Below are 72,089 nucleotides of genomic sequence, written 5' to 3'. Positions count from 1 at the left end.
CAGATGTTTTGTACAATCTGCAGTTTGTTACCTTTACTTTTCACTCTCACAACTGCATTGGGGTTGGGTCCATTTTCAGAAGAAAGGTGACCTGCGTGTACGCTGCCCCTATATCTATCAATTCCCTTAAGGGATTTTGACGTGTCTAGTTTGGGAGCTGGTCGGCACCCTCACTCTCAAGCAGCAGGGGAGGCCACACAGTGGCTTGAGCCCATGTGGAATTCATCCTGCCATCCCATGTAATCCCTCTGCAGGCAGGCGGGCAAGGTTGGGATTGGGTATATTGGCCAGCAGGCAGCTTAGCTTATGCCAGTATCCGTTGCTCCATCCTATGCCAAGGCTCTGACAGCTGCTGTTCCCAATAAAGTTGTTGCCATTTTCAATCTTAAAGAATGTTGTTGTTCTTGCAGCCACAGGAGTGTGGGTGGTCGTCTCACAGTTCCTTCCCCCCTTTGGCACCAGGACCACAAAGAGTGGTAGCAAACTAAATAAGTATAGTGAAACTTTCCCCTTCATCACTGGCTCTGCCTCATCATAGGCTCTGTGATAATATTTTTCACATGTGTTCAAAGACAGAGCTCTTGACTATTAATATTATGACTTTCACTCTTTTAGCGGTGACTAAAAATATTGTGCTAGTGTGCTGGAGAGGGTGACAAACTCCATTGCAGAAATATGGGTTGTAGTTAATGTGAGTTGACTGGATGCACATGCACTCTCACACAATCTGACAGGAGATTTTGCACATTGCTTAGTCAATGTGTGATGGGGACAAGTGGGAAATGTCAGCTAAGGAGTTTGTGCACACTGTCTGGCCTTTATACAAATGCTCTTGCTGGACAACCGTGCATAGTGCTCAGAAAATCTATGAAAATGACATTAAGGCTAATAGATGTTAATGATAGATTCAAATGGGTAGCCGTGTTGGTCTGAAGTAGCACAACAAAATCAGAGTCCAGTAGCACCTTTAAGACCAATGAAGATTTATTCAAGGTGTGAGCTTTCGAGTCCTAGATGTTAATGAGATAGTGTGCAAAACATCTGCAATGGATGTGTGCATATACAAATATCGCCCATCTATTAATTTGAAATCAGAGCTCCATAAAGTTTGTTTGTTTGTTGAGAGATCCATTGTTGTTGTTGTTAGGTGCGAAGTCGTGTCCGACCCACCGCGACCCCATGGACAATGATCCTCCAGGCCTTCCTGTCCTCTACCATTCCCTGGAGTCCATTTAAGTTCCATATTAGAGATCCATATTAGCTTCTAAATGGTTGTTAATGACTGAAGAACTTCATTTTTCTACATGAAATTCAGATTCTGTTCAATCATTTTTTTCCAACCATTATTGGCCATCACTAATCAATATTTACCATGGTACTATGTATCTTTGTTTTCCCCAGATGGTTGCGTGGACAGTACTTCAGAAGGATTATTATTTCTAAAAGCATCATTATTAGCCCATTTCAGAGATGTCAGGTCCTTTGTGACATGGCCTAGCCAGTGCCAACAGAGTTAAGTGATGCAGGAGGAAGGAACAGCGAGTAAACCCGATCCAAACCTACAGTTGGTAACGCTGCAGGAGGAGGCAGCCCCTGAGGAGCCAGACATGAATCTATAGGCCTTATACAATGGCCCCTCAGCCCAATAGTCTTGAGTTGGCAACAGAGACTATTTCCGCACAGAGGGATAAAATGCGAGTGGCTTCCTGCTTGCAAACATGGGATAGTAAATCTTGCATTTGCAGCCCTCCTCACAGAGAGAACCCTCCCGCGTTTTTCCTCTGCCCCATTGTGGGTTTTTGCCTCCTGACGAGGCGGCAAAGGAAAACAAGTTGAATTTCTCCCTCTGCTCCTTTGCTTGTCAATCACAGCAAACTACCAATCACAGCACAGCAATTCTCTCATAGACTGAAACTTTCTCCCCTCCAGCCCCAAAATTAGTTTAAAAAAAAAAACAGGTACTTTCACGTTGCTATGCGGTAATGCCACAACACAGATGCATTTTTAATAAAAATCAACACTGCCGTGTTGCTATGGAGAAATGCTAGAATGATATAGCATCCACCTTTTGGAACTTGTGTCCTTTTGCAGTTTATTTCTGTCTGGGTGCATTTCTGAGACGCTGAACATGATCCCTGGAGCCCAAAAAGAGATTTTGTGCCAGTGGTTGGCTTTATAACAGAGCTCTCAGACTCCTGTATGATTGGGAGAAGGCTGCCAAATCACCCCCCCCCTTTCCCAGCTCATTTCCCACCTCCAGAAAACAGAAAACGAGTTGTGTTTTGCCTTCCTGATCCCAAAAAGATCATGGACATGTTAAAGAAGATTTTATTTCATCTTTGACCATGTAGGTTTGCGGTTTCACTGCAACATTAAAAAGAAATTATTCGGAGCAGGAAATGGAGAGGAGAGGGCAGGTATGAGGGCAAGACAAAGCTGCTATCATGCATTTCCCCCTCCCAACAGTCTTATCCCTGGTCGCTCACCAATAGGGTCTGTAGTTTAGGTTAGTAAGTCAAATTTTGGCAATTCCCCAAATTGCGAGTTAAAAATGGCCAAATCTCAACCTGACTACTGGACAGCCTCAGGATGCAGGTGACATCATGTGGAAGAGTCTCTAAAAGTCACCAACATTCAAAGGCTGTCCAGGAACATTTTCGTCATGCGGAAATGGTCAGAGTCATCTGCCAGTCAGTTTACTTCCTCTGTTACCAGAGGTGTAGGAAGAAGATAAGGGAGCTGCAAGGCAGAAGATGCAGTGCTGAATTGGCAGCAAAGCACTGGCTTATCCTGCATTGAGCAAGGGGTTGGACTAGATGGGTTGCTTTTCCCCTTCCAATTCTATGATTCTATTGAGGATGAATGTTTGCAGGAGCAGGACTGAGGTGGCTGGCAGGTGTTTCGTGTAATGTTAAAAGCAGGAAGCAATGGGGGGTGGCGTGGAAGTTATGTATTTGTTAGTCATTGACTTTGTAGCTTGCATTCTGAACCGATTCCCTTGTCTTGGATTCTGGTCTGAGTTCCTGGATTTTTCTCTTGGATTCCCCTTGGACTTGAAGTTGTGAAGTAGGATTAAATGACAAACTCTGATGGTGAGTTTATACCTTTATATGCCTGCTGCGTCTGTAAACCAGAGATTTTGTTCCTATATTAACAAGGAAGTCCTTCAAAATCTCCCAGAGAGCTCATTTGCATGTGACAGCAAGTGTTGCTATATGTCAGGAAGGCAACAGGCACATTTACTCTGATGATCCAAACAAGTGATGGATGTAATAACAAGAAGGGCTTGTTAGGATAGATTTCCTTATTTAGCTCTTTTTCATCGTTCAGCCTGGGCTGCATCTATGCATCGCTGGACCATGTGCTGTTGCAGCGTTATAACAGTCATTCACAACTGAATTTTTATTTGCAGATGAACAAAGCAATTCAGTTTCAAATAATTGCTACAGCTCAACAGTAGCACACTATCTAGTAGCGAGTCACCCTGGAATAAGCCCCAGGAAGCTGGTTTAGGTTGCACAACATCCATACTGTAATCTGGAATGGTTCCTTTGGGGGGTTTTGCTTTAACACTGTATCCTGCATTAAGTAAGCTGGACCCTGAAGAAGGAAGACAGGAGGAGAATAGATGCTTTTCAAATTATGGTGTTGGAGACGAATGCTACCAATACAGCCAAAGTTACCAGTTTTAGAGAGGAGCAAACCAACTATGTCATTAGAAGGGAAGATATTACGGCTGAAGCTCACTTACTTTGGACACATCATGCGATCAAACTCACTAGAAAAATCATTAATGCTTGGCATGGTCAGCAGCAAAAGGAAACGTGGTTGCCAAAGGATCCTCTGGCTCGACACGATCAAAGCCGACACAGGGATGACCATGAACCAACTAAAAGAAGCAGACTGAGACAGGGACGCATGGCAAAGACATTCCTATAGAATCGCCAAGGATCAGACACGACTGAACGGATGACATCATCATCAACTTTCCAAAATATTTTCTTGCAATATTAAGTCTAAGATTGCTCCCATACCCAGAAGTATGGTGGATATTTTCTTTAAAAATTGAGCTTTTTTCCAGAAAGATAATATTGAGGTTAATGTTCAAGACATAAATTATTTGTGTTAAACCAGAGATCAATGTTCTAATGTGGGGTAAAAGTTGAGAGCCAGCTTGATGTAGTGATTAAGAGCAGTGGCTCTCTAGTTTGGAGAGCCGGGTTTGATTCCCCACTCCTCCTCCACATGCAGCCACCTGGGTGACCTTGGACCAGTCACAGTTCTCAGAGCTCCCTCAGCCTCACCTACCTCACAGGGTGTCTGCTCTGGGGAGAGGAAGGGTAGGCAATTGTAAGCCATTTTGAAGGGCTTCCAGGCAGTAAAAAGCAGATACAAATAATAGCTCTTCTTCTTCTTCTTCTTCGACTGCCCTACTAATTCTTTCTGAGGCATTTGTTTTCAGGGCAGAGATGGTGTTTTCAAATAACTTCTGCCGCACTTATTAGAATGTCTTTTTTTTAAACTTTGATTTCACCTTCAGTTCAGTCTACTCACCCCAACAGCAGAGAGGCTCCATTGGTCTCCTAATCAGCCTTTTCATCTTTCCCTTTGTCATTGAGTGCACTACTTCTCTTTTGGTCACACTTTCACTTCATGTTTCCAGGTTACTACTACGCTTCCAAGGTCAACTTAGCTTTCCATCCTTCCGAGGTCAGTAAAATGAGTACCCAGCTTGCTGGGGGGTAAACGGTAATGACTGGGGAAGGCACTGGCAAACCACCCTATATTGAGTCTGCCATGAAAACGCTGGAGGGCGTCACCCCAAGGGTCAGACATGACTCGGCGCTTGCACAGGGGAAACCTTTACCTTTACTTTTTTACTACGCTTCCATTCTCTATCTGATCTATTTCAAGCTCCCGAAGCTGCTTCACCTCTACAGAGCAACAACCCCCCTTTTCTTCGAGACCAGGCTACTATCATAGATTGTTTCTGCCCTGGGAACTTCACTGCCCCGGCTCCCATGCGGGAGCAAAAATCCGGGATGGACGAAGTACACTGGGGCAACTGCTCCCCTGCGTGGTAGCAGGAAGAGGTGGGGCAACCGGCCCCAGCTCAAACTCTAGCCTGCAACCCAGCATGAAGCCTCCGAAATGGAAATGGCCAGTGTTCTTTCCTTCTTAGGCAGGCATTTTATGAGGAAAAAGGTTCTTACAAAAACTACTGCATTTCTCCTTTCTGTAAGCCTCTATTGCATCTGCAAATCACTCAACTTATTTATTTTTATGTATTTATTTTTTACATTTTTATACCGCCCTCCCTTGCGGTATAACCGTCAGGACGGTTCACAACACAGTCCAATATACATGCTCTGATATATATATAATACAAAATACAATTCTTTCCAAAATTTGTCTCAGTGAATGACATCAATATTATTGAACATTACCCAAGTATTGTCAAAAATGTTCAGAAATGCTCACTTAATGTCTCCTAATGAGTTATTGGCAGGGTGAGAGGGAATTTGTCTTCCGTAATCTTACTCACTGCAGTGGCTGTACCTGCACAAAGACAGCTCAAGAGTACCCATTATTTAGTCAATTTTTACCCAACACAGCACATTCAGTTAATGGCAGAGTTATGAAAAGGTTAGTTTCTTTTTCTGTTAACTGAATAACTGTTTTCTGTTTAAGAAGCCTATTCCCTCCCTCATTCTTTTGTGTATTGGCCTGAATCTGGACCTATATAGGGTTAAAGATCCCAAATGTGTTTTAAAGTACGCCCAAATACAAGGGAGATGCCTTTGCTAGTTCCCACCTTAGTGTTTCTGGTCAATTTGGGTAACGTTATAACAGTGCCTTATGCCATGCCAAAATGAACCCTTAAACTGGCTTTCCTTACAGAGCTTGCACTGACTGGCAACAACTGGCCAGAGTCCCAGGCCCAAAAAGTTCATTTCCAGTGCCTGCTAGATGACCTCCCTTAACTGAAGATGCCCTGGGAATTGAACGAAGGATTCTTTGTGTGCTGTGCATGTGCTCAACCACTCTGAGCCAAGCAAGGTCCCTCTTGCTCAAGATAAACGGCAGGGTGGCACAGGAGGTGAAAGCTCTGTCTATGATTAATGGCACTCAGCAGAGCAGAGGTATGCCTCCCACCAAGACAGGGAGGGGAGGGGGAGGCCATAGAGGCAAGTTGTACTGAATTGTAGTTCAGCTGCTCTTGAGTCCGCTCTCTGTGCGTGGAATAAGCAGAACTGCTGTCTTAATTTTTTTAGGCTATGCCTAATGTAAGATGCAATGGCCAAAGAAAATAGATGCGTAGTTGAAAAGATAATCTGTAAAAAGATAGCAGCTTGGAAGGATTTTTCTGGAAGTAAGTTGTTAGAAGCAATGTGCAGAAAGTGCACATCACCTTCGACTGAGACAGGTTTAAATTTAGGTTTACTGTATTCATGTGTAACGCGAGGAGGTACAATGAGGCACCTGAATGAGAGGCTGCTGCATCCTCCTCCTCAGTTCCTCTAATGTTTCTCTAAACCAGGGGTAGTCAACCTGTGGTCCTCCAGATGTCCATGGACTACAATTCCCATGAGCCCCTGCCAGCATTCGCTGGCAGGGGCTCATGGGAATTGTGCTCCATGGACATCTGGAGGACCACAGGCTGACTACCCCTGCTCTAAACTACATTTTAATCCCAGAACTAAGCCTGGTTTGCAGAGACGTGGCGGGAGGCTGCCGGATGGGGAAGATCCAGCATCCTTTCATCCTTGCATCTTGGGCAAGCAGATCACATTCAACACATTCTAGCCCCGGTTTTAGGCTAGGAACCTGAAAGGGGCCTGAAAAGCAGCAGAATATTTATTAAATATTAAATTGCAGATATTTATTTCAATCCAGGTGCACATATGCAACTTAAAATCATCAACATAGATCCACGCGCTGTTGCACAAATCCAAAACATTTCGACACACGGATAAATGACAAAAAATCAGATAACCAAATGTGTTTCTACCCCCCTTTCGGTCTTCTTCAGTGGTCTAATATTTAAACACACTCCTGTGATTTAATAATGGGGACTATAATGTGGCAAATCATATGAAGGAAGAGGCTCCCACACTAATAAAATATCTCCAAATATATCTCTTGGAGCCCCTGAATTGGAATATTTATTCTTCAAGGTGCCACCATTTGGGACTACGTGGACTGCATTTTTCAACGTCTCTGCTGAAACCGACAAGACACATAAAGGATAAAGCGGTGAAGACAACCCTCTCTTTCAATAGCCCACGGAGAAGAAGCCAGAGAACGAAACCTATTCCTCAGCGTGAGGCGTTTCATTAAGAACTTGGCACCCAGTGCGATCCGAGGGAAGAAATCGCAGCCTACCCTGTTTCCGTTACGTGCAAGCGGATTTGGTTGCTCCAGGAGACCAGCAACTGAGTTGCTCCTTGAAAGGAGGAAAGGCGGAGGGGGAGTCAAGGTCTGACGGTGGCTTCTGGATTATTATTTATAGTATAGCAGCGATACCCTCCGTCCCGGGCTGAAGCACTGCAGACTGCACCGGTGATGCCGGTTCCCTAAATTTATTGATCTCATTAGAAGATAAAAGTGACAAAGACAGCTCATAATACTTCTGAGAAATGTAAAACCATTAGCGGGTCATTGTTGAAGTTATAACATGTCCTTTTAAGCGGCTTAGGAAAACCGGTGGCAGCCCATGATACAGGGATTAACCTGTGTTAGGAGCGAGTGAGTCAGACGTGGCGGGGTGGTTAATATATTCAGCCTGCCTCCCGAGCTATAAAGCTGCCAAGTGAAATGATGCAACAAAATGATAAACTAAAATACATTTTAAAAAAAAGAAGAAGACAAAGGCAAAGACTGATCTTCCTCCCAGTTTGTCAAAAATCTTTTTTAAATCTCTTTCAAGGTTGGAGGCATACAGGTATTGTGTATCAAATTAGGCTTGCCCCACGGAGACTTTTAATGTCTCTTTCCCAACTCTTGTAAACTGGAATGGTATGACCTTGGAGAAGCTGCTAGAGACAGAGTAAGGAGAGTTTCAGTGCAATCCTAAACACAGTTACACCCTTCAGTGTCAGCTGAAGTCCATGGATTTAGAAGGGTATAACTGAGCTCAGGATTGCTCTGTATGACCGTTTACGCACTGGGAACTCCACTGCCCCAGCTCCCATGCAGGAGAACAAATTGGGGGGGGGGGATGAGGCACACCTGGCCAAATGCCCCCCATGTGGGTGCAGGAAGAGGTGGGGCAACCTGCCACGACTAAAACTCTAGCCTGCGGCCCGGCATAAAGCCTCCAGTGCGTAAATGGTCTATGTGTGTCTATTTAATTAGCATCCCACTTTTTCTACAGGAGCTTAGAGGGTTTTGTTTTGTTTTGTTTTTACAAGGGTTCCATTGGATTTGATCATTACAGCACTCTTGTAAGACAGGGTTAGCCCAAGTTGCAATGCCCAAGACACAATGACTTGCCTGAGGCAAATGCGAGGGATGACAGGAACTGTCATGTTAAGCAGAGTTACACCTTCTTAAAGCCATTGAAGTCCCTGGGCTGGAGGGGTGTGATTCTATTGTTACTGCATTCTGCTGTTATTCCATTATTACACTGTTAGTGAAGGAATCCCCTTTGTTATATTTCTGGGCTTCCTCTTGCTTCTTTGATCTTACATGGAGTTTTGGATACCTCCTCAATAGCTGACTGATATACCGAATGCTGAGCTAATCCCAGACAGTTGATGTTGATTTGCGATCTCTTATAGATCTGGGCTTGGCAACCTCTACCTGTGGATATGTAGGAAGCAAACTGTCTATATTCTTTGAAAGTTTAAATTGAACAGCACCTCTTCTTCAAAATATTTATTTATTATGTGGCATGTGTGTAGTGCAGCCAGGGGATCCTAGGATTGTCTGGCTCCTGGGCAAGAGATATTTGGAGGTGGTTTGCCATTGCCGGCCTCCATGTCATGACCCCTAGCTTTCTTGGAGGTCACCCTTCAAAATACTAGCCAGGGTCAACCCTGCTTAGCTTCCAAGGTCTGATTGGCTGGGCTATCCAGGTCAGCATCTCTCTTCCATGAAGCCAAAGTGCAGTCCTATCTTTCTTCCATTTCTTTGGAGAAGGGGGTACTTCAGAAAAGCCTAGAAAGTATCATGAAATGCATAACCGTTCCAAGATTACCCAGCAAACTTCCATGTCAGAGTGGAAGCTTGACCCTGGATGTCCCAGATCATAGAATCATAGAATTGAAAAGGGCTATGCAGGTCACCTAGTCCAACCCCCTGATCCTACTTTCGCTCTTAACAACTGAGTCACACTGGATCTACTGAATACAGCTCAGCTGAAATGCATCTGGTTCTTTATGAGTTTTCATATGAATGCTTATGAATGTGACTTATGAACACTGTGTATCAAAGCACAATTGTTGGATTACATATGCTTCTGGAATAGACGTGATTTGTTCCTCAGCCTTTCTTGGCTTATGGTTCCCTTTGGGGAGAAGCACACAATGATTATAGATTTTAGTCACTTCCCTTGTTCTATTCTCTTTTTCAGTCATTGGTATGTATGATGATGCCTGTTTTTTAGAAATCCATTGTATAAATTGGCAGAGATTGTGTCACAATAATTCTCTTTCCCTGTGGAACTCTGAGTAGTTCTTATGGGCGGTCATTTGATGAAATTGTGATGTTTTAACTCCTATCATGTTGTAATGTGTTGGGATACTAGCGCCTTACTTTTGTAAGTGTGGATAGGATTTCATCCATAAGGACAAAATGGTACAGGTATAGTGTAAGTGCTTTTGGCCAAAACTGTTTTGATTGCAGTCCCTATAAGTCTTCTATTGTCTTTCAACAATAGAAAAAATATTATTTTATCATTATTTAATGTATTACCCACCACTCCCAAGCAGGATCATGGTGGGTTACAGATGTCCAATTAAACCCCCCATTAAAACCCTATTAAAATTGACAAAAAAAATACAGATACAGTAGTCCAACAATCCAACAACATGGTGGAAGCCCCCCCCCCATCCCCAACCCCTACCCCTACCTATGGAGGGAGGAGGCACGAGAGACGAAATAGTCAAGTTGCAACTTAACAATAGAAAAATGATGATCCCAATTTCCAAACACAGTATACTTCCCTACACTTTGTTCTCTACACCTGTAAAAGCTGCATATATAAAGATAACTTTAGCTCTCATCACAGTTTTAAAATGTGGATTTTAATCTGAATTTCATTGTGACCCCGGAGAATGCAGTGGTGATATCTGTACAGCAAGTCTGTATTGAGCTAAAACACATTTCATATAACAAGAAACGTTTTTCTTCATGTACTACTTCATCTCAACGCATTGTTCTCTCCATTACTATACCTACAATATCACTTTGTGCACTGAGATGACGTTATTAATTTGAATAAGCTAATTAGTCAATCACCTGAAAGAGAGGCTGGTCTCAGGAAAAGTGGTTGACAGCACTGTGCATAAATAGATATTCTATGGAATTAGCCAACTAATTTGAGGCAAGCCATAAAGCATGAATGTCACAAGAAAACTGAAACAGGAGACAAGCATAATGATTCTGGGGATTTACCCCGCAATGTGGAAGTTACTGATCCCCCACTCCCAATCCTGGAAAAGGAACAAACATCCCAGTTTAAAGAAGGAATTGTAGCATTTAGGGATGCCAGTCCCCAGGTGACACCTGGGGATTCCATGGCTTTATAGTTCATCCCCCCTGTGACAGATGGGTTCCCCTGGATAAATGCCTGCTTTGGAGGGTGGACTCCATGGCATTATACTCTATTAAGGTCCCTCCCCGCCCCAAATCCTGCCCATATCTGACTCCACCCAAAAAAGGTATCCAGTTTTTCCCACCCCAGAGCTGGCAACGCTAGTGGTATTTCAGATGATTAATGCTAATTGAAATTTCTCCTTGGAATTTGACATGTAGCTTGCGAATGGGTGACTCTTGGTACAGTGAACAGATTGTTCATGATTTGGCCAAGAGCTTTATTTCTATAAGCTCTGCACTGTGATTTAGTTCTGTCTCCAGACAGTAACCCTTTGACTCCATGTTGGTCAGTCATAGCAACATTGCCCCCCAACCAGTACATTGACAAGCACAGGAAACTATCCTTGTTTTGTTTTGTTCACATATTGGCTTAGTTTCTGCAGTAATCATAGAGGGAGAAAGCAAGGGAGTCTGTGCTGACTTTGATTGTCATGCCCGCTCCGGCTGCACATAGAGGGAGAAAGCAAGGGAGTCTGTGCTGTCTTTGATTGTCATGCCCGCTCCGGCTGCACCTTTGGAGTTGGTGCCAGAGGGCTGGAGGAGGTGCCCGACCTGCTCCCGGTGCCAGACCAGCTCAATGACAAGCAGCCAGGGCCCAGCCTTACTATGTCAAGCCCCCGGATAAAGCAGCCACCAGTCTAGAAGAATCACTGGAGGAGCAGCACCGGCGGCCTCAGGCCAAGGCTCCTGCAAGCCCTGAATGCCAGCATCGGAGGAGGTGATCTACCCTGACAGCTGTCAGAAGATCAGCATGCTTGGCAGCTCACTGTCAGGGTAGATGGGATCCAGCTGCATCTCCTTCCTCTGAGGAGGGTTAGCTCCAGCTGCAGGCTCTCTGGCTGAGTGCTGCCCCAACTGGCTTCTGGCTATTTCAGCAAACCCTTGAGGCAAGGCTCTTTGTGGAGTCAACATGTATATTACCCTGCCTATCTCATGTTCTGGTTTGCTATGGTGAAGCTTTGTTCCTGTGACTCTTGGCTCTTTGACCTCTGGCTTGCCTGATGTTCCTGTCTCAGCTCTTTGATTCCAGGCTTGTCTGACATTCCTGCTCTGGCTTTTTGGCTTTCAACTCTGTTCCTGATTCTGGTTTGTGTTTTGCCTTTGTCCTGCTCTCTCTCTGGTTTTAACTAAGGCTTGGCTTGACTTTGCTCCCTACCCCGTGTTCCTGTGAACTCTGTCTCTCCCGTCTTCTGATCTCCGAGACTGGACTCTGCTCTATCTGGCAGGGCAGTACACTGATTCTGTTTTATGATGTCACTAGATCAAAGCCCATCCCTAAGGACGGGATTTGAAGGGCACCCTGCAGCCACTGGCGCAGGGGCCCCTGCCGGCCCCCCCTCCTTGCCGCCCACGGGGAAGCCACCCCCTCCCGCCCCCTCCCTCCCAATATCTTGAATTGAACTTAGGAGAGGATCAGTAGCCAGTGTGATAGTTGTAGTATTAGGGTCATATGCTCCCAGTAGCTGACCCTGACCAGCAGTCTGGTTGCAGCATTCTGCACTACCCACAGCTTCCGAATACTCTTCACGGGTAATCCCATCTAGAGCACTTTATAATAGTACAGTCTAGATGTAACTAAGGCATGGATCATTGTGGCTAAATCTGTATGTTCCAGGAATGAACACAGCTGATACACCGCCGAAGGTGGGCAAAAGCAGTCCATGCTGCCATAACCAACTGGTGGCCACTTTATTGAGTAACACTCCCAAGCTGTGAACTTGGCTTTTAGAGCAGCGGTCCATAACCCCCAGTCCAAGGACCAGTTCCGGTCTGTGGATCAGTCGGTACCCGGGCCACGGCTCTTCCTCGTCCTCCTCCCCAGTTGCTGCCTTGGGGGTTGCCCTGCCACTCTGCCCCCGGCTCACCTTTGGTGCTCTCCAGCGTCTGCCATGGGTAGGGTTCACCCTCAATGTGGCACTGCACAACTGCTGCTGGCAGGGCCTCCCGTGGGTGGGGGAAAGGCACTGGCAGGAAAGCAAGTGGAGCAGGGGCTCAGGCGGTGGCGACGTCCCTCGGCAAAAGACTACCCCCCCCCCCGGGCCTCAGTAAAATTGTCAAGCGTTGACTGGTCCCCGGTGATAAAAAGGTTGGGGACCACTGTAGAGAATATAGTCCCATCCAATTGGCCCATGTTGTGAGTCTGTGTGATTTCTATAAACATGTTTTCTCTGGTCCACGACTTTGTTTGTCTACATGTATTGGCTGTGTATATATATATATATGTGTATTTCATAATTCAAATATATAGCAACACTCAGGAAACATGTGACCAGTGTGACTAAGAAGCCGTGCAACATAGGCACTGATCAGGAGAAAGCAAGACCAGTTGCCCCTCTTTGCTTCTTCCACCAGCAGACCGTCTCTTGCCAATGGAGGTTTCTCTCGTCAAACTACCAGTGGGGTGAGCAATAGGGTTGTGAGTGTCCTGCATAGTGCAGAGGGTTGGACTAGATGACCCAGGAGGTCCCTTCCAACTCTATGATTTCTCTCACTTACTCCTCCTTGGGTCAGTAGGCCATATTGCATGTGCTTTTTGCACGTGCTTTTTCTTCTCGTTGGGTCTACACTGTCGTTTTGTGTCTCACAGGAAGTTTTGTGTGTGTGTGTGGGGGGGGAAGGCGGGGGGGCACTACTTCTGCCAGTGCCTTCAGGGGGGGGGGAGGGATGTGCAGAATCCAGCTCCTGGTGAACAAACTCGGTGCATTAAGCTGCATTCATTTCTCTATCAAATGTTTCTTTGGCAAACTGGCTCACTCTGAGACCATCGGCTGGGAACCTCCAGTGTTGTAACAGGTCTACAGGGGACATTTGTTCTTCAGCTGGCACCTAGATTAAATGCATCAAATGATTAGAGATCTTTCTTTTGTCTTCAAGGCTGACATTTCAGTTTAAAGAGGATGCGCAGGGAGCAAAGGTTTCCTGACAACTGCCAGAGTCAATTAACTAAACTGCATGACCCGAAATTTGTAATAGAAAACAATAATTCACATGTATCACATGACCTTGGGGGGAGAAATATGCCATGATTCACAGTACAAATGACAGCAGAACACTTTCTGTGCATAAGCAGTGGTGTTTTATGTCCACTCTGATGTAGGCCACTGGCTCCTATAAATTCAAATAATTGAAACTATTTCCTAGTGATCTGTACTCATTTGTTCCTTTAACCCTCTCAGTCCGAAGCGGCCGAATAATTATTAAAGAGAATTGCAGACTCTGTACTGCATGAATAACAAATCAGAATGTTGATATTTAAAAAAATCTGCAAGTACAAATTTTAATTTCGTCTTTCAAAAATAATTATGTTGCTTGCTGTCTGTTGCATTGTATACTGAAGTGTCTTCTCTTGGCCTCAGGTGGAGAGGGTGTGGTTTGAGTATTAGATATGCAAAGGAATGAGCCGTCTATTAAGTGATACACAAATATTTCCTTTTTATTTAGTATTACTATATTATTATTTATTTTATTTAAAACCTTTCTCTGCTGCCTTTCCACCCAATTCAGGATGAACATTAATACGCTAAAATATTTCAAATGTTAAAAAGCATTTAGAATGCAAGTATGTAAAAATATGTACGTATTTATACGTCAAGAGAAATCTGATTCTGTATGTCTCAGGGATTTCCTCACTGCACAGAAGCATGCATGAACAGAGAAAAAAGGGAAGCAGTTTCCAAATATAGAGGTATCTGACAATAAGAGCAGTAAGGAAGTCTGACAAACTTATGAATTTGTTTTAGGAATCCACTGGATGGCCATTCCTGTTCTTGTGTTTCTGTTGTATACTTGAAAGAAGGGTTGGTTTTATACCCCACTTTTCACTGCCCTCAGGAGGCTCAAAACAGCTTACAATCGCCTTCCCTATCTCTCCCCACAACAGACACCTTGTGAGGCAGGTGAGGCTGAGAGAACTTTGACAAGACTGCTCAGTCAGAACAGCATGATCAGGGCTGTGACTAGCCCAAGTTCACCCAGCTGGCTGCACGTGGAGGCGCGGGGAATCAAACCTTGGCTTGCCAGATTATGAGCTGCCGCTCTTAACCACGACACCATGCTGATCCTCGTTTGTCTTTTATTCATGAATTCCCTGTTGTGTTAATGGAATCCATAGGAAGTACAAAGATCATCTGACATTTGCTTTCTAGGAGATAATTGATGGTTCCTATAAAATATAGTATCATGACTTTGTTATGAAAAAGAGCCCGTGCTCTGGTTGGTGTTCTAGGGAAGCAAAGCTATTTGTTAGTGAAGGGCTTCAATGAGCAGGGATCCAAATGAAATTCTCCCACTGGTATGTTTTAAATAGTTTATTTTATCCCATGATACAGAGAAAGCACAACCAAGCTTAGCTCGGTTGCTTGTCCAAATTCAAACAGAAACAAATTTTTATTGTATTTTTATTACGTTTCATCTGTTTTCATTCTTTAAAAAGCCCATTCAGTTGTGTGTCTCTGATTTGTACCATTGCTCTAAGGGCATTCTTGCACCTGCACCCCCCACACTGGTAAGATGCTGCTGCCTGCGTGTTTTAAAAACACACACTCACACATTGTGAAAAAAGGTTGAGAGTTTAAAGTCAGGTTTTCTTCTTAGATGTCTGTGTGCATTTGTGAATCCCCATAAAATCTTGCAATCTGTTTTGGTGATCACTTCTGGAAGAGATAACACTGACCATGAAGATGCAAGGAGCAGCTAATGCAACATCTACAAAGTTGGTCGTTAAAAAGGATGCATTCAGTTGCACAGGAATAAAGGTGGGACAAAGGCCGAGCAAATCCATGTTTTAAACAAGCTAGTCATTTTTATGACCTGTAGGACCATGGTCCCGGGGGATTGTCTCTCTTCTCCAGTGAATGTTTTATTTCTTGAATTGAAGAAGGATAAGGAGAAGAAAAGAAGAAGGCCGCTTTTCTTATATGCCGTGAGGCTGAGAGAGCCCTGATATTACTGCTCGGTCAGTGCTGTGGCGAGGTCACCCAGCTGGCTGCATGTGGAGGAGGAAGAGTGGGGAATCAAACCCGGCTGGCCAGATTAGAAGTCCACACTCCGAACCACTACACCAAGCTGAAATGGCTGTGTGGCACAAAGCTGCTCAGCATGGTGCTGTGCTTCAGATGAAATCGGGAGAGGCTGAGCCGAGTAAACTTGCCTGGCTGTTGTGTTCCCGGCAGAGTTCCTGGCATAGCTAACTTGGTGCGCAAGCAGCTGCTGCGCCCAAGCGACTGCATGGCCCTGCATTTAAGCTCAAGGTTTGAAGAGCGTCTTTGTCGGGCTAGCGAGGCATCTGAGCTGACAGAGACCCTCCAAAGGTAGAGCTGTTCCCATCGCTGTGAAGATGCTTCTGGCCCAAGAACTGCCTGATGAGTAACTTGTGCTGAAGCTGAAGCCAGGCTGGAATAAAGAACCTGGCAGCCCCACAGCAGAGCAGTTAGATGCACAGCACCGGTCGTAGCAGCTGCTGGTTGCATTGTGAGCCCAGCAGATGGTTGGCACTGCGCTAGGACTGGAGCCCATCCTGGCCTCTCCCCTTGCAAAACAGCTGCCCGCAAAGAGTCAGAAGAGAGGGGAAGAAAGTAATGAGCAATATTCTGTAGTAGAGAGCCGTGCTTTGCGAGCGCAGCAAATGGTGAGTGGGCTCCAGAGCTCTGCAGATGGTACTCTGGCAACTCCTTAGGCTTTCTCCTCCTCTCTGTGGATTCCCACACGTTGAGACACACTTCTTTAGTGCATTTCAATCATGCACCCTTTGGGCTGATGCTTACTTATCTCTTGTAGAGAGTTGTGTTGGAACTATGTCTGCACGGTGTCCCTGGGAACGTTCAATAGGACTCTGCAAGACGGTCGGTGCTATAAGGAAGCGTTTGGCTAGCAGGAGCAAACTTGAGGGCGAGGACAACTCTCACTTTCTCACTTAAAAGTGGGGGTTACGCCAGCATGGTCATGCACTGCCAGCCTCTCCGTAAGTGCCCCCTTCCTGCACTGCTCGCACGGGCTTCTAGCAGCTGCTGAATTGAGGAAGGGCTGTTGAGGTATTGGGGGACCTGGAGAGCGATGTGGAGCAGGGATATTTTTCCATACCTTTCGGGGAGGGATCCTTGTCCTTGCATCACCCATTGGGAGAGAGCAGGTTCCAGTTTGGGATCTATGTTCTGAGTGGGAGCACCTGTATGGTTTCTGAGCAGCCCAGTGTCAAGATGAAACTGCATGTTACATCTGCCATATTGCATGACACCAGTGTTCGTTCTCTGCCTCGGCTGTCTGTGCAAAGTGCTCCCGCTGTGTGGGAAGTGCTGTTTTGCTTGAGTTCCCATCACTGTGTTGACCTGACATGAGGCCAGAGAAAAGTAGACTATTGGCATATGACCAAACGGTACAAGCCAGAAGGTGGGTTCGAGGGGTCTAACTAGAGAGGCTGCTGAGACTATTTCCACACCGGGAACTTTTCTGCCCTGGCTCCCGGGCAGAAGCATATATCCAGGGTGGATAAGGTGCATTGGGCCAAATGCTTCCCCATGCAAGAGCAGGAAGACATGGGACAACCTGCACCGTGTCAAACTTTGGCTGGCAGCCCAGTGCAGAGCCTCCAGTGCAGAAATGGTCTGAAAAAAGAAGAAAAGTGGGATTCCTTTGCCTGGGAAACCTCAGTCTTCTATTCAAGGCATTATATAGCATCGTATCTGTAAACCGCTCCGCGGTTATTAAATAAAAGAGTAAGGGCAAGTTGGGAGGAGTTAGGGCGGGCTCTGTCCGGGATAAAAACTCGGTGGGGTGAATCAGGAGCCGCTTCGTGGCTCCTGATTCGCCCCTCCAAGTGTCAATCCTGGACCATGCCTCCCCATTGCCTCCTTGGCCGCCATACAGTACGCTTCGATGCAGGGAAAGGAGCAGGGACGCCATGTTGAAGACACGGCGGCTCTGCTCCTTTCCAGCCGCACTACCTCCCAACTTCCCGTGAAAGGGGCTCGGACAACGCGCCTTCGCCGCCGCCCTTTGCCGCACCTCGCCGCTGATGCCCAGAGCTTGGCCGTTGCCGCCGCCGCCGCCGCTTCCCGCCCGTTCGCGCTCCCACACGCACCTCCCCCACCGTCACCACCCTTGCGAGCACGTTGCCCATGCTGACTGGGCCTTGCCTGCTGCCGCCGCCCTTATAGCGCCGTTGCCGCTCCCTCCCGCGACTCCCCCACTGCCGCCGGCCTGCGAGCAGCTCCCACGGCTGAGCCCCAACCTTCAGGGGTCCTCCTCCTGCTCGCCGACACCACGAGCCAGCCTCCGAGCTGCAGCCCGCCATCCAAAATGGCCGCCGACATGAGGACGACGACGCCCAGCCGCTACAACATCCACGGCCCTGCCTTCTGACGTCCTCCTCCTGGCTGCCAACATGCCAGCTCCTCCAGCTCCAACAGGTTTGCTTCCCTGCCTCACGCTGCCCTTGCCTCTTTCTCGCTTTGCCCCAGACTCACTACTTACTCCCCACCATCCACCCGCCGCCCACTCCTCCAAATGCTGAGGGATCCCTGCCGTGCTGTGCCCAGCTGCCGATGCGCCCGCAGCCTACAGGGCCGTCTCCAGGGACCCCTGCCTGCCCCCCCGGGGAGGGGGACCGCCTGCTAGCGCCCATTGTATTTTAGGTACAATGGGCTTTACATCTAGTTATATAATATTGTGCTTAGTGTAAGCCTAATTGCTGATGGAGACTAAGAGGGAAGGGAGGCATGTAGTCAAAGGATTTATTTCTTGTTGTTTAGGATTTATTTCTTGTTGTTGTTGTTGTTGTTAGTTGTGAAATGGTGTCCGACCTATTGCGACCCCATGGACAATGATCCTCCAGGCCTTCCTGTCCTTACAGAGTCCAAATAAATTTCTTACAGGGTCCAAATAAATCCAGGAGGGTCTGAAGCAGCAGAACAAAGTTTGAGTCCAGTGGCATCTTGAAGATCAACAAAATTATATTCAAGGTGTAAGCTTTTGGGTGGATGCACACTTCCTCAGACACCGTGAAATGGGAATTGCCAGTCCCTGCATATAGGCAGAGGGTGAGCAGTCTACTAGTACACAGCGTAATGAAGATATTTAACAGATTCAAGGACCATACGTAGTGAAAGAAAAAAATATGTCAAGATTGGAGACTAATGGACAGATGTGGAACACGGAATGTAATTAACTGAGACCCTGTCATTATGCTGCTTGCACCTCGTCCTTGCACCTCGCCCCTACACCATCCTTTTCCCTGAAGTGGGGTGACAGGCTGTCCTGTCCTAAGATAAGAGAAATACATTCCAGTCTACATTATGTTCTACTATTGATTGTTACATTACAATCTACTATTCAATGCTGTTATTTCAAATAAGGAATAAAATAAAATGAAGTAGAAATGCAGATATAAGGTCTGAATGTGGTGAGCATACATAGTGAAAAGAGAATCCAGTATCCCTATTGAGTGCTGGGGATTCCATTGTTTTGAGAGTTGTAATAATTTCCAACTCAGCGGTTTCCCTTTCCATTTGTTCTTGAAGTTCTTTTGAAATAAAACAGCTACTTAGAGGTCACACATTGAACATCCTGGAAGGCTCAGGTGTTCTCTTACGGGCTTCTCAGTCCTGAGATTCTCAATGTCAGAGTTATAACTATTTATCCTATGCACTGCAGGGGAATGTGTTCTGGACCTTACCCTGGATGCTGACATGACCAAGTTTGGCTTAAAATTTGGCCACAGCTTTATTGTAATGCAAATGTGCAAATGGGAGATGGCAATATAAAGGAGCCCTGTGGGCGCCAGCCTCTATTAGGGCTTCCCCTAGTCCAGGCTTTCTCAACCAGGGTTTCATCAAACCCTGGGGTTTCTTCATGACCCTGGAAGGGTTTCTCGAATGGGTGGGAATTAATTATTTTTATATGTTTTTTGAATTTGTTAAACATTTATTGGGTGATATGACCATATATGATCATGTCAACCTGCTCCCATGATGGGCCTTGAAGGGGTGGGGAGGGGCCCCGGGTGGGAGTTTACACAGCTCTGCTTCCCAACTATATTCTGCATGATTGTGCCACTTCTGGGGTTTCTCAGAGCCTGAAGAATGTTTCAGGAGGTTCTCAATTGTGAAAAAGTTGGGAAGGCTCCCTAACCATTCACAGTGCAAGGCAGCTGCCTCCCCATTTGGGGAGGCACTGCAGCTTAACATACACCCAGCCTCTTAAGGAGGCTCCAATAATGGCAGAGCCCAGCACACGGGCACAGCCCCCCCCAAGGGATCCATCCATACAAGCATAACCACCAGCTGTGGCAAATAATGATAAAACAGAAGAAAAACATGAGGTCAAACCAATAGATGAATTGAAAGACACAATGACAATTAGGGTGTGAAGCAGCTCAGTGGCTGAGGAAGAGGAGGAAGAGGAAGAGGAAGAAGAAGAAAAGAAGAAGAAGAGTTGGTTCTTATATGCCGCTTTTCCCTACCCGAAGGAGGCTCAAAGCGGCTTACAGTCACCTTCCCATTCCTCTCCCCACAACAGACACCCTGTGGGGTGGGTGAGGCTGAGAGAGCGCTGATATCACTGCTCGGTCAGAACAGTTTTATCAGTGCCGTGGCGAGCCCAAGGTCACCCAGCTGGCTGCATGTGGGGGAGCGCAGAATCGAGCCTGGAATGCCAGATTAGAAGTCCGCACTCCTAACCACTACACCAAACTGGCTCTCCAGGAAGAGAAGAGGCCACACTTCCAAGGCATCCGGAGATGGCCAAACACCCATGGCCACGCCTCTTTGACCAGCTCAGCTGGAAGTGAGTGAGGTCCACAAGATCTGGTCAGCCCACCAGTCCCATCTGAGGAAGCTGGGCTGACTCCTTTTGCTGTTCTGGAGCCCCCCACTGCAGCAATCAGCAGCATGCTGGTAATGGAAGCTGCTGTGTTTGGTGGAAGATTTGACCTGTTGAGCTGAGGGCTGCTGAAAGAGTTCTACGGGAACTTACGAGACAGCAAAAATGGCTACTTTGGGGAGCAGACTCTATTGCATTGTTCCCTGTTGAGACCCCTCCCCGAACCCCACCCTCCTCAGCCTGCAGCCCCCAAATGTCCAGATATTCCCTGACCTGGCAAGTATACTTCTCCGCCCAAGTTATTCTGGAAATGTCTGTATAGCCCGAAACATCCTTGAGATCTTTAAAAAAATTTTTTTCAGTATATCATTTTATGCTCCTTCAATATTACCTGAAAGCCAAACTATGGACGCTCTTTTGTGATGAGAATCTGCGTCAGATTGTCAATCTAAGCTAGTTGCCTTGAGGTATAATATCTGAAGGACAGATCTTTCAGTGGGGAAGAAGGCTTTGGCCTTGATGTTGGCCTTCTCGAATAAGTGGCTGGTCATTGTGTGAGGCAGGATGCAGGAGTAGACAGACCACAGGTCTGATCCAGCAAGTCTCTTCCTGCATTCACCAATGTAGCACGTACACAACTAGTTATCCCTCCTTGTTTTACAAGCCCGTGTACAATTGGCCATTTTGCATTATGAACTAATGTCTTCAGAGCTTCCCGAAAATACTTTCGGCGATTGGATCCTGGCAAGCCTAGGCATGTGTGTATTTCTGTGGGAAACTGGAGGGGGTGCCCACTGCCTAATTAGAAACTGTTTACAAATTTGGTGGACAATTTGGCAGCGCACTGGGAGAAATATGATGTACTGTAGGAGAAAGGCAGTTGAGTCAGCCATCTGTAGTACAGATAGAACTGGTGTGAACAGGCTGCCAAACTTGCCAAGATGAATGGGGTACAGTTTTCCTGTGTTAAAATTTCCTTTATCAGCCATATGCAGAATCCTTTTGCATACATGAAACTGGTCTCCAAGCTACCTTCTGTATAAATCATCACCTCCCTTCCCCTGAGGTCTTTTTCAAGATTTTAGAAATCTTATTATGGGAAGAATCCTGCCTGTTAACAATTTGATGGATTGTTCATAGTTCAGGAATTTTGTCCATAAGAAATAAAACGTTTGTTTTTTTTTAAATAGAATAAATTATTTTGCAGCAAATTAATTTTCCTAAGAAATGAAATTTCAAAGCAGCGTTCACAGGGAGAAAAAAATTCCAAATTTAATTATTAAAATAATGCAAATAAATATACATGTTTATATCATGGTTGCAGTAGGACTATCAATCTCCCACTTATTTTATCTAGCAATCTTTGTGAAGGACTGAATAATCCATAATTTAACAAGATGGCTTCTGTATGTGATATAAAAAATATCCACAAGGTTCTTTGACTATTACAACTGGAAACAAATGACATCCTTTATTTTTTAGGCATGCTGCAAACTTTGAAACAAACATTGCTTCCAGGTAAGCATCTCTGTGATTGTTCAGACTCCTGCAATTACATGCAAGGTGAGCATCTGCCTGGGTTATTGTTCCTTCTCATATAGATATCATTATCCATTTTTTGTACCTGCTGAGACCAGGCTTTCTCAACCAGGGTTTTGTGAAACCATAGGGTTTCTTGGTGACTGGAAGAGTTTTCCAAATGGGTGAGAGTTAATACTTATTATATATATATATATATATATATATATATATATATATATATATATATATATATATATATATATATATATATATATATATATTAAATTTGTTAAACATTTATTGAGTGATATTGACCATCTAAGTTCATGTTGACCTGCCCCCCCAAGGGTCAATGATGGGCCTGGGGAGGGGCCCCAGGTGGGCATGTACACAGCTATCTTTCCCAACCATATACTGCATAATCATACCATCTGGGGGTTTCTCGAAGCCTGAAGAATGTTTCAGGGGTTTCTCAATGGTAAAAAAGTAGGGAAAGGCTGGCCTAGACAGTGGCATCAATTTGAAAACTGATCACGAAACCAGTGCCATTTATGTGTAGACACCTTAGCCCTTCAGACACACCTAAGAAGTAAAGCTCAGCTTAACTTGCCTTTGACTCTGTGCCTTTTAACCATGGAGGTGGTGGCAGATGAGAGGGGTTGGGGGAGTGAATGCAAGAAAGCCATTCTTCACATCAAAATTGAACATCTTTACTAGGCTTTTGGGAAAGCCATTCTATAAGAAAGCTGTGCAGTTATGCAAAACAGATCTTTCCAGAGGAAACTTCTGGCAAAGGGAGTGTGGACTGTTGAAAGCTCATTCCTGGAAAATCTTGTTGGTTTCTAAGGCAATACTGGACTTGAAAGCTGCTGTCAAATAGGGCTTGGAGACTCACACTACCCCTGCACTATGTAGGATTCATCCGTGTTTGTGCTGACTCAGTTTCAGTGAGGGCAAACCCTCCTGGCTCATGTCCAACATGGCACGTGATGTGGTTACCTTGAGAATCTTCAAACTTTAGACAATAGGGACTTGTGGCTAACGATGTATTGTTGACAATGTATCATTGTATAACTGCACAAAAAGGCAGCCATGTATAACTATATCCAAATGCAGTGGTGATTTTTACGTTTCAATTAAAAAACGGCCTCTCGGGGAGTCGGAGTTGGCTGGATCAGCTCTTTGTATGTGTGCATCATTTCAACAGCACTCACCCTATTTCTTTCCCTTTCATTTTTGTGGTTCATGGTCCCAGTACATTTCTTGGACATGCACCATTTCTCCTCCTCCAGGCTTTATTTTAGTCACTTATTATGTGCTGAATTCCTGAAATTTCACACTATACATCCCAATTAAAATGGGTGGATGATTTTTTTTTAATTGGGTTGCCTGTGTAGGTTATGAAGCAGCTGACTTCTGTGATTGTGAAGCACCAGACCCAGCTTCTTTTAGTCAAAAAGGAGTCGGAAACACAAGCTGGGTGGAATGAATGGATTCTCCGGCCTAAAATCACCAGGACCTTTACCAAAGAAGTTCTGTCAATGAAAAGAGGAGGTAAGGGCAATGAGCAGGATGAGAGACTGTGCAAGAGTTCTGTTGGGCCCAATAACGTGAGGTTACCAAACGAGATGCATGCTCTCTGCAAAGAAGAGTCTGCTTGGTGCAGTGGTTAAAGAGTGGCAGCTTTAATCTGGAGAACTGGGTTTGATGCCCCACTCCTTCGCATGCAGCCACCTAGGTGACCTTGGTTTAATCACAATTCTCTCAGAGCTCTCTCAGCCCCACCTACCTTGCAGGGTGTTGTGTGGGGAGAGGAAGGGAAAGATGTTAGTATGCTGCTTTAGGACTTCTTTTGGTGGTGAAAAGTGGGGTGTAAAAAAACCAGCCCTTCTTCTCCTAATGCGGAATACACACACAGAATGTGGAATGCTTTCTTGTTCTTTAGCACATTGTGAACATGTATCCCAAATGCATGCTTCTTTGATCTAGCCACAACCCTGAATTTTCCATGAGGCAACATGAGGTGTCTGCTTCAGGCAGCGGCTTTTGAGAGGTGGTGACCTCTCTGCCCACTGCCACTCATTTCCCCCAGCCACTTTTCTTCCCAGGCTGGTCTAAGTCTATCTTGTCTACAAGGCTTGTGGGAAGCAATCCACTTTTATAGCTAAGGTTCCGCAGCTATTTCGATTGTACACAGTGTGCGCATGCACATTCATGGGCACACACACTCATGTTTTCTACAGCAGTAGCAGTCAACATATAGTGTGATTCAGTCAAATGTGTTGATTGAAAAGACAAATTAATATGTGATACCCTTCCTGCAGGATCACCCCAGGACCATTCCTAAATACTTGAAGAACGGTCCTCAGAATAAACCCTTAAAGCGTTTGTTTTGTATAAGAGAGCACATCTCTCCCTTTCTCTCTCTGCTTTGCATTTGAACAGATTCCCAGTACTCTAAGAGAAGGAGTCTAGTATAACACTTAACAGCAATACTCTCTATTTCATATATAATTAGTTATTGGAACAACAGATATAAAATAATTAAGCCAACAACAGCCAAAAACTATTCCAAAGATAACTGGTTATATTAACATAAAATTTAAGAAAGCATTTTAAACCTAGGATCTATCATTTTTAACAGGACTTTGGTGCAGCAAAATCTCCCATTGCTCTTTTATTCCCGTGTATATGTGTGAAGGATGCTGATATATTTATAGCAGATAGAGTCTTATCATGCAGTTACAGATAGGCTGCTACCCGTTTAGGACTACATGGCTTCAGAACGCACTCAGACAATGTTGACATATTTGATGAAACCACTTTCTGCCTGCAGACCAAAGCTGAACATCAAAAATAGCTCCTTTCCCAATCTTATAACCCAGGGATGTTACGGCATTCAACTAGGGAGAAAAAGATGAAAGGAAGATGATTATTAGTCACCTACTTTTAGTGTTGTTGCAACCCTTAAAGGAGGATTTGAAAAACACTTGCTGTCGAGTAATAATGTGCACCTTGAGGGTGTGTACAGTACAGCAGAGCTCTCTTGTGAAATTTCTTTAATCTTACTGGGATATTTTCTTTTTGCCTAAAGAATCCAGGGATTTAGCTTGAACAGACGTCTTGCAGCGCATTTCCATATTTGACCTTAGGTAAGACTCAACAGAAATTTAGTGATGTGACCTTCTATTCCAGAGGCTGTGTCCTTGTGACAGTGGGCAGGTAGAAACTAGGCAGCATTTCTTCCTCTATTGTTCCTTTTATAATACAATCCAAGGCAAACTACTGCAGCCTATTCTAGACAAAGTATCACTCCTGTCATCAAGGGAGAAGATGAAGATGCTGCTAAATGCTGCAGGGACTGTATACATTGCCAAATTCTGCGCCGCTGCCATTAAGCTACGCAGTACCTTTTAAGCATTTAAGCATTCCTATTTTATACAAGGTTTTAGATTGTCCACTGGTATTTTAAATTGAACGAAATCTTAAATCTTTTGTAAAAATATGTTTAAATTTTTTAAAACAAAAATTTTAAAATGTTTTTACTTTTTATTATTTTATTTTCGGATAATTTTTAATTGTACATCTAGGCGATATGTTGTACATTTTGAACAGAAATATCTTGTCTTTTTTAATTTATAGTGCCCGTGGTTATACTAGTCTAAATGACCGCAAATAAAGGTCTTGTCTTGTCTAGCGATGTGACCTTTGTACCCTCTGAGAATATTCTGGGGTGTATTCAGATGTCATGAATATGCCCCCCCAAGAGGAAACTGATTTGTTCTTCATGCACTCCGTCCTTCCCTTATCATGTGGAACTGAGGGTGAAGAATTCCCATGCCAGTAAGTTTTCAGTTTCACTTCATGTTTTTACAATGTGGCTCTGCTTCTTGCTCTCATATGGTTATTTGACACCCCACTTAATCCTAGTTTATACTTTTGGTTTGTGGGCAAATGAGGGAACCCAGTTTGTTAAAGCCCTTTCAGGACATCTTCCATCTCTGTAAATTATTTAGTATATTTTTTATCCTGTGTTTTCTTCCTGGACAAGGATCCAAGCAGCTTAAATACCTCAGTAAACAAATGTACAAAGACAGTGTGATAAAGCAAAACAGAAACTAAGAAAAAAACAACAACCAGAGTCAACCAGACATTCCTGGGGTTATGTCCACCACCAAAATCAATCTGTCTGTCCAGGGCCACAGGCTGAAACCTTTGGGCTAAGAGCCACAGACATGGAGCCCTTGTTATCTGAAAAAGACCTGTCTCCTGAATTTATGATGGGAGAATTAGCAGTTCTGAGAGCAAACTCTTGTGAGAGGGGCAACGATGGAGATTCTTCTCCTGTCTATACAGAGGGAGTATCTGGCCAAAAATCTTAGGTTGAGGCAGTTCTTAGAAATGATTAAAAAGGATTTTTATTGAAAAACAAAACAAAAATATTTCTAACAACAATTTAAGCTAACACAGAGATGAAACAAAAGAAATGATCAGGAGTGATAGAGGATTAAGATTTGGGTAAAGGAAAGCCAACATCGAACATGGGGGGGGGGGCAGAAGAAATGGCAGCCTGCTTGCCTTTAAGCTGGGTTTCGTGCATAGAATGCCAAACATGAACCAGATTGGCTAGTCTCTGTTTCCTTTTTATAGCCAGAACTGTACCTTGGGGGCTAGGGCAGGCCAGGGCAGCCCTGTAATGAAGCCTTGATGAGATGAATTGGGCAATACTAAAGAAATGGAGACTTTGCTAATGGATGAGTCAGGCTTTGACTAAGAAATCTTCATGGGTTTATTGGGGGACCTCTGGAGTTGACATATTGCTCCAGGTAGGTCCTAGTTGTTGATCACATCTGCATTTGGGGACAGGAGGGATTCCTAGGAGTGGCAGACCCTTTCTTAATGGCATTTTGATGTACCAGCAATTAAGGACAGGAAGGAGCTACCAGAGGGCTGACTTAAGGGAAGCAATACTTTCTGATGTGGAGGGTTTTATCTATTTTATTTATATTTATAATTACATTTTAAACCTGCCACTCTTGACCTGTGGCTCATGGTGGCTAACACAATAAAAACAATAATAAAAGCATAACCCCCCCCCCAAAAAAAAACCTCCCAGAAATAATAATCACAGACAAATACCCATTGTTGAGAGGATTAGCTGCTTGCCAGGTTCTGTCTGTTCTTTTGTCTACATTTTGCCAGGGTAGGGAAAAGACCAAATGGCCTAGCCCTTTCTTTGTGCAGATTAATCGCATCACTCTTGTGACAATCAGACAGACTCTTGGGTGAGATGCACCTCACACAGAGCCAAGTGTTAGCCTATTTCTGGTATGCAAAGCTTTCTGGGTAATCTCCCTGGCCTAACCTTTCTTGCCTACATTGAACTAGAAATAAAGGTGGCAGTTTGCAGCCACATTCTTCCTTGCACAGAGAAATGTACCTCTTGGGGCTATTGCCCTTAGGCCACATGGGAATGTGTAATAAACATGTACTGTGGACTGAATCCAAAGCTTATTTTCTGCCAGCAGAAGGTCTTCTCCCCTCCGCAGCCCACTGACCTCCCTCAAATGCTGTTCCTGGGGATAAGATACCTGTAGGAATAACATGAGACATAAAATGTAGAAGGGAAAGAATTGGAAAAAATGAGTGATCCTTTCATAGAGAGAAGGTGAACATTGGATTTTATTTTCCTATTACATTTTCATTGAATTGAAGTAACAGTTTAGTCAGTTCACTAGTAATTTTGCAAAGCAATGCGACAATTTATGCCTTAAACTGGAAGAATGAGTTAGATTTAGATGGTTTCTTCCAAGAACCAATCACTTCTACACCTACTTTTGCTGGTTTAAATACACAGGGCCATTTCGCACGGCTTCAAAATAGCACAATGGTTGCTAATTGGAAACGCTACTAATTTGCCATAACCCACGACGTCGTAGACAATCTGCAACAATCCTGAAACCGACCCGCAAAAAGCGCTTCGTTGTGGCGCTTTCAGGGGAATCCAGAAAAGTGGATTCACCCTCCGGATAGCGATACACTCCTGCAACCAATCTGCAACAGTAGCGCTAAAGACCTGTGCGTTACCATTGTTGCTGGTTCTTCAAAGTCCCTCCCCCTGGCTCTCTCCTCCAAACTTCCGGCGAAGCGATCGCCATTTTTTTTTCTCCGAGCGAGCGGGGATAAACGCACCGGCGAGCCTCTTTCTGTTTAGAGGCTTCCCTGGCTTCAGTCCTTCACCTTTAGTCACTAAGCACAAACCACTTAAAAGCCCGTTTGCTGAAATAAAGTCCCTTTATTTTTTACACATAAATTCAGCCGAAAATCGGGCCCGTGAGAGGGGGGGGGATTTTTTTTTATCACTCGAGGCAGCGTGCAAACGATCATACAATCAAACGACAGCTCACATTAGGCAGCTGGATGGGTCTCTCCGTAGCAACGAATCTACCTAGATTCGTTGCTATGGGTCTGTTTTTTTTTTTTAAAAACCTTTCTTAAAGGGAAAGGGGCTGTTTGGGAGCATGCTAATGGCTGCCCATTGGCTGCTTGACGGCCAGGGGCGGGACGAGCTTGGCAATAGCGCTTCCTTTCTAGCGATTTCTGCCGAGACCGGAAGCCTGTGGGAAACGCTAAAAAACGCAACTGATTCCACTACAAAGGCAGGTATGCATAACGACGAATTCCACTATTTTAAATGGCGATTTTTCATTCCGCAAACAATTTGCAACAAAGATCCCCATGCGAAAAGGCCCACAGTGTTAAACAAGGGAAATCCTGCTTTAACTTGGGAGATACAGATTACATCTTGGAAGCTAAACTGGATCACCCCTGGTTAGTAGGGATTGGTACCCATGGGAAAATATGGTTTGATTTGTGACTGAACCATGGACCAAACCACAAGCTGAACCAAAGCTAGGTGTATATGAACCAAACTGATTCATGGTTTGTGGTCCCAAACAATCCCATTGAAAGGGACCATAGTCTTTTAAAATAGGGCTTGCAAAATGACCTCAAAGCAGCAGTGTGACAGGGAGCAGCTTGGTTCCCTCCACTCAGCTATTTCAGGCTGTCTTGTATAGTCCTTTTAAAGACTGCCCCCAAACAGCTGAGCACTTCCTTGACACGCAGCTGTTTTTTTTTTGTGTGCTGTCTTCTGCAGTCTCCTTAAAGTTTAAAAGGACTGTGTAAGGACTGAAACAACTAAGGGACAAGGAACACCTCCTTGCCATGCAGCTTTTTGTGGCTTTTTCAGGGAACAGAAAGCAGGGGCTAAGAGACTTAGGGTCTCTTTAAACCCTTGTTTTCTGCTTCATCTATGAACTACAACGAACTGCCACGAACTGCTATAAAAGTTCATGGAAATTTATGACAGTAGACCCCTTACGAACGTCTGTTCACAAACCATGACAAGGGCAAACCACACACACACACACACACACACACACAAAACATAGTCATGAAACTGCTCCAGGGGCTATACTGATGGAATCAGCGGAATGAACCATCCTGAAAGTTTCAAATATAAGTCAAGAAATCTTTAGTGCATGTACATTTCTGTAATTCACTCTTATCAAACCATCAGATGGGGAAAACTCTCCTCACTCAAAAGAAATGGGGAAGGGTGGGGTATAATGTAAAAAGAAACAACATAATTTTTTTTAAAACACGGTTTTTGAAAGATTGACTCAAATGATGAGAGTTTCTCAAGGAAAATCAAACAGAAGGTATAGATTCAACTTGATCATATATAAGTATCTTTAAGAGTATCAATGGAAGCAACAGTATTAATGGAAAACGTGTTTGGAAGATCCAGAAGAGGTTATTTAAAGCCGGCAAACTTCCCTGTGAATGGATTGTATTCCTTGCCTTTTCAAATGCAGAATAGCAGTGCAGTGCTCTCCCCTGCATAGCATTTCCATTATACTCACTGATTGCAGATACCTCTTGCCTAGGTTCCCCCTTATTGTAGCTTTACACTGCAGTCTGCAAATTAATACAGTCATTCACAAGGCCCGAGCTATATCGCTAACCATTTCATTATTGCATACACTGAAATCCATATTTCCCCTCCAGTTTTTCCTTGGGATAGAATAAGGTACAGCAGACTTTGTTATTGCACAAAATAATCCCTCTTGACTTCCTCTCGTTCATGTCGAGATGAACAGCTAATCATGTTGCCCTAATTTTCATATTGATAGGAATGGGGCTAAGAGAGCCAGGTCTCGACATGCTTTTAAATTCTACCTGCCCTATTCTGTGCTTGTATCTTTTTTTAAAAATCTCCAGGCTAGATTTACACAACCGATCTGGTGCCCTACCCCAATGCATAAAGCATGGTCAAATGAGGAGCTCATCCTTATATGTTTAATCAAAACAACAATCTGACATGAATTTGCAAACCAGGTTAGCTTTTTAACGTCTTGGATGCACGGCTCCGTGCTTTTTCTGAACAAAATTGCAAAACTGACAAGTGTCGGAAGGAAAATGAAGCAGGTCCCATGAATATCTTACTGCTAACAATAGAACCCGGGACATCCTATAGCGCTGATAGTTGCTCCGAGAGAGATAGCATTGTTATGGGGTATCTTCATTGGAATTATATATTAGGAAATGAATAAAAGGTGCTTTCGCCTTTGGCTGCATATCATGTAATGAACACGAGTCTCGCGCTTTAAATGTGGAGCCTTATCTTTGCTAAAGTTTGTGGAAGTTTTGCCATTTCAGGCCAGAGGATGTCTGATCTGATCTAGCAAAGTTGATTTACTTGCGTGGGATCTAAAGAAGCAGGAGATCTGCTTGAAGACCACATCTTTGCCACCTCTCCATTCCTACCAAATTCCTATAAAAAGATGTGGGGTGGGTCATTGAGGGCTACTGTGAGAAGAGGGAATCAGCAAGCCCCCCCCATCTCCTCCACTGCCATTTTTGACTGAGTTTTAGTGCCCTTTCACAGGTGTGATGCAAGGTTTGAATCCAATGGAATTTAGAAGTGCTGCCCTTCTTGGCTGGTTTGTGCCCATAATCTGGCATCTTTGACATTTGACATTTGCTTTCTTAAAGAGACAGTCACTTTTTCAGAGCCAGGGGTAGATTTTTCCAGTATGTGAACGGACATGAGCTCCCTCCCCATAGAATCATAGAGTTGAAAGGGACCTCCAGGGTCATCTAGTCCTGCACGATGCAGGAACTCACAACTACCTCCCCACCCACAGTGACCCCAAGTTCCTTTTGCATTCATGGGTCTTAACATAAGGCAAGACTAGGTTAATTCTTTGGAGCAATCGTATACCTATTGTAGCTATGTCTTGCTTCGTATTAATGCTAGATAAGCATTTTAAAAACAAAAGCTAAAACACCAAAATTGTTCCTCTTCCCCAGAACAAAATACTTGGAGTATATAGTAGGAAGATAAATTTGTATTTATTATTATTTATCATATGATGTGTGTGTGTGTGTAATATAGTCAGGAGATCCTAAGAATGTCTGGCTGCCGGGCAAGAGACATTCAGTGGGGGTTTGCTAATTCCCATTGCCTGCCCCATCATCATGGCCCTGGTGTTCCTCGGAGGTTGCCCTTCCAAATGCTAGCCAGCTTCTGAGATATGACAGGTTAGGTTCTCCAGTTCTCAGGGAGAACTAAGAGTGAGAGACATAAGAGGTAAAAATTCTGGCCACCCTGGTCACCATCCAACTGAGGCAGGGAAGTCAAGTGATTTTTTGCATATAATTTCTGGCTGGATTTGGATGGTGTAAGAAAACCTAGAGGGATGTTTAGGTGGCTCTCAAAAACCTTGCTTGTACCCACCGTACTTAACGTCCACATCTGGTAAAAAACTGTTTCTTAAAATGATAAAGCAAGTCACATAGACAATGAGGAAACCCTGATTCTAAAAAATAGCAATAAAGTGTTTACTCCATAGATTCTCTCACATGGCAGGAAGGCCAGCCTTAGTTGAAGTACTAAATTCAGAAGACACTCATTTAACAGAGCAAAACCCCTTGCTTTGTCAATTTCAGGAGAGTTGCTATAATTTCCCCCCCATAAAGTTTGGCTATTGGCAACAGGGTTTCCCTCTAATATAAGTGCCTTTAAAAAATTTCCATTAATTAAGGTTGCTTTTTTTATGGGCTACATCCATTTAGGAAAATTACAGAAAGGAAAGCTGCCGACGCATCTGCCATAGACTTCTGTTAGCTCGAGCACGTTATACCCCTGTGAATAAGGCTGTGCACATAGAAGTGAATTCTGCCTGGAAATGTCTGGAGGTTAGAAGGCAGCTTCATCTTGCTGGGAGGTGGTGTGTAATTCCCCCTCCCCCACTCCGAATACTTGCAACCTTTCAGAAAATAATCCCGGTTTATGGAGTTCCAAGTGCAGGATAGATTTGGCGATGGGGAATGTTGTTGTTTTACAGGGAGGTGGAGACAAGGAGCAGGTGGGGACTGGACTGACTCAGTATTAACTTAGGGACGTTTATGCACCCCCAGCTGAAAGCATTACTGTCCAGATTATAATTATAATTACCTTGGCTTCATCTCACTGTTTATCTGCCATGACACCCACCCAGCCACCTGCCTGCTATTAATTCATTCAGCACTAGCTTCATCTTTCCCTCTGATCTTTTAAGTTTCTCCCCACTCCATCCCAGTTATTTTATTTTCAATTTACTTATAGACTTTTACGCCATGGATATTTGTTCACACCATGTTTTGCCTGTAAAAGAGAGAGAAGGGAAATCCTTCCTGTGAGGCAAAAACCTGAGACCTGCTGTACAAATCAGGCACCCGCCGTGCGCGGAGATTGCTCAAAATGGGACATGGGGGTGTGTGGATCTGACCAATTCTCTGCTGGTAGAAAAGGTAGTTCTTTAACCACTATAAAAGGCCATGCAAGTTGTGTGGACTTCCTGTAACAAAGCTGTGGGTAGATGTGGCTTTAAGAAAGAAGGGTATTAAGTGTCATAGAATGAAAACAGCTTGGGTTGGATCCAACCCAAGATCTCAGGAAAACTAGTTCTTTAGATGTGTGAAGAAGAAACAGTTGTTTCTGGGAGGGGGATCGTGATTGGATTGCCAAGGGATGTTGGTTGATGTTCCTTTTTTAAAAACTGAAGTGGCTTGAAAAACCCCAGCTGAAGATTAATGGCTCAGTAACCTTGGACCTGAATGATAACTGATCTAATGCAGGAGGTGGGGACACTCATTGGCCTTGAAACAGATGTTTGAATTATCGAGGAAGATATTGCTTGTCATACTAATTTCTTCTTTCCCCTCTTCTCTCTACACAAATATGCGTTTTGCAACATCCTTCAAAAAGGTGGCACTCGATAGCTCAGGCTTTCTCAACCAGGGTTTGTGAAACTGTGGGGTTTCTCATGCCCTTGGAAGTATTTCCCAAATGGATGGATTGATTTTTAATATATTTTTAAAATGTGTTAAACATTATTCACTTATGGTCATGTCAACCCTCCCTCCCAAAATGGCCAATGATGGGCCTGGAGGGGGTGGGAAGGGGAGGGGCCTGGGGTGGGGTATGTACACAGCTATGGTTGCCAACCATGTTCTGCACGATCACATGACTTCTGGGGTTTCTTGAAACCTGAAGAATGTTTCAGGGGTTTCTGAATGGTAATAAAGTTGAGAAAGGCTGCTACAGCTGTTGAAAAATAAGATTCGCACATATGGTTGCCACTTTGATTTAAAAACAAATAATAACTCTGACCCCAGAATAGTGTTAGGCAGGGGTGGTCAACCTGTGGTCCTCCAGATGTCCATGGACTACAATTCCCATGAGCCCCTGCCAGCAAATGCTGGCAGGGGCTCATAGGAATTGTAGTCCATGAACATCTGGAGGACCACAGGTTGACCACCCCTGGTGTTAGGTTTAGCAAGACAAGCAGAGTCAGAGCACAACTTAACAGCTAAAGTCCATATCATCATTGGTTCCATCTCATCCAAAAAGTTGCAATTCAAATACCAGATTCTGCATAAAGGCTGCGCATCACAAAGCATTTGTAAAGAATTATCTCGAAGTTGTTCACTGGCATTGCTTATTCTGAGCAACGAGTTTGCATTTCCTTTGTACGCCATTCAGCTTATTGACTGGCACACGCTCAAGCATAAAATTGTGAAGAACCCATTTTGATCTCTTCCAAAGTGACCCTATAATCACATATAGTCAAGGCAACGCATCATACCCAAATCAAACTTCAAACAAGAGTTCTGGTTTGCATCAGCTGCTGTTACTCTTAAGACTCATGTACGTGAGCCTTTGATCACCCCATTGGGATTGATTAGAACATGATCATATAAGTGTGTACGTGTTTTCTCTGATTTATATGGGTATACTGGCTACTCGGAGCAGGTTACAACAAACTAACATAAATAGGATAAAATACAGTATAAAGTTTAGTTTAGTGATTGGGAGTTTGGTGTCGTGGTTAAAAGCGGCAGCCTCTTATCTGGAGAACTGGGTTTGATTCCCCACTCCTCCTCCATGTGCTGCCAGCTGGGTGACCTTGGGCCACTCACAGTTCTCTCAGAGCCCTTTCAGCCTCACCTACTTCACAGGATGTCTGTTGTGAGGAGAGGAAGGGAAGGCGATTGTACACCGCTTTGAGACTCCTTTGGGTAGTGAACAGCAAGGTACAAAAAAACCAGCTCTTCCTCCTCTACCTCCTTAATTAAAAATGTTAAACTGTTATAAACCATTGCCTGATTTTCTCTGCACATGCATCCCATTAACAGCTCTGCATGTATGTCCTGATTTTTACAATCCCAAGTGATATCCTTGGTGTTGAGTAATTCATTTTAAGTTGTGATAGTGTTATATGGATCATTGTAAACACAACTTTGAAACGGAAAGATAGCCCGGTAAAAACACTGCTGGCCTAACAGAATCAGCTCCATTTACTTGATAACAGATATTTTTTTTTGCCATAAAATCTACCCGCTCTCTGTGCTGTAGCTGTTGCAGACATCTTTCCCCTCTGCTAATGAATGTCTCCCAGACAACACTCATTTTTATTGGCAACCATTAAAAAAGAACTGTCTTCTTTGCCACTCAGGAGTAAGAGTTTATTAGATACGTATGCTTTCGTTAATTAAGAGGTATCTGCTGTATCCTTCGGCTTTTTAGTCTAAAGTTTGTGTTGATCGATATCAAGTTGTGCATGTGTGTGTGTGCGTTTACATTATTGCAGACCAAGGTGGATTCACACAGTCCAAAGCCATATGGTGTACGGATGTTCTGTGAGTCATGTGGCATACGGCTATTGCCCACACAACTGGACAAATCAGCACCCTGGGACCATCAGATCCTGTTGCTGCGGATGCAGAGTCCAAGTTGGAACAGATGTGAGAGATTTTATCTGCAAAGTACTCAGCAAAATGATTACAGCAGGCTGCAGAGCAGCCTACCTGCTCTGGTTGGCCAGTACCCAATAGGCCCCTGACCACCTGGAAGAGTTCTGCTGGTCTTCACTGTACATACGTCATGGTGGGAGAAGAATATGTGATTTGTAGTCCATGGACTACATGGCTCATGGGAATTGTAGTCCATGGACATCTGGAGGGCCGGAGTTTGACTGCCCCTGGTCTAGAATATGCATATGTGATATACTGTAATTGCACCACCATCCCACAGTGTCTGAATATGTCAAAAATAACCTAATCCGAAGGCTGAAACTGCTCACAAACCAGTGAACTGCTGGTTTGGATGCAGACTTGGCTTTCTGTTTGTAACTGACGAGCAGGACATGAGCCAAACAGAAGGAAATTCCACTGTCACAGCCACTTGTGCCGCTACAAAGCTGCCGGCAGTTCTTTGAGTCAGAGACTGGTGAAGTAAGGACCTCTGAAGCTAGGCTCCTCCATGATGTGAGTTGTTGAGTACTATTTGTTTGCCACAAGATTTGCGGCGTCTGTAACTGAGATTTCTGAGACCCAAATTTAGTTAGTCTCAGTCATGTACTACTGGACCAGGTACCCAATCTGTGTGAGGCTGTTTAATCTCCTTGTAAATTGTGGTGATTGTTCCATGACTTATCTATCAATGGATGCAGACTGATGTGATGACATCCAGGTGGATCGAGGCAGTTCAGCTATCCTTGTGCTCTTAGAACTGTCAGCTATGTTTCATGTGGTTGACCATGAGTTGTTAGCTCACTGCCTTGCTGGGGTGGGGATTTGGAGGACAGCTTTACAGTGGCTAGTCTCCTTTCTCCATAACTGGATACAGAGGGGGGCAGTGGGGGAAGTGCTGTCATGTCCCTATGTGCTCCCATGTGGGGTACCTCAGGGAGCAATACTGCTGTTTAACATCTATATATGCCCTCTGCCACAGCTGTTTTGGAGTTTCAGGCTGGATCTTCACCAATATGTAGATGACACCCAGCTCTGTCTCCTGATGGATGGCCGGTCAGTCCTTGACAAGTTACAGTTAGAAAGGTTAAGTGTCAGGAGATATGAAAGACCTCTATCTGAGTAACTCAGCAAGCTGTTAGTGCTATTCAGGCAGCTGGATGCATAAGGAAGGGGTTCTTAACCTTGTTGAGCCTGTGGGCACCTTTGGGATTTTAAGAAAGTGTAGTGAGTGCCACCATAAAATGGCTGCCATGGGAGGTGGGACCAATAATAAAATGGCTGTCACGGATCACAGAATTCGCCAGTAAATACAAAGTCCTAATGCTAGGGGGTGTCTCTTTCTGAATGTGTGCTCCAGCAGACCCAAATGCCAGGCAGCTAGGAGTCTTTGGAATCATCCCATAGACCAGTGAAATGGAAGAAAGCCAGAACTAGCCCTTTACTTTAAGAAGGAGATCTTTAAGGCGACAGATGATACATACATAATACATAAGGAAGGGGGGAAAAATCAGAGTACAACATGGCACCCTTGGGCACCGTTCCAGGGATCACTAATGTAACTGGGCCTAGCCTAAGAATACTGGGAATTTCCCATGATTTAGCATATATGGATTTTATAGATTAATTATCATTTATGTGCGATGTGTTGAGAGTGAGTGAGACAAGAAAAGCCCTGACCTCACTTCTGCATGTAGCATGGATCGGCAACGGAAAGATCAGATGAGTATCCATTTCATTTCCAGTTGCCAATCCAGATGCCACAGAAATTAGTAAAGGCAAGAATATTACTGGCAAGGGGATTTCCTGGCACCATACTACAGCTTAGAGAGGGAGCTGGTGCCCCTCTTTCTACGCCTTCCACGCCGGCTCTTAGAACTAGTTGCCACTTGGGAGTCTGCAGACTTGCCTTTTCTTGATATCATCCATCATGGTGGCACAATCATTGCAGAAGGAGTGCTACCTCTGACCTCCGTGTCACTTTCATTTCTTAGGAGTAAAGAGGATTTACTATTACATGGTATAGCTGAATGGCAGAAGCAGCAGTATCAGGCAGGATGTAAAAGAAGCTCTTGATGGTCAAGGGACAAAACCTAAAAGGCATTGAGGGTCTGTTTTGCTGAGTTTTTACAATCTCCTGCAATCTTCCCTCAGTGTTCATTGTCCAGCTGTAAATTACTATCCTACAATGGGCACAACTTTTATCTGAAGATGGGATTTCTTCATTTCTGCATCATTTCTCCATTATAGTATTATAATAATAGTTTACTGCAAGCTGCTTTGTTTTAAATTTAAAAGCTTGGCAGTTAATATTAAAACGAATTATGAGTCTTGCAACCATCTCTTTGCAAATCCAGAATTTTCAGTCTACTGCTGCTTATTTTAAGATCATCCAAAGGACAAGGTTACAGTGGTCAGGCAAAAGGGGTATTCTTCTACTTCGTAAAGATGTGATTTCCTATACTTGGAGTTTATTTTATAATAAATAATATTTGAGTGATGGCATAGCAGAATAGCATTTGAGTTATAGAATGTAATTAATGAATAGTTTGGTGTACAGGAAGGATAACATCAGAAGATTTTTAAAAATCTAATTTCTCTATCTTTATGCAAACAAGGGTAATTCAGCCCAGATAAACCGGAAAGTACTTGAATCAATGCTGATTTTGGTTACTTTATTGGCTCATCTAAGCCAAACCACCCATTCCCTGTATTCGGATTGTCCAAATCTGGGTGGCAGAATGATTCAGCCATTCGAATGCACCCCCCCCCCATGTTCTTGGACAGTGCCTAAGAAGGCCAGAGGGGAGAGTGTGCACCAATCAGCTGATGGCAACAGGCACCCTGCCTGCTCCATTTAAATGCCAGCATGGTGTAGTAGTTAAGAGTGGCAGCTTGTAATCTAGCAAGCCGAGTTTGGTTGCCCGCTCCTCCAAATGCAGCCAGCTGGGTGACCTTGGGCTCATCACAGCCCTGATAGAGCTGTTCTGTTTAGTCTTGTCAGAGCTCTTTCAACCTCACAGGGTGTCTGTTGTGGGGAGAGAAGGGAAAGGAGACGGTTAGTTGCTTTGAGACTCCTCCTGATAGAGAAAAGCAGGGTATAAAGACCAATTCTTCTTCTTGTTCTTCCCAATTGGGGAGGCACTTAAATGGAGCAGGCATAGCTCTTGTCATCAACAGCTGATAGGTGTGCTGTCACAGTTAAAAGGAAGAGACCAATGTGCTGATCAGATGATGATGAAGCCCTGAGACTTTTTGGATTCTGAAAAGGTGAAAGGGTATTCTTGCATTTCAGATTCACCTGAATCATTTCCGGCCAAATTCGAAATGGTACAATTTTTTTTTTTGCACATGCCTGTGACAGATAGCTTGCCCACCATTCTGCACATGCCTGAACATTAATGACTAGAACATAATTAGAACTATGCCCCCCCCCGAAAGGCTCTTTGCTCTGCAGGTACTGATCTACTGGTCTTTCCTGGCCCCAGGGAAGCTCGCCTGACTGCGACTAGGGCCAAGGCCTTTTTGGTCCTGGTCCCGACCAGGTGGAATGAGCTCCCAGAGGACCTGTGGGCCCCGCAGGATTTTTCAGCATTCCACAGGGCCTGCAAAATGCAGCTCTTCCGCCAGGTCTATGGTTGAGGCCGGGCGGCAAGGAAGATCTGGGTCCTCTCTACGTGAATGGCAGGAGCGAGGTACATCTGCGCCCTCAATTCACCCTCTCCCTATTAGTGTGTGTTTCAGTGGATTGTTAGGTTGGGTGTGTATTTTCTGCTGCAACATCTTTCCTGGTTTTTCCTTTTCAGGCTTTTATATTGTATTTAAGGGATTTTTTAATGCCTGTTTTATGGGGTTTTAGCCTAACATTGTAACCGCCTCGAGTCCTCGGGGAGAGGCAGGCAATAAATTTAAATATAAATAAATAAACCAGGTTGGGACCCCTGGTCTTGCAGTGGGGATCAGCAGGTACTTTCTGAGGCTGAGGTTATTCTGGAATCCATAACTGGTCCTGTACTTGTGTCCCTTTATTCTGCTCCTTAGCTGAGCCTCTCTCGTGACTATGAACATGCTGCTTCTGTTAGCTTCCCTGTACCAGCTATGGGGATTTTTACTGAGATGAAACTATTTACCTCTTCCCAGGATCAGTTTTTGAATGTTGAAAAGTGCCACTGAAAGGACATTACTGGACTTCATAGTTAATGCACTAACGCTGCAATCCTAAACAGAGTTATAACCATTGAAATCAGTGGGCTTGTGTGTAACGCTGCTTTGTTCAGCATACTAAGAGACCTACAGAAGAATATTATTACTATTTGGCCTTCAGCTTGATCTCTGACCTTACTTTTGGAATCTCTTCCATGTCCTTCTGTTTTTGCCTGCCTTAACCTTCTCATTGATGTTTCCTGTTCTTCTCTCATGGGCTTCTCCTGCTCTTGCAAGTGAGGCAGCTGACTAGCCTTAGGTTCTCAGATCCCTTCATTACATCAGAGGTGATGTTTACGATTTAATAGCTGCAGTGTCTATGATTGTCATTGGCTTAGCTTCTCTGATGTCACTAAAGGCTTTACAAGCGTAGGCAAGGCAGCTTATTGCTTAGGGCAGGGGACTGAGAAAACCTGGAATCTGAATTCATGAGCCTGGAATTAAACAGGGCCAAGTAATGTATGTTATTTATGGACACACAAACCATGTATTGAGGCATATGGGTTGCTTTCTTTCAAACCCTTTTCTGCAAAATACAGAAGTCTTGTTTCCGTTTAAGGAAAATTGAGTCAATAGACCAGTGAAGCTGTTTATATATAGGTGCTATGCTGACATCCATCGATTGAAAATGCCTGTCTGCAGCTAAGTTATGCAGGTCTGTCGATTTTGACTTGAATCAGTCGTAAATTAACATTCAGAGTTTTTGTGAGTAGCAGACAAAACATTGCAGTAAGAAATGTTCCAAATGGGAGTATGTTAAATGAAGGTTAATTCTCTGATATAGCAGCAAATGAGAGAAAAATTATGTTTCTGCAGTACCAACGCAAGCATGGCCTGGAATATTATAGCTCAATTAGATCTGCTGCTTGAACAAACAGTAAGGTCCATGTCTTGTTGAACTCCTACTTTTTGTATTCTAATCCTTTTCTATAGAGGGATTTGCATACGTATTGAGGACACCCCCCCCCCGATAACAGGTTGGAGCTACAAAAAGAACTTGGAAAATAAAACATTTGTAAGAGAAGGAGGAGACGTAATGTTGTATGAGTCACTTCAACGAGTTGTGAGACTTGTACCAAAATGTATAATGGTAGGAAATTTTCCTAGGAAGTGTGTTTATTTGTATATTTATATCCCACTTCTCTCCTCAGTAGGGAGCTAATTGGCCTACAATATAGGGGAAAGGCAACAGATGTGGAAAGGGGGTAAGACTTCTGGGTATCAAGAGAGTAGTTTGCAGTTCGAGGGACAAGGGAAGGAGTGATGACAAAGCGGGTAAGAAGAAACAGGCCACAGGTGCAGCACAAAACACCCACCATCTCTTCCAGCCTGTCTGCTAGGATAACAACATGGGATGGTCTCACATGGGTGCAATTAGCTGAATGTAAGTCTTGAAGGTGGAGAATTTCCAATGCCCACTGGCCTGGATGTGAGCACTAGACTCATGGACGGGAACTCCATCCCCATGAATGAAGGACTTGAATGCTGTGGCAAATGATGTACATGGAGTTTTCAGAGTTCATTTTCTGTGTTAAGTTGTAGAATCTCTTTAATTCAGGCTTTCTCCACCAGGGTTTCGTGAATTTTTGTATCAGCTCCGTTATGCCCAGAGCCTGCTCCTCTTCCTTCTGACCAGTTCCTCTTGCTCTACCCTGTCACTCTACACAGGAAACTGTGTTTTTCTTTTTTTAAAAAAATCAGTTGGCAATTCTGCTTTGCATAAAGTATAGGTGAGTGAGTGAAGAGGAGGGAGGAAGGAAATAATTTTATGACGGGAGATTGTGGTACGGGTGAGATGCAGAAGGACATTAGAACGATAGTACGTCCTCCAGAGATGGAAACAAGGACACTTGGAACTGGTGTAGAACATGGCAGTAAACCACTTGAATGTACAACGCTAATGCTGCATTAACTTCATTGGGTGATTATCTGCTCCTGGACTGATTATCCCCTTTAAAGCTCTCATGGCTAGAGCCCTCACACCCCTCCAACGGCGTCCTCCAGTGTACTTCTGCATGCCCGGCATTATGTTCCGAAAGCCTTCTCCTTGTGATACCCTGACCTCCAGTTGTCTATTTGGCAGCACTTAGATCATGACCTTTTCTCCATTCCTCAGGCATTACCTACCAGAGTGCCTCCACTTAATACTTCCAGAATGACTTGTAAGACTGTTTTGTTCCAATGAGCCTCTGGGGACGAGTTAACTATTTGGGGCTGTGCTTTCAACTGTGGCTTTTAATTGTGCACTGGCTGTAACTGTTTGCTGAGGCCCTTCCAGTTTTTATAATCTGTTAGCTCCTCTAAATTTCTAGAGATTAGGTGGGGGGTCTAAATACTTTAAGTAAATAGTTTCAAGGGTAGCTGTGTTGATCTACATTAGAACAGCTCAATTAGAGTCCACCTTATAGGCCACCTTGGAGACCAACAAATAAGGCCTGACTCTCAACGGTTTATTCCCTCCAGAATCTTGTGGGTCTCTAAACTGCTGCTTGACTCAGATCATACTGTTTTAAATAGACAAATAAACAAACAAACAAAAGAAATAATATGCAAGTTTTTAGCAAAGAGGCAGCTAAAGTTAGTGACAGCTTAAATAATTCCAAAAGTGCTGTTCTGATAGCAGCAGCTATCAAATCCCTCCACTTGTCCTTATTGCTGTCAGAAGCTGGAAAGTAAATGAAGAGGACAAAGTTTGAGTCCAGGGACATCCTTAAGACCAACAGAGTTTTATTAAAGTTATAGTTGCTAAACATTATAAAGTTGAAGTTGTGTGCAGCCAACTCACTCCCTACCTGATTGGCCCTCCCTGGGATGGTGCAGCCAATAGGGAAAGAACACTCTGCCAATGTGGGCCAATAGGTTCAAATTGCACTCTGCCAATTAGAGCCCAGCAGTGCAAATAGCACTCTGTCAATGAGGGCCAATCAGTTCAAAAAGGCAATCTGCCAATGAGGGCCAATCCGTTCAAATTGCACTCTGCCAATGAGGGCCAATTAGTTTAAAATGCATGCAGACAATGCACTCCCTACTTGATTAGCCCTTCCTGGGGTGTGTGCTGCCAGTAGGCAGATAGCACTCTTCCAATGAGGGACAATTGTGGGGCTTATCTGGCCTCTTCCTGCTGATTGCTAGGTGGAAGAGGTGCTGTTCTCCCTGAAAGTCTCTGCTGCTGGTAAGTTGCTCCATTCTGAGCTTCTTCCCACCCTCCATCTTCCCCAGTTAAGGGAGCAAAGGCAGCTGGGTTCCTTTGCCTCCTGTCTTGGTCCCTAACCCTAACCCTAACCCTAACCCTAACCCTAACCCTAACCCTAACCCTAACCCTAACCCTAACCCTAACCCTAACCCTAACCCTAACCCTAACCCTAACCCTAACCCTAACCCTAACCACCTTTGGGACATGTGGAGGAAGGGGCAGAAAGGGAGCACCCCCCATCCCCATGGCCTAACCCCAACCCCAACCCCAACCCCTAACCCTAACCCTAACCGCCTTTGGGACATGTGGAGGAAGGGGCAGAAAGGGAGCACCCCCCATCCCCATGGCCTAACCCTAACCCTAACCGCCTTTGGGACATGTGGAGTAAGGGGCAGAAAGGGAGCACCCCCCATCCCCATGGCCTAACCCCAACCCCAACCCCAACCCCAACCACCTTTGGGACATGTGGAGGAAGGGGCAGAAAGGGAGCACCCCCCATCCCCATGGCGGAACCCCAACCCCAACCCCCAACCCCCAACCCCCCACCCTAACCCAAACCGCCTTTGGGACATGTGGAGGAAGGGGCAGAAAGGGAGCACCCCCCATCCCCATGGCCTAACCCTAACCCTAACCGCCTTTGGGACATGTGGAGTAAGGGGCAGAAAGGGAGCACCCCCCATCCCCATGGCCTAACCCCAACCCCAACCCCAACCCCAACCACCTTTGGGACATGTGGAGGAAGGGGCAGAAAGGGAGCACCCCCCATCCCCATGGCGGAACCCCAACCCCAACCCCCAACCCCCAACCCCCAACCCCCCACCCTAACCCAAACCGCCTTTGGGACATGTGGAGGAAGGGGCAGAAAGGGAGCACCCCCCATCCCCATGCCCTAACCCTAACCCTAACCCAAAACCTAACCCAAACCCTAACCCTAACCCTAACCCTAACCCTAACCTGCCTTTGGGACATGTGGAGGAAGGGGCTGAAAGGGTGCACCCCCCATCCCCATGGCCTAACCCCAACCCCACCCCTCACCCCTCACCCCTCAACCCCGGGCTCTGGAGATCCATTGTGGTGAAATGGTTAGAGTAGCAGACTCTAATCTCAGGAGATGGGTTTGATTCCTGATGCCACCTCCTAACCCTAACCCAAACCCAAATCCAAACCCAAACCCAAACCCAAACCCAAACCCAAACCATAAGGGGTCACGATCCCTTCCTCTCTCCACAACAGACACCCTGTGAGGTAGGTGGGGCTGAGAGAGCTGTGACCGGACTGCTTTGTGAGAACAGCTCCATCAGGACTGTTACTGGCCCAAGGTCATCCAGCTGGCTGCATGTGGAGGAACAGCGAATCAAACCCAGCTCTCCAGATTAGAGGCTGCCACTACACCAAGCTTTCATGTGCATGCACACTTCCTCAGTCAATGTAGTGGATAAATAACAATCCCTCTAGCAGGGGTTGCAAGTTATGTCCTCTTAGAAGACTAGTCAACTATTTCAGGGATGATTCAAGCCTTTCTTTTTGTAGCTGGGTGCCTAGACTTGGACAGCTACACATTCCTTGACTTTAGGATTGGGGCACATACAGCCTTGACTTTAGGATTGGGGCACATACAGCCACAAAGTTACATTACCAAGCAACACGTTGAAAAACAAGTTTATATCTGGATAAATTTGGCTAGGAAAAAAATACAATGAAGTTTAGTGAGTGACTCAGCTTTAATGGTCAATTTGAGGTTTAAAAATAGACCCAAACTTGAGAAGATAGTCCTGTTGAGACCAATGACAGCAGTCCCTACGTATTTATTCCAGGAATGTCCCCTGTGCTTTCCTGAACAAGAACAGGTCATCAAGTAAGACCACTGATGATAAAGAAAATGTGGAAGTATGAAAGAGCAAGCCTGTCAGACTTCCCCACTGGTGGCTCAGGGCCCAGGACTGGCTCACCATTTAGCCCCCTAGAGAGCCAGTGTGGAGTCGTGGTTAAAAGTGGCAGCCTCTAAGCTGGAGAACCAGGTTTGATTCCCTGCTCTTCCACCTGAAACCAGCTGGGTGACCTTGGGCCAGTCACAGTTCTCTCAGAGCTCTCTCAGCCTCATCTGAGTTAATGGAGCTGCAAACAATCTCTTTCCTCCATCTCCATGTAGGCTGCCTTGATACTGCCAATTGGGCTAGCTGGATCCACAACAGAGGTCACTGTGACACTTCGGCACAGAAGTAGAATGGAAGGTGCCTGGACTTTCTGAAAGCCATTAGCAGAATCCTTGGCCACATCTGGATTTGTAGAACACAGCTAATAAGTAGAATTAGACCAGCGGTTCTCAACCTGGGGGTCGGGACCCCTTTGGGGGTCGAACAACCCTTTCACAGGGGTCACGTCATGGCAAGCAGCTTGGCTGGTGGGAGGGGGGCGCCATCCACACAACAGCCTTGCAGGGTAGATCAAGACAGAGTGTTCGTCTGTCTGGAGCAGCAGAAAAGAATGAGATCGGCATGGTGGGACAAGAGGCAGAACTGAACTCAGAAACCCTGGGGGAACAACAATTTATATACAATCATGAACAATGGATCTTCACGCCATTGGTCAGTTTTGGTTTAATTTCTGTGAAAGAACACTTGCATAATTTTATGGTTGGGGGTCACCACAACAGGAGGGACTGTATTAAAGGGTTGCGGCATTAGGGAGGTTGAGAACCACTGAATAGGACCCTCCTTTTTGCATTGAACTCATTGGAAGAGTAGTGTTGTGCTTAGAATGACAGTTATTTAGTGGATCACTTTACTAGCACAGAATATAGCCAAAGGACAACAAATGTTGCATTATTCCCCCCCCCCATTAATATGGATAGCAAAAGCTGTATTTAAAAAATGTTCCTTTCCACATTTACTTCCTCCATTTTTTTCTAGAATTATCCCAAGCTTCTGGATAGGTGGGGGGGGGGGGAGCCTTTTAAGAAAGAGGCCTAAACTGTTTTTAAATATCTGAACTTCCTTTCCGCCCCTCCACAAAGCTTTCAGCTTGAGGAGGGGTAAAACCCCCAAGCAGGCTGTTTATTTGTTAACATTCCAATCTGCCAATATGTGCAGCAGAAGAAATTCAAGCTTCTGACAGGTGCGGCGGTAGGCTCCGAAGCAAACTCATGACTCTCTTGGGTGTTTCTAAGGTTTTCTGCCAGACTCAAAATAAAATTCTATCTGAATGTCCAAGAAAATAAACAAGGTGCTTTAGTTGCCAAGGCTTGGGGCAATTTTTTTTTTAAATTCGAGTGTTTGAAGTTCACACTATTTTTGAGAAAATCATCCCGAACAAGCACTGATTATCACTACTTCTTGAAGATTTTATTTCATAGATATATGTCATTACATTTGGGGTTTCTTCTTAAACTCTGAACGCATAATCTGGTGGCCCTGTAATCTTTTATCTCTTTTGCAGCCCCTGCCCTACCGAGTATGCCCCCCCCCAGTTATATACCAGAAATCTATTGCACAAGTTTGGAACAGATTTTCCTCCAAATCTTTCTTTGACAGTCTTTGCTAAGTCTTCTTCAAATGCTTCCAGAACATTCGATAATGGTATTTTACATTGGATGATAATAAGTTTCAATATGATTTCTGTATCTGACAATCATCTACTGGAGATATGTAACAATTGTATGAAACCACTGCAAAAAGCCCTCCAGAGATTTGCTGTAAGGTATCATCAGATTGTAGATGAAAACCCCAATCTCCTCCTTTAATATGTAAAGTAAACATTTGAGACAGGGGCGTTTCTTGTACGGCAGCAAGACTTTGGAGCCCCACAGAGGAAGGGGCCCTAAATACTAGACCCTGTAGGTGTTGGGCAAAGATGTTTTCAATTTCATGAAGCTTGTCATTATTGCCTATGTGGAATTTTAGAGGGTTTCTCTTACTTCTAAGGTCTAGCTTTTTGTTCATTCTATGAAGACACGAGACTTTAAGGGTTAAACTTGGCCTTATTAAACGGTTGATCAGCATCACCCAAATTTCAATTTAAGGGTGAGTTGCAACTCATAGCCAGCCCACAGGTTGCCAGAACTTCTGAGCAACTTCACCACTGCTCCAAACTTGGCCAGTGTTAGCACCAACTACTTTCATCCTCACCTGAACATTAGCTTTGTTAATGTTCAAGCAGTGAAGTGCTCAGCATCTCCTCCATAATTCAACTGGCCCCTTAAGCTAGTGGTGAGCTGTCATGGGCATGGCCTTAGATGCCTCAGGGGCTCCCCAATTAGCAGCGAGGTACACTATTCTTGACGTCTGTAGCTATGGCTTGAACATTCACATTGCCGAGGCCACTTTATATCATCACAGCTCAGGAACAATATAAAGGAGGCAAAAAGGACCCATTTTCGAAGCCAATAGGATGGGGATTCCCAGCATTCCTGCTCAGCTCCCAGTGGCAACCAGCTGATTTCGTATTGTTCATAATAAGAGGATCGACTGCCAGCACTGATGACTCTGTGAAGAAGGTGGAGCATGCTAAGGTGAGCAGCTCACCCTCAGGTCAGGGTGCAGGGGAAAGGGGTGAGACTCTCCTAAAAGTAGAGTAAGGGATTTCTGCTGCCACCAGTTGTTAGCTTCTTTATTCTTTATTCAAGCAGGTGTCCACAGCTACACCTCTGAATTTCTTCAGGACCCTGGACAGAGCTTTGGGGATGAAAGGGAACATGCTGACCATTTCCACACGGAGGTGGACAACACATACTGCATCCTGCTTGCAAATGCGTGATAGTAAACCGCGCATTTGTACGCTTCCTGATGGGAGACCCGCCCGCGTTCTCCTGCCATCTCATTGTGACTTTTTGCCTCCTGATGAGGGAGTGGAGGAGCTGGAAGTGTTGACAACCCTCAGGTTTCCCCCCGCTCCTCAGATTGTCAATCAATGCAAGCCACCAGTAGCTCCCCCCCCCCCGAGTCCCAAAATAATTAAAAAAAAAACGCACAAAAATAAGACATTTCTTTAAATCTCTTTTTGGAATTCTTTGTATGGTCTTTTTTATGTTTGGGTAGATTTCTGATAATTGGATCCCATGGTAATTGGATCCCAATAAAGATTTAAAATACAGAGCATGGATGCTAAGCTAATAGGGAGAGGGCTGCTTCATCACACACACACCCCTCTTTCCCTGCTGATACCCCACCATCAGAAAACACAAACAGGAATGTGTTTTAGATTGGGTTGATGCCCAGTCCCAATATTACTGTGCACACTGAAGAGAACATAACAGTACATTTTACTTGAACTCAGGGCACATTGATTTGCAGTCCTATTGCAACACAAACTGTACCATTAATTTTTTAAAAATTAGATCCAGAAATGGAGAGGTTATTGGCAGGTGCAAGGGTGGGTAAAACGCTACAGGAACTGTTGCACATTTCTTCTTTCAGACAGCTTTGTGCCTTGTGTACAGTGACAAGAAAAGGGAATCAGATTCTACTGCTTTCCCTCATCGCAGGGCAAAGAAGACAAAAACACATGCCACCCACTGAAGAGCTACAGGTTTCTGCCAATGTCATGAGGAAGCAGCATTAAAACCCGTGGGCAGAGGCAAATTCCTCGTGCGGAAATGGTCCCACTGCTACCTGAGACTGAAGATTAACTTCTCCTTGCTTCCCTCCAGTAGCTGCTGAGGGGTTTGCAGGGCATGTGCAGAAATCTCTAAAACAAATGTTAGCAATAATTTATTTCAAGCAGAAACAAAGAAGTTTATTTGCTTCAGAAAGAAACAATGTAGGAATTGTGAAAGGAACACTGAAGATAGCTGACCAAGACCTGTGGCTTAGCGTCTCCCCTACCTGGGCTTGTCCAAAAACATGTGCCTTTGGTATGAGGCACCTGGGGTATGAGGTACCTGGACTTTGATTCTTACCCTGTGGGTCATATCCTGCAATAATGCATGGTTTGTGCTGACATTCCATCATCTGCTAGAACAGTGTTCTAAATGCTTGTCTGTTTGGGATCAGGAACAAAATAGAAGCCAACAGATGTGAGGTTTCCTTTCATTGATTATTTGAAACTCACTTAGACCGTTTATGCACTGGAGGTTTCATGCTGGGCTTCAGGCTGGAGTTTTAGTTGTGGCAGGTTACCCACCTCTTCCTGCACCCACACGGTGGAGCATTTGGCCTGGTGCACCTCATCCGCCCCTGATTTGTGCTCCTGCACAGGAACTGGGGCAGTGAAGTTCCCAGTGCATAAATGGTCTTAAAAATATATTTCTAGTGGGTTCTTCCCCTTTGCCTGGGCATGTGGAGCATTTCAGGGACCCGTCATATGTTTAGGAGAAACCTTTCATGTATTGTTATGTCAGATAGGGGTTATATAAATATTCTAAATGAATAAATAAACTCTCCTAATTGTCAGATCTGCGGCATCTGTGTCAATCTTTCTTGATATCTGGCTCCCTGTAGAACTTTCCTACCAGCCAGCATGACCCTGAAGATTTGGCAATACAGATGGAGAGGAAAAATACAGATGGGGAGCTTTAAACCTCTCTGTCATGGCTCTGTTGATAGTGTCCCATGTCACATTTGGGAGAGAAGGGTGAGTGCCATGGCATCCGTGACTCAAGCAGAGAGCTGGTGTTGCTAGATTCTTTTTATGGCTGCCTCTTAATTCTTTTATCTGCTCGTAGTGGTTTTATAGCTTGGAAACTTGCTTGATTGCATTTGATGTTAAATTGTTTCGCACATGTTTTACAAAGGAAGGCAAAGTGTAAATATAGCATAACAGCGTGTAGGTTTTAAGCAAATTCGACAGCAGCCCTGAAACGGTGTTCTACAGTTGTTGGCCAGTGGCATTCGGGGGTACCTAACAGGTGAATGTTTGACAGCTGATATAAAATGGCATTCAGGATTTGTACTTGTTGGCACTTGATAGCTTTTCAGGTTTCTTATTTGATTCCTGCCCAAATAAAAAACTAGACAGTAGCAAAACACTCCCAATTTTAATTCTTGGGGTAAAATTTCAACTTTCTAAAAGTTTTGGCTCTTAGAACAATTTGTTGTATGTACTGAGAAGGATTTAAAAAAAAATAGCAGATTATTATGTCAAAAAATATCGTACACTGGGACAATATGTGTTTTCTTTCTTCCAGGGATGAACTCTCAAGCACAGCATTACGGAGTCAGGTGCAAATATGGTAAGAATGCTTAATTTGCACTGGAGAAGCTTATAAATATGCAGCCATTTATAAGCTCCAAAAATAAGTTTTAGGTATAATTCACCCAGAGTTTTACGTCCTATTTGTCTGAAGAGGAAATTAAGCATCTCCTTAAATCTTTCTTATTAAAATAACTGTGATGTTGGATTTGGGGCGTTTTTGCAGCTCCCTTGGTGCCAAAATTAAAGATTTACAGTCACAATTTATTATTAATTAATTATTTGACATACTGCCCCTCTCCACAAACAGGCTCAGGGCACAACAGTGAAGTAAAACAATTCATAAACAATTAAAACATAAAAACTAAACATTAAGACCCCCCCCCCCCATCTTCAATCTAGTCTGCAGGATTGGCTGTAAGCCATATTCCAAGCAAGAAAAAAAAAGGGGCGAGGGAACCTGAGTATCGAGGAGGGAGGCCCACGTGGTATTTGGCCGCCATGGCCTCAACCACTGGTCTGGGGGCAGAGTGCCATCTTACATGACCTGTGGAAGTGTGATAGCTCTCTCAGGACCCTGATCTCAGCTGGCATCTCATTCCACCAGATTGGCACCATGGCTAGGAAATGTCAAGGCCAGGTGGATGTCTTTGTGGATATGGATTAACAACAGATTGGCCCTTCAAAAATGAAATGCTCTCCAGGGAGCATATTGGGACAGGCAGTCCCTCAGATATGCAGGGCCCAGGTCTTAAAGGTCAATTGACCTTAAAGCTAATCTGAAACTTGACCATTAACCAGCTGCTGGAGGGCTGGTTGAACACGTGCTCTCCATGGATTCCTTGCGAGGAACCGAGCAGCTGCATTTTGCACCAGCTGCAATGTCATGGGTAGGACCAAGGGTAACCCCATGTAGCGTTAGTTACAGTAAACCAATATGGAAGTGACTGTTGCATGGGTCACTGTAACAAGGTCTTCCATGGTCAGGTAGAGCACTAGTAGCTTCGCCTGGTGCAGATGGTAAAATATCTGGTGGCAGATATTTTATCTGAGCCTTTGTTATCTGAGCCTCCATTGAAAGGGATCAAAGATCATCCCCAGATTTGTCACTGTGTGTAAGGTTGTCAGTTGTACACCATCTAGGCAGGGGAGGCACACTTTCTCTCCTGGTCCCTTCTTTCCTAGTCACAGAACCTCCATCTTTGTGGGGTTAAGCTTCAGGCAAGCTTATACACATGGACATTGACGTCACCCAAGGATAATCACCATGAGTTACCACCATGTCCAAGTGGCAGCTGCCTCTAGTAGGTCCAGCAGGGCATCTGCTGGTGCGTTAGGCAGGTGGTACACCTACCAGATGGCTAATTATTCAGCTGTGTCATGTCCAAGGTGAGGGTGAGGAAAGTTCCTCGAGCCTAAAGAGGCTTCTGTCAACCTAAGTGGTTCTTCCATGGGAGGAAGGCAGAAGTGGGAGGAAGTTAAGCTGGATGAAATCTCTTTAGCTTCAGGCTTTTCTCAGTGGAGTGGTAGGATGCAGGCCACTGGATCTGGTTATTCCCTACCCATTCTGAAACCATCCCTTGCTTAAATACTCATCCATTCCCTATGGAAAACACTTGTGAATATGCTGTTGTGAAACTTCTGGGAATCCAATCCCACAGAAGTTACTGGATTTTTTCCAGAGATGTAAACTGAAGATTGCAACTGTCATGTCACATAAATGTGTTTCTTTGAAGAAAAGCAACCTAAGTAGGATCAAACCAAAGTTAGCACGCATCAACGGAAAGTGAACATGCTAACTTTGGCTTGCTCCTGCCATGAGCCCAAAGCATTCCTTGTTTTCCATTGAAATTAATGGGATTTGAAAGTACTTCAATATAGCAGTTAGATCATGCATTCAGAATGTTTGCCTTCCTTTTCCCATGGAAGAACCAATCAATATTTGTCAGACATATTATCTTTTCCTTACCTGTCCTTAAGTGGAGTGATTCAGGGTGCCTTCTGCTTATCTGCAGCTGAACATCTGCCCTTCGTGGCAAGTTGTGCAGCCCACAATTCCTGTAAAATGCAGTTTAAAATAGGTATTCCTGATTCCATCACAAAGTCTCATAAATTAAATTGAAATCAGTCACATTTATGACTGGCTGTTAAAAAGCTGTAAGTGTTATGAATTTATGACGCTGCACTCACATTCAGCTGTTCACTGCTTCTGCTCTCTCTTTCCCTTTTCCTTCTCTCTCTTATGTGGAATAAAATGCATATTTGTGGGTGAGATCATTATAAATCCTTTTATGTGCCACAAGTGCCATTTCAAAAGTTTTCAGGCATGGAGTACTGTGCCTGTGAGATATTTTGTTGGTTATTGCTTCTGAGAACTGTGTTTTGCAAATAATGCATACTTGCATACATTTTGTACATTTACAGTTTTGAGCTTAGAAAAGTTGTTAAAAATATATGGGTGGCACCATTATTGGCGAACGAAGGAAGGGAAAAATGGATGGAATTGATGCTATTCTATGACTTCACTTTTATGCATCAAAAATGTCTCTGTAAGACATCTCCAGTCCATTTCACACAGGATGACAGATTAAGATGGAACCCATTCTTTCAAAGATACTGTACTCCCAACGTGGTTTTCTACCCAGGTTCACATCCTCACTTGGCCATGGATACTCACTGGGTTACCTTGGGCTAGTCATTCTCTCTCAGCCTAGATACCTCACAGGATTGTTGTTGTGAGGATAAAGTGAAGGAGAGGATGATGTGGTAAGCCACTTTGGGCCATTATGGAGAGGAAAGTAGGGCATAAGCACTGATTAAATAATCAGTAGTGAGAAGTTAGGCCAGTTGTCAGCATAAGATAAAGGTAAAGGTATCCCCTATGCAAGCACGGAATCATGTCTGACCCTTGGGGTAACGCCCTCTAGCGCTTTCTTGGCAGACTCAATACAGGGTGATTTGCCATTCCCTTCCCCAGTCATTACTGTTTTATCCCCCAGCAAGCAAGCTGGGTACTCATTTTACCGACCTTGGAAGGATGGAAGGCTGAGTCAACCTTGAGCCGGCTGCTGGGATCAAACTCCCAGCCTCACAGTCAGAGCTTCAGACAGCATGTCGGCTGCCTTAACACCCTGCGCCACAAGAGGTTCAGCATATTCTTGATCAATACTGAATAGTTGAGCTCGTGAACTTCTTGACAAAGATTGGCAAGCTGCCATTGCTTCATAGAATATTCACAGACATCCCAATTACTTTCCAACATTGGATTTTAATATCTGATTTACAAAATCACATTATCTCTGTGCCAGGAAAAGATTTCCTGAAGGAAGTCCCATTTAAAGATGGTGGCAGTCACAAGAGACACGAGATGATTGTGGGAAGTTGACCAAATCTCTATTGCAGGGAGGAAAGGATGGTTCAAATTGTAGACCAGTGGTCCCCAACCTTTTTATCACCAGGGACCGGTCAATGCTTGACAATTTTACTGAGGCCCGGGGGGGGGGGATACTATTTTGCTGAGGGACGTTGCCACCGCTGCCTGAGCCCCTGCTTCACTTTCTTTCCCGCCGGTGCCCCTGATTTCCCGCTGCCCATTGGGGGGTGATGCCAGCATCAGCTGCGCATTGCCATGCCGAAGGGGAGCTCCTGCCGTGACGGCCGCTAGAGAGCACCAAAGGTGAGCTGGCAGCAGAGAGGCAGGGCAGCCCCCAAGGCAGCAGCTAGGGAGGAGGACGAGGAGGAGCCGCAGCCCCGGTACCGACTGATCCACGGCACGGTACCAGTCCCCGGACCGGGGGTTGGGGACCACTGCTCTAGACTGCTTCTATACTCCCACTTTAAGAGGGAGTAGCAGAATGAGGCTTCATACCCACTCTCTCCACATTTTGCCTTCTGAATGGTTCTTCCATATTACAGTTGTGGAAGGCTTAGAAGCATAATATACCTGAACCATGATAAGAAAGGGTCTGTTTCTCTGTGTTGTGGGCTACCTTGAGAAACCTTGACCGTGACTGGAACCTTGATGTAATCATAAGGTACTGCAACCTCCTTCCTGCCTGCTTCATCCATTGATCTGTTTTCCTTCTCTCTCTGACTGAGAATATACAGCATTGGGTTTCTGATCATGGAGCCTCTGAGGTGATCTAGTTTCAAAAAGAGTCACCATGGGGACATGGGCCAGAGTCATGGTGCCAGGGAAAGGGAGGACTAAAAGGTTAATGATATGCTCTTGCATTGTTTTTTCCAATTATAACTAGCCTCTTTCTCAGCTATTTTAATTCCGTGTAAAGGAAAAAAACAGGCACAATACAGGTATGTCTTTTTCTCTACTGAGCCTCAGAGCTGCCTTTCAGGTGGCAGGTGTGCCATTGCTGACAGGGGAAATGTCAGAGAATTAACCTTCTTTTCCCCAGAACTGATCCATGTTTCTCCCAGTTCCTTTTTGTACATAAACTAAGTGTTGGAGAATGCCCACCGTCATGCATAGATTGGCCCTGAGTTGACTCTGTATCGTTCCTCCCTGCTTCAAAAGGGCACTATTGTAACCTCGCCTTCAAAACATCTAATTACACAGTTGCTTGCACAACAGTAGATATACAGAAAAAGTGAAAGAAACCTCTGCAGAATATTTATCTGTTTTCTTCCCTCCCCCTCCCAAGATGAGGATCTACTGCAGAAAATCAAGATATCGACAAGGGAGGTATTGAGCTTTTGTTCTTAAAAAGCCTCATGAGTATTTCAAAGGTTTCTCACTTCACAGATGCCACATCAACTACAACACCGGGGAAAAACAAGACAAGAGACGTGTGCAAAGAACATTGCACACTGTAAGCTCAGAAGAAAGCGTGTGTGTCTGTCTGAGGGAAAGATGGAGAGATAAAAAAGCATGTTCTCTGTGATTTGGACATCTGTGGGAATTTATTCCTAATCTCTGTGTTCGAGATGACCTTCAATGGTCACCAGATGTCTCTCCTACTGTAAGCAGCCATGTCAAAAATACTTTCTTAAAATAGCTGCTGCCTTCCCTCTAATGCATAATCTAAGCATTTGTATGAGTGGCTTTTGTGTGCATGTCATTCTATTCTCGCTTTATTTTAGCAATAGAGTCGAGTTTATAAACCAAGGAAGTTGTGTCGCTGCTGACAGTTCCTAAACACCCTTCATTGTTAAAATACTGAAAACCCAGCAAAGGAAATGTGTATGAAATGGGACTGTATGTATGTGGTGATATAGTTGAAATGCAGGGATATTCGAGGAGGAAATAAATAATTTCGTACATAATTCTAGGATTCATATTGCGAGGATTCAGCATGGCTCTCAGGATCTTCTGCTAGCCATTTCTTTGATTACCTTTAAGTTACGAGCACTGATCAGCCTCCTAAAATAGTCTGCCCCCCCACATGCTCTCTTTTGAAATATCAGGCTACAGTGAGAGCACCATAGAGACAGACGAGGAAGGACAAAGGGAATGCTCTTGTCTTAAATGTTTTCCCTGCCCAGCTGCCCTCCACCTGCAAAATGAAAAAGGCTGAAATTATCGAAGATAATTTAGCACCTTGAAGTCTGCTGTTCCTGATGGTTACGGCAATTGCTCACAAAAAAAATGAAATCTAAATCTAAAGCCGAGCATAGAAAAATACCAGTCTAGGTAAACACACATATAGAATTGTAAATACCTGCCTGCTGCAACCTTGAAAATGATTTCAAGGCATGTTTAAATTCTTGCGAGCAAAAGAGAAACAATGAGTCCAGCACAGAGTGAGGAGTCCCATAGACCAGGGGTAGTCAACCTGTGGTCCTCCAGATGTCCATGGACTACAATCCCCATGAGCCCCTGCCAGCAAAATCTGGCAGGGGCTCATGGGAATTGTAGTCCATGAACATCTGGAGGACCGCAGATTGACTACCCCTGCCATAGAGTATCTGCCTGTTTCAAATGAAATAAATTAGCACTGAGTGCTCTGGTTAATATTTACTCTGAATTGGGGCCAGTACAGCTGTGATTCTCAGAGCTGTTTGATCTGCACTTTCAAGTTCTGATGATCCTCCTAAATTGAAGTTAATAGACACAAGACAGAAGTACCATACATTTCAAGAGCCTATTATAAAACTGCACATACAGTTTAATCCGCCCTTATACCTTTTTGTTTTGTTTTGTTTTTGCTGTTTACAAAAGCTTCTGGAGTGAAAAGCGAAAGAGCAGGGAGACCTGGGAAATTGAAATGTCTTTATACATGGGTTGTCACACAATAGTGTTTGGCCTGATAGTTGAACCATGTCCTTTGCTGTGGCTATTATTACTGCTTGAGATTTCTTTGCAGCACATATTGATAGACATCACAATGTCTAAAAGCCGTGTGGCGAGAAGGCATTTCTAGACAATGACTTTGGCCCCTATAGCACAAGTGCTAGTTGGATTCAGCACTAACTATACAAACTGTAGTTCCTTGACAGAGCAGTGTCTTCGAATCCGAGCTATGGTGATGGGAAGCAGCCGGGTTAGAGGACAGATTACACCTGGTTCATATCCCTGCATGTCCTTGGGGCAGCCCTTCTGTATGTTCACCTGTCCCACAGGGTTGTTATGGAGAAGAGGAAAATCATGTACACTGCTCTGAGCTCACTGGAGGAAAGGTCGGCTAGGGATGGAATAAATAGATAAATCAACCTTCCCCTGTTAACTAGATCATGTTTTGTTGCTGAGATAATTTCAACTGCCCATCACTTTTTCTATAAAAAGCACCTGGCACCTTTACTGGTACTGCCTGTTGCTGTGATGGGAGGGAAAAAGTCATTCGTCCATAGTGCCTTGCTTCCCCCCCCCCCTTCCCCTGTTGAAACTCCTGTACCATTTGCTGGTTTGGGAGAGAGAGGTAGTTTGGCTTTCACCATCCCAAACAGTCTGTAGTAAGTGGTAGCCCACTCCTTATTCCAGTTATTTAAAAAAAAGCCAGCATGCTGGAAATGGTGGGTAAGAATGCAAAGGATGGATGGATGGATGGATGGATGGATGGATGGATGGATGGATGGATGGATGGATGGATGGATGGATGGATGGATGGATGGATGGATGGATGGATGGATGGATGGATGGATGGATGGATGGATGGATGGATGGATGGATGGATGGATGGATGGATGGATGGATGGATGGATGGATGGATGGATGGATGGATGGATGGATGGATGGATGGATGGATGGATGGATGGATAGATAGATAGATAGATAGATAGATAGATAGATAGATAGATAGATAGATAGATAGATAGATAGATAGATAGATAGATAGATAGATAGATAGATAGATAGATAGATAGATAGATAGATAGATAAAAATCTTGCAACTATAACAAGCTTTCCCCCCTCTTCAGCATCCCAGTACAATTTAAAGGTAACTCCCCTTTGGAATGTTTTGCTCTGAAACTATGATGTTTCCTACCAGATTTTCAACAGCAGACAGAAAGCATTGTACAAAAGGTAAATTGGTCAATGAATTTAGACTGATAGTGGCCAAATAATAATGAGAGGTTTAGTGATACACCGTCATCACTGTATCTCCAAACCAGGGAAAGTAACAGATTACATTAGATCACACTGGAAACAATCAACCCTTCCAAACCTACAATCCATTACTTAGAAATTCCCTTGTGCCTTTAAGAATTATAGGGTTTAAGGATATACTTGTATCATATCTAGTTATCTTTTCAGAGTTTTAGCTATGAGTTCAGGCCAATCACATTGCTGTCTTTAAAAAAAATAGTTTATGCCTGCATACTTTATAGACATAGACATTCTACTATGCCACTTAAAAATTAATCAGGGCATGTCCATGAGCCTGAATATCCATTATCCAATCAAGAGCTTAGGTGTGGGAAACTGGAAATAGCAAGAGTTGAATTCAGGATGAGAAACCTCACTGAAAATATATGGTATTTGACGTCTTCTTTCCTACCTTGATAGGTGTCATTCTGTCATACCTGACTGGGTTACAAAGGGCTAACTTGGTGTCAGCTGGATAGGGCTGCCTGCTCTGGGTTGTGAAATACATGAATTTTGGGGTGAAATATGGGGACAGCAGGATTTGGAGAGAGGTGGAACTTCAATGGAGCGTAATGTCTACCTTCCAGAACAGTCTTGAGAGCCAGTGTGGTGTAATGGTTAAAGAGCGGACTCTAATCCTGAGAACTGGGTTTGATTCCCCACTTCTCAATATGCTGATTGACCTTGAGACAGTCACAGTTCTCTTACAGAGTGGTTATCTTAGAGCTCTCTCAGCCCGACCTACCTCACAGGGCGCCTGTTATGAGGAGAGGAATGGAAAAGTGTTTGTAAATTACTTCAGGACCCCTTTGGGTACTGAAAAGCAGGATACAAACCCCCCAGCTTCTCCTCCTCTTGGTGAACTGATCTCTGTTACCTGGAGAGCAGTTGAAATCCCAGGAGATCTCCAGCCATAGAGATGCCAGCTTCAAGGTGGGACCTGAGGATCATGTCCAGATGAAACAAATCATTTTCCCTGGGGAAAAATGGATGCTTTGGAAGGTAGACTGTATGACATTGTACGCCACTGAGGTCCCTGTCCTCCACAGGTTTCATCCCCCAATCATGAGGATTCTCCCAACAAGGATCCAGCAGCCCTACCGGTTGCCAGGAGGAATCTGGCAAGCATATCCAGCCACCGCCTGGAACATGGCAGCCCTAAAATGGAAGATTTGGCCAGCAGGCAGCAGATCTTTAAGGAAGACAAACTGATTAGCAAACTGGATACTATGGGTCGAATGAACAATGCTATCTAGCTCTGAATTGCAAAGCCTGACAACTCGCTTGGGAACTGATCCAAGGTCTGTCTTTATCTATTACTATGTTACAGGACATTGCCTCGAGTGGGAGAATGCATCTTCTGGGAATTTCATATAAAGTATCATTAGAAAGTAAGTGACAAAGGTGAAACAGGAAAGTAGAACTGTAGGGTAAGGGAAATTAGCAGTGAGATAATTTAATTAGGATGATTCAGAGAACAGTAATTTAATTTTAAAAGACTCGGTGCATTAGTGCTTGACAAGAAAAGGAGGTTTTTTAAACAGCAGCATTAAGGTTACCCTGAAGAAGGCAAACGGGGCAACTTTGATTCACAAACTATGGGGCATTTATTTATTTATTACATTTATATACCACCTCCCCTTGACGCTCTGGGAGGTTCACATGAAACAGGGAACAGGAAACATACAGAGAAAATCAGTAACCATCAATGACATGTTGCCGGCTTAATAGATGTGTTTTGGGCTATTGGATGGATTTAAGATAAAAGCCTCTAGAATTCCAGATTTCATCTTCCGATCTTCCCATGTAGCCAATTTGTCTCATTGCAAAGGCCTAGAATCAGGCTACAAAGTCATGCTGCAGAAACATATGCTGCCAAAAATGGACCCATTCTCTTTCTTTGTTTTATAATCTTTATAATATATCACATAACATACATTTTACTAAGAAATGCAGAGGAGAGGGGAAGTAGGGATAAGCACAAGCGAAACGTCACAGTAAATTTTGTCTGGGTCATGATTCACAAAGTGAAGTTCATGGCTGGTTACCCTGCATGAACTTTTCCATGAACTTTCAAACTGTTTGTAGAGGTTCATGCTGGTTCATGAACAGAAACATTTTCAGACAGATTGCATCTGCTCAATCTAAATGTTTACCCAACTTCAAAGCAAGGGGGTCTTGGAGGACATGTAGACACTGACCGTTTATCGTCCATTGAGGTCCATTCTAATAAGAGAGCTTTAACACTGACCAGATGTGAAGCCCTACCTTCAGCAGCTCTTGAGGGTAAATACAAGGGGATCCCTTACAAAGAAAGACAACGGGAGAGGTACTATGTACCTTGTACAGAGGGAGAGGGCATGTTCTCCTTTGCTGTCCTCACTATACAGAGTTAACGGTTAAGCTTATTCTTCAATTATTGGGTAAACTTTATGGCCGCTTAGAGTTGATTTGTTTAGACAAACTATTCAGTAATGGACATTTGTTTCAGTCCAGTAAAGTGGCCAAATTTTGTGCCTATCTGTGTAGAACCTGAAGCAGTATAAATGATGGTTACAGCAGACAGGGCATAGAAGGATGGTATCGATTAAGTTTTAGATTATTTTATGTGATTTTAAACTCTTTAGATGGATCTTTGATAGGTTTCACCTGTCTTTGATATTTGATATCTGATAGTTAATGGTCTTTGACCGCAACAAACTATAAACGAAACTATACCAATTTAGAGGGACACAACACACCAGTTCTCTTCCAATAGTTTATACCTTCCCCATGAAGGAAATTTGATTTATAATATGATTCTCAAGCCCTTCCCTTGCTTGAATCATGTTAACTTTGGTGGAACTATGGTCTTACTCTTTTTATTCATGTCTGGGATGTGTATACTTCTAGGGTGTTTTTTGTTATGGATTATAGTCTTTATAATAGAATGTGATGGAGAAAGTGCAGTTGTGAATTTCTGTACTGACCATACGAATGGACATATGCTTCCAGAAAATTTGGATTTATCCACCACCACTCCCAAACGAAAACCCCATAAAAACAGCAACAGCAAGAGCCATCAATGGCAGGCAAAAATTTATTTCCCTCCCCCGACCACAGCCAATAACATCAGGCCATACTGGTCCTCAATAATCCAGCATCATCCTTGGGAGAAGTGCCCATGTCCAGCTGTCTACAGGGCCTCTACAGGGGCCTATATGGGGAGGGACCCGATCCTCCTGGCCTGGCCTCAACATTGGACCATATATGATTTGTTCCTTACTTAAGAGGCTACAATCCACTTCCTTTCTCTTCAATGGTTTAGCCTGCCCCAGTCATTTAATTGTTTCGGTGTGTAAATCTACCATACACACGGCTCTTCCACCAGGTCTATGGTTAAGGCCAGCATGGCGAGGAAGATCTGATGGGCTCCCCAATGTTAAGAGCGTAAGCATCCGCCATGTGATCTTTGCTCCCTCCTCTCACTCCTGTACTAGATTTTGGTGGGGTTAGTGGGTTGTTGACCGCCATGGTTTTTAAATGTTTTAGGAGTCTGTTCTGTTTGGATGAATGTCCGGAAGTTTTTTAATGGGGCTTTTAACATGGATTGTCGTAACCCGCCACGAGCCAGTTATGAGTGTGGCGGGCAGTAAGTTGAAACAATAAATAAATAAAATAAATGAATGTAATGGAGCAAAACTTTGCACAAAACTGCAGAGAAGGCCGGAAATGCAGAACCTGCAATTTCAATCACTGCTGCATTTTTCACCAGGTAGTTTATTTTGTTTGATAGCTCATCTGAAAGCTTAATTCATTATTAGGTCACTCTTTCCTTTTGCAGTAAACAATTGTTCCCTAAACAAATCCCTCGATTTTAAACAATGGAGGAAGATTAAGCTATTATTGAATGGAATAATGAATGGAATACAAAATGAGATATCTGTGAGCCTCACATAAACAAACACATACTTTCTTTCGTAAACAGATACCTGACGGAAACAGGCATCCAGGTGGTGTGGGGAAATCCAAAAAATTCATAGGAGTAACCAGCAAAATGGCACGACAGAGTAATAATTGATGCTTGTGGTTTATATTATCCCATATTTAAACCTATTTAAAATGAGTTTGTAGTGATTCAGAAATACACAAAACCAGTGTGCCCTGAGATTTAGTCAGCTTTTCAGATATTCAGATACATGGAAAGCCTGTGTTTTAAAGGGTTTTGTGAAAACCAGTCCTTGGAACCAGAGAATCGGAAGGTTTGTGAATTGGAGTTCTTCCTGTAGGTTGTACGTGCAGTGTGATCACCATGACATAGCTGTACTTTGGGCGTAGTGAAAAGAACACAGTAAACCTGAGCATTATTATGTACATGGGCATAATAAACAACTCCTTTGCTGCTATTTGATAAAGCTGAATAATAAAGCTGAATAATAAAGATAAAAGTATTAATTTGGGCAGTTGCATGACTGCTCCACTTTAACATGAAGACCTGGGTCATGTGGTGCCCCCCCCTTCCCATCAGCGGAGGGGCCGGCATTGTATGTAGAATTTATTCCTCCATCACAACACAGAAGTAAGTTTTGCAGGTAAGGAAAGCTTTGTCTTTATGTCATCCGAGCTCCCATACCTGCCGATATTTCTGTCAGTTTAGTGTATTAGAATGACAGAACTGCAAGGTTAGGGTTCAAGGTAAAATATTTAAATTTTTGTAATTCCTAACTGTGCGATCAGGGAACCTAGGGCTTTCCCACCGTACATTGAAATGCTTTGAAAGCTCTGTTGCTAGCAGGGACACCGGCGGTAATTCTACTTTGCCATACTTTTCTTTTCAACCGGTGTTGCCTGCAAAACTTTTGCACCCTCTGATTGGATTATCTTTGCTTTGCATCTTTCATTGAAGTCCCTACAAAGTTGGCAATACTTTTACATTCTGCCAGCAGTCGCTTTCCTTTCAGCTCCGTCCATTTGTGGAGAAAAACGAAGAAATCTGGCATCCTGCGGAACCTGAATGCAGTATGTCGTCTTTTGTCATATTGTTCCAGCATGGAGGCAAAGATCACAGCCCTTTCCCCCTCTCGTCAGATGGCTGGAAAACTTTTACATTTGAAGTTCTGTCAGGAAACTGTCAGTCATTTTAAATCGTCGGGCATGCTGCTCCGAGCGTTTCTTTTGTGAAAAGAAGAAGGAAATAACGATTTAACAAACATTTACGGCCGGATCGAAAGATGCTGCGCGCGACAGAAGAGGGGAACATTCAGCAGCAGCTCCAGTCCTTAATCATGCTTGCTTTTTGCAAAATACTAGCATATGGATGTGCACATGGCAGTTGAGCTGGAGAGCCATGCACACCCCATAATTAGAAGGACACATAATTTCAAAACCATTTGCTTGATATTTACTAGCCTCTCCAAGATGTCTGCTAGATGGAAATGTGTGATGAGTCGAAGGGATGGGGGGGGGGGAAGAGAAAAGGAAATGGGGAGAAAGAAATGCAGTAAGGATAAAGAGGACAAAAGACCCCGTACCATTTGTTGATCAACGAAGGAGTTGTTATTTCTTGCTCCTGGGATCAGGAGGCTGTTGGAGAATGTCATTATGGGGGATGCAACTCAGTGACAGAGGTTTGGTTTTGCCCCTGGTTCAATATGGCCGAGACCAAATGAGCAAGCAGAACATCAAATAGGGCCCCCCTTCCCTCCTCTGCCCAGTTTGGTGTAGTGGTTAGGAGTGCGGACTTCTAATCTGGCATGCCGGGTTCGATTCTGCACTCCCCCACATGCAGCCAGCTGGGTGACCTTGGGCTCGCCACGGCACTGATAAAGCTGTTCTGACCGGGCAGTGATATCAGGGCTCTCTCAGCCTCACCCACCCCACAGGGTGTCTGTTGTGGGGAAAGGAATGGGAAGGCGACTGTAAGCCGCTTTGAGCCTCCTTCGGGTAGGGAAAAGCGGCATATAAGAACCAACTCTTCTTCTTCTTCTTCCCTGGTGGAGAAGAGCAGAAGAGGGAAAGGGGCCCTGCTTTGAAATCTTAGATCTTAAAAATGAACGACCCTCCAAACTTATTTATGGGAGTGCTGCTCTTATCCATAGAATTTATCCGTCGTTAAATTGTTTTAAAGTGTGCTCTGATGTTTTAACTGTGAATAAACTCTGGTGTAAGCTGGCCCGAGGCTGCCGTCCAGGGCAGAGCGCCCTAAAAATCAAATCGATAAACAAATCATCAGCATGTCCAGATAGAAGAGTGAGGTAGTATCTCTACCTGAGGCTCTGAAGAGATGCTGCCATTCAGAATAGACTACACTGAGGCCAATAAATCTATGAGTCCATGGGTCCATACACAGCAGGAACAAACCGTTGTGATCAGATATGCCATCCCGGTCCAGAAGTGAAGATCACTGCTGCTGTGTCACACGTGGTCCTCCCCAAGGATCCAGTTGCAGGTTTTTCCCCGGAAGGAACAGCTAGGAAACTGTAACATTTATTTAATCTCTGTATGTACATCTGACATGGGATATTACTCTAAATCAGCCTTTCTCAACTTTTTACCATTGAGAAATACCTGAAACATCCTTCAGGCTTTGATAAACCCCAGAAGTGGCACAATCATGCAGACTATGGCTGGGAAGCAGAGCTATGCACACACACACACAGGGTCCCTCCCATTTCCACTCCCTCCCGGCCTGTCATTGGCCATTTTGGGAAAGGTGGATGGGTGGACCACCCATATATGGTCACATCACCTGATAAATGTGTAACACATTTTAAAAGTATGTCAAATAATTAACTCCCACCCATTTGAGAAGCCCTTCCAGGGCCATCAAGAAGCCCCAGGGTTTCATCAAACCCTGGTTGAAAAAGTTTGCTCTGAATGATCAGTTCTCAGTTACTGTTGGCAGAGTTGAAATTTGCAAAGAGGAGCTTAAATAACCAGACTGCTTAAAAGAATAAACCAATTTTATTTAGAAGAGAAACAACTTTATAGGGAAAAGGAGACGAGAGAGTGTCCTAGCAGTCTAACTAGCTAACTGGGGGGGGGGGGGGGAGATAATTTGAAAATGAGTTTCTGATTTAATTGTGCTAAATACACATTTTTTTCCAATGCCTCCTGCAGGACCCTCTTCATATTCTCTTCATTCATACACATTGTTGATTATGCATATGCCAACAATCCAGCCTAAATTTTACTCCTGGCTCTTAGCCCAATTCAAGGTTTTTGGCCCACCAGCATCGGCTGATTCAATCAGGCTGTGTTCTTGCTAGAACCAATTACCTCACCACTCCTTATTGTCCCCCTCCCACCCGGTGGGCCGACAGTTCTCATGAGATACTAATTACCCCATTCCTAACTCTGACCTTCAAGATGGGAAGGGACAAGGAGGCAGAGAGGCCCAGCCAGCAACACCTGCAGGATGGAATGGGCTTGCCACTATACATGTTAACCCTTGGGAGGAATCAGGGAGGCTTAGCCTCCCAGGATTCAATTTGATTGTTGCTGAAGCAGACTAACATGGCTATCCTACTTGAATCTGAACAAGTTGTAGTCACCTACTTCAGTACACATTATACGTTACTGCTGTTGCCCTACCTGCTCATAAATGCACCTGACAGCTCTTTAACAGAGATGCTACCCATATAGTCACACAAGGCTTTCAGACTTTCAAAGACCTTAAGCTCCTAAACCTTGTATAGGATGAGATGAGTATGCTACTTGTCTGGTTTCACCAGGCTACATCAATAATGGTCATCAATAATGAGGGCCAATCCCTCCAAATTGCACTCTGCTAACGAGGGCCAATCAGATCAAATTGTGTGCAGACAGCCAGGAAAAGCCTCTACCCTTGGAATGTTTACTCATGAGTGAGGGCAATCAGTTCAAATTACTCTCAGCCAATGAGGGCCAATCAGGTAAAATAGCATGCAGATAGCCAGGAAAAGCTTCTACCCTGGGAATGTTTACCAGTGAGGGCCAATCAATTTAAATTGCACTCTGCCAATGAGGGCTAATCATGTCAAATTATGTGCAGACGGCCAGGAAAATCCTCTATGCTGGAAATGTTTGCTCATGAGTAACTCATGGCTTTCAGCCAGGAATGGCCTACCCTGGTAGTCTAAACCCAATCAGGAGTCAGCTATTGGCCAGGAAAACCTAATAAGGGATCAGCTCTCTGCATCCAACTTCCTGCCAGTGTCAGAAGTTTGCTGGGTGGAAGAGGAGCCAGCCTCAGATCATGCCCTGCTGCCGGTAAGTTGCCCTGCCTCTGACAACTCAGAGGACATGGGGGAGTAAGCCCCCTCCTGTTTTATTTAGAAGAGAAACGTCTGGAGGAGGCCTGGAAACGGCCCCCTGCTGGGACCCAGGGCAGCCAGAAAAAGCCTCCGCCCTGGGAACATTTACTCATGAGTAAATCATGTGAGATTTGCAATTTGAAATCTGAGAAGGTAGGAATGCTTTGGGGTAACCATCACAGGTAATTTCAGCAGGGAAAATAATGCCTGTGGATAGGACCGGGAAGATGGTAGACTTTTTCTTTCCATACATTGTTCCTCATCCAAAACTCAGTTCTGCTAAAGTTCCTGGATACGTGCTGATTCTGTCTTTATTATTATTATTATTATTATTATTATTATTATTATTATTATTATTATTATTAGATTTATAGCCCGCCACTCCCTTGCGGCTCGTGGCGGGTAACAATATCGCAATTCCCCATTAAAACCCCATAAAACAATAATAACATTGCCAATATTGCCGGCATGGCAAGAATGGCAGCTCAACTCCCCCCCTCCCTCCCACTACTAGCGGGTAGAGAGGAGGTCCTGATGATGTTTTGCTTCGGGTCCAGAACCCGAGTCCCCGGGGGAGGCATAGATCTATTATCTTCAGTTAAAATGCTTTGCAAAGTCAGTGCGTAGACTGGAGCAACTTGTTTCCAAACACATCATCACAACAGCCACCCTTCCTGCCCTCTAGGGGGAGTCAGTGGCAAGGTCTCTTGACAGGGTGAGACGCTGTCACAGAAAGGTGCTCATCTAAATTGGTCTGGCTGGCCAGAGAGCCAAAGGAGTCAGACATAATTGGCTTCATGGAAATACTCGGCATGTTTGTAGAGTGCCATGAAGATGCTTATTTCTGCTGTATGCTTGAAGCAATTTGCAGCATAAGTACAAATGACATTGCAGCTGTTCTTCTTGGGCATTAAAGGGACGGCTTTACCTTTCAAGATAATCATTGCTTCTTCTCTTTTTTAAAAAAAAAATTGGCACGTGGGAATCCTCGGCTCTTGATCCACAGACTATTGAAGTTGGTGATTATATTTCCATTGGTATAAATGGATCTCAGATCAGTCCTTAGAGTTAGTGATTCCACGTGCTACTATAGTCCTAGAAATAAATCCCCCGGGACCCTAATTAACTAAAATTTGTATTGTGCTCTGATCACAGTAAATGTGATGTGATGCAAAACCCTTTCTTTCAATGATGTATAATATCGAGATGTTATGTATAAAGAGCTTATATTTCCAGAACTTTTCACTATATGCAATCCTCATTTCTTCCTTTCTTTGCATTCTTTCTTTGAAATGACACTTTCTAAATTTACTGTGGCGTGGAACACTGAACTGGAAAGTTACAAAAACAACAGGGTCAAATGTAGTTTCAAATTTGCATAGAGTAAGGAACATCTCTTGATGAAAATGGAATTTGATTAGAAAATGTACACATCAAATGAAGCTGCCTTAGACAGGGACTGTTTCCGCATTAAGAGACATATCTTCTTTTAGCCTCGCTTTAGATTTCCTTTGGATGCTGCGAGTCGACTCTAGGCTTTCTGCATTTGGGCTTTCCTCCCCTCATTTCCCAGGTTGAATTTCGTGATATGCTCTCTGATGGAGGCAGCCTCCCATCATACTTTGTTCCCTTCTGCTTTTTGATATTTTCCCACAAAACGGTGTCTTTTTGTACTTTTTTCTCATGGCACCCCTTAATTCCATCATTTTGCACCCCTGATCACCTCCCCCCTTTTCCCCAAAATGTAATGAATATAATTTTTAATCCCCCTCCCATGGTTATTGTGTCACAATGCTGCTATGCAAGTCTGCTCTTTTTAATATTTAAAAACAGCATTTTAATGCAATCACCCCCTTTTAAAAAAGAGCAGATTTTTCAGAAGGGGGGGAGGGAGGATGGTGACGAAGAAAGGGGTGTGCACAAATTACTCAAAATGATAGGCGCAGGGGAAAAAAATGAAGGCACACATTTCCCTGTTACCTAAAGGAACTCCTGCTGCACATATGCATGCAGAGTTAGAGCTTCCATCAATCAGGGCTCGAGTCCACTTAGCTTTGTTAAAATTTTGGGCAAAACATAGGGAAAACACTACCAATTCAATATTCAAGCAATGTTTTGAACTAACCTTGAATACTGAACCTTTCCGGCTTGCCAGTTATGATAAAATACAATCACGGTATTCCATCCCAGATGATTTATTAAGAGCACAAGTTGATGGGTCTAATCTGAGAGATTGGATCTTTAATACTGATGCCATACTGGATAGACAAACAATAATAAAATCTAACTTTTCTCCTTTGTTTAAACTATTCAAAACAGTCCATCTCAGATCAGACTATTTAGTAACCATTTCTGTACAAAAACTTCGAATGGCGTTTGCTCATTTACGCTTTCAAGTTATGCCATCAGCCCTACTCTCAGGCTGTTTTTCCGGTGTACCTTTTGCCCTTCGCCTATGTATTTGTGGAGAACCCGCTGTTGAAGACCTTTATCATTATGTTTTGGATTATCCACTATACTTGGAGCCAAGAACCAAATATATTGAGAGTTGTTTGAGTGGCCAGAACTTCCCTGCGAATTTGGACAAAATAATCTTTTTATGATCGGATACCAACCCCCTAATTAGTTATAATGTTTCACTATCTGCATTAGCAGCAAGGAAAATTCGAGCCAAATTTATGCCACCAGAGAGCTAGAAACCTGAATTCTTATTGTCTTTTATTATCTATGGACTACTGCATGTATTGTTCTAATTCTTTTACTGTTTTTATATCAACTGATATGATATTGATCACATTGGAATGGCCTATGGCTGGAAACAATAACATCTTATGTATGTATTTCCCTATTGGGCAGCCCTGAATTAGATTTCAAAATAATGAACTGGGAGGTGTGGGTCCCAGTGAAGAAACAAATATAGAAAAATATGGACGCACTGGGAAACCAATATGGCAATAAAATATCCAAATTGGACTTAATATAAAGTCTTCTCTCTTCAGTAATTCTTTATTCTTATTATTTCACACAAGTCCCGACACGTTTTGCTTTGCAGCTTTTTCAGGGGTTGGTTTTTATATTTAAGGACCAACTTCAACTTATTAAGGAATCTCTTGATAGAGTATAAGGTCATGCTCACAATAGCTAAACTTAGCTTGTGGCGCTTCCGAGCATGGCCGAGGGCCAATCAGGTAGTGAGTGACCTGTCATTTTGGAAAATATATGGTCTACTGACTGATGTGAAAATGGAGATTTCCCAAATAGGAGTTTCAAATTGTTTTTCTCTACCACAATTTCTGTTGGGTGCCCAGCTTGTATTCATGCCAATAAACTTCCATACTGTCTTCAGACTTCAAAAAGTCCCAACCATTTATTTTAAAGAAAATTGATTACTGCTGAGTGGAGTGGCTTGACAATTGCAAAAGTAATTTGTGTTTATTCTGTTCACTGTATTTTCCCACTATGCTGTATATTTTGTGGGAAAATGAAGGGATGAGCAGAGATGAAAGCATCCTTCTAAGCAGTAATGGCCACTGGTCACTCTTAGGTCCCTCTCTGGTCTCTGGCAACAGCACAAAGGTTACATCAAGAATAAGAAGAAGAAGAAGAAGAGTTGGTTCTTATATGCCGCTTTTCCCTACCCGAAGGAGGCTCAAAGCGGCTTACAGTCGCCTTCCCATTCCTCTCCCCACAACAGACACCCTGTGAGGTGGGTGAGGCTGAGAGAGCCCTGATATCACTGCCCGGTCTGAACAGTTTTATCAGTGCTGTGGCGAGCCCAAGGTCACCCAGCTGGTTGCATGTGGGGGAGCACAGAATCGAACCCGGCATGCCAGATTAGAAGTCCGCACTCCTAACCACTACACCAAACTGGCTCTCTAAGGTGACCAGATTGTCCCACTTTTGGAGGGACATCTGGGGGCACCTGGCAGATTGTACTTATGTTGAAAGTAAAAAAATATATATTACAATGTTATTTTTGCATTCTATGCATTCTATGAAATTTTTTGTTGCTCCATATAGAACAAATTTTAATCAAGACCCCCCTCCCCCATGGTCAATGGTGTCCCGCTTTACCAATGTTAAAATCTGGTCACCTTAATCAAGAAGTTTTCCAGGGTTTCAGTCACACAAAAATCAGTGGGAGAAAGAGAGCCCAGCCTTTATTCCATCTCTTTGGCTGGGTAAAGGTAAAGGTATCCCCTATGCAAGCACCGGGTCATGTCTGACCCTTGGGGTGACGCCCTCTAGCGTTTTCATGGCAGATTCAATACGGGGGGGTTGGCCAGTGCCTTCCCCAGTCATTACCAATTACCCCCCAGCAAGCAAGCTGGGCACTCATTTTACCGACCTCGGAAGGATGGAAGGCTGAGTCAACCTTGAGCCGGCTGCTGGGATTGAACTCCCAGCCTCATGGGCAGAGCTTTCAGACGGCTGCCTTATCACTCTGCGCCACAAGAGGCTCTTATGGGCTGGGTACCCATGCACAAATTTAACTGCTAAAGGAGCTGTTTAGTGTTGACTTACATGGCAAAATACACTACATAGTTCTCGCACTGCTGGATCTGAAGGATGCCATGACCCCCCAGTTTTACAGAGGTTGTTGGATCCACTTCTTTTATGTCAGGTCCACAACATGTCTTTAAAGGTCTGATTCCTTTGAAACAAATTCGAAAAAGAAAACAGAGCATGATTACCATTAGAAATAAAGCCTCTAGATCATGAGGCTGCCGAAACAATTAATGACATGAGCTGTTGTTTACTGTTGTTCTGGCACAATAGCAAAAGGTTGCTACTGCTACAGCTGTGACTGCATTTAATCTCCAGCTGCAAATGGATAATCAATCATTCTGCAGGCCACAAAAGCCTGTCCTTTATGATTTCCGTGTGCAAATATTAGCTTACTCAAACCACACCCGCATGGCAATAGGCATCTGTGGAAGAACTCCCTTTATTTCGTCCGTCCTCCTTCGAACAATGGAAAGTCGCAATTTTTTAATAGGGCTATATTTACCCAAAGGAGACAAGGAGTTTTCTTTCGTTAGAAGAGCAAAGTTGTGCACCGCAGACCACAACATTCTGCTAGCGTGGCATCTGCTTTATAGCCTCATTTTGAAGTTGGATCATTATGGATCTTCCTTGAATGGATGATGAAAGCTTACACATGCTACAAGGATACATTTATGTACTTCACACTTTGGGGGGGAAATTGATCCCACCCCTTTCCAGCTCCCCCACAAGCAAAAAAATTGACAAATTACCACAAAACATCTGTAAATCATACTGTTTTGCAGCTCCATCCCTTGAGCAGCAATTCTGAGAGGGCCTCTATGCAAGGGTCGAAATACATTGCTGTTCATTAGTTGTCTTCTGTAGAATAAACACAAAAGAAACTATGGAACGCTGAGAGCACAATCCTCTTCGCAGACTGTGCTCCTTGGATGAGAGAAAATTGCTACTAAATCTGAGCCTCAAATGGATTCCTGCAATGTTCTCTCTCTCCTGGGATTCATTCTCCTTGACTGCTTTGGCTCCAATCTTTTCCCCATTATGTTTTGTATAACTTTGAAGAACCAGAACCAAAGGACAAGAGCGGAAAAACACACCTCTGCCTAGCTTCCCATGGTAGTTCTAGGCCAGGGGTGGGCAAACTGTGGCCCTCCAAATCAGTGTCATTCCATCATTAGCTGCATCTGGAATTAGACCTGGGGAGCCGTGCATCGGAGGACCCTGTAGCTCTGAAATTATTCACCCCTCCCTGTTTTCCCATCCATGCAAGCAAGGGCGGAAGAATCCCAAGTCACTTGTTCTTTCACTCTCTGGCTATTCTTCTGGAATACCTGGATGGGCTCTGAAGCTTCTGTTGTTGCTGGCATTTGTGGACCTGTGGCTTCATCACTAGCAGTGGTGTGTACTGATGGACAATGCCTGTTCTTTTAATCAGTGCCCCTCGTAGGGATGCTGGTGGAGTTTCCAGGGGCACGGGTGCTGCTCCCTGAAGATATGCAACTTTATGTGGGGGTCACTTACTGTTACCATGAGGGCCAGTTTGGTGTAGTGGTTAGGAGTGCGGACTCCTAATCTGGCGAGCCGGGTTCGATTCCGCGCTCCCCCACATGCAACCAGCTGGGTGACCTTGGGCTCATCACAGCACTGATAAAACTGTTCTAACCAAGCAGGAATATCAGGGCTCTCTTAGCTTAACCCACCTCACAGGGTGTCTGATGTGGGGAAAGGGAAG

General features: G+C 44.2%; 1 long non-coding RNA gene across 1 annotated transcript; it reads left to right on the top strand.

Annotated features, from left to right (window-relative positions):
- Positions 1–22,122: 22,122 nt before the first annotated feature.
- Positions 22,123–63,532, top strand: LOC143823728 (uncharacterized). The gene is made up of 6 exons (XR_013226566.1): positions 22,123–22,197; positions 23,553–23,709; positions 25,250–25,307; positions 25,798–25,998; positions 50,034–50,078; positions 58,628–63,532. It is a non-coding gene; the product is annotated as an uncharacterized LOC143823728 (long non-coding RNA).
- Positions 63,533–72,089: the final 8,557 nt, after the last annotated feature.

Source organism: Paroedura picta, chromosome 1 (assembly GCF_049243985.1).
Source record: "Paroedura picta isolate Pp20150507F chromosome 1, Ppicta_v3.0, whole genome shotgun sequence".
Lineage (NCBI taxonomy): Eukaryota > Metazoa > Chordata > Lepidosauria > Squamata > Gekkonidae > Paroedura > Paroedura picta.
This window is presented reverse-complemented; position numbering and strand designations above follow the sequence as displayed.